The sequence below is a fragment of the Gasterosteus aculeatus genome, chromosome 3, assembly GCF_964276395.1.
Source record: "Gasterosteus aculeatus chromosome 3, fGasAcu3.hap1.1, whole genome shotgun sequence".
In the NCBI taxonomy this organism is placed as follows: Eukaryota; Metazoa; Chordata; class Actinopteri; order Perciformes; family Gasterosteidae; genus Gasterosteus; species Gasterosteus aculeatus.
In genome coordinates, this window is record NC_135690.1 from 15815408 (window position 1) to 15887496 (window position 72089).

Here is a 72089-nt window from a genome sequence, read left to right on the forward strand (position 1 = left end):
GACCCAGAACCCCCCCCAGGACGCCGCGAAAAGGTTCAACACCCTGAGAACACACAGCAGTCAAAATATTCATTTGATAGACGAGCTCAGTGCTGAATGCCACGACTCGCCTTTGGCTCGGCTGACCTGTTAATGCACCACTGAAACACCTGCGTGTGTGTGTGTGTGTGTGTGTGTGTGTGTGTGTGTGAGTGGATCAATCATTGTCACCTTGGCGGCGCCGCGGTCCGGATGCTAAATGAGGTCCTCGGCCGTAGATCTCTCTCAGCTTGGAGGGACCACACAAACTAAAGGTACGACAAGAAGAACTCCTACATCAACTGTGGTGTTAGAAGAACGGGGCAGAACCCTGAACTCTGAAATCAGTGTTCATATGTTATTCGACAGCCTGTTGGATAATCCAAGTCAAACTAAGAATGCACTTTTTTCACAAATGACAAAAATTCAGTTCGGAGAAATCCATTTTCCAACGTCTCACTTGTGTCTTTTTGTTATTTTTTAATGCCGAACCAGGAGAAATATTTATTCCTATTTGCTTTCTTGCCAAAAGTCAGATGAGAAAATCAAAACTGACTTTGTGCTTTTGTGTCGAATAAGTGCAACTTTAAGAAAATGTACATTTCAGTGGATCAACGCCATGTTATTGGTCGAAATTCCACATTTTGAAGGTGAATCCGTCTTTCCGTTCCATTTGGCTGCTTGAAATCCTCTGAAAGGCCACACAGGTTACAATGAAACATGGAGGTGATTATGACGTCTTTACACGGAATATCGCTTACGACCGATAGGGAGAGGCAGCAGGGGGAGATTTGCAGGCTGATCATCCTTTGCTATGTAACCATGATAAAGCGCTTCATGAGTCTCGACATAACCGGCTTTACTTGCTTGAATCGAACCGTTTTAATGACGTTAGAACTCTCTCTCTTCCTCACAGATGTTTCAGGGCTGCTGTTCACTCACACTGATTAGTCTTTCTGCTCAGAAACACATGGCTCCGCGTGCTTTTTTCTGCAGTTGCACAATTAGCTCAGAATTGCATTACAGCCTGTTGCTTGTGTTTGACATTACATCAACTCAGGGCGAGCCAAGACAGACACTGAACCCGAGAGAAAGAAAGCTCCGTCAGGCCCCAAAGTGGGTCAAGCGAAGCCTGCTGGGGAGTCCAGCAGGTCTCCAGATGCAAGGGAGATGGGGGGGGGGGGTTTGTTGCCGTGTTGTTGTTTTTTCAACCCCTGCAGCACGTAACGCCGATGAAAGCCATGTGTGGCCCAGGGAGAGGGTTCACTCCTAAAGCCAGATGTGCACCGGCTCAGCTGTCACTCACCCGATGATCTGTTTCCCCGTGCGAGCGACTCGCCCCGGCTGCGCGTCGCTGGCCGCCGGTCTGCCTCCGAGCAAACGCCACAGGACACTTCTGAGCTGACGGAAAGCAGCGATTAACCCGGGAAGCATCTATTTTTGAATATGCACAGCTTTCATTCCTGGGCTACATAATGCTTTTTGCATTTCTTTTTAAATATATATATATATGAACAGACAAAATGTGGGTAGAGCTGGTTATGAAGACAATGGCAAGGAGAAGAAGCTCTGACAGAAATGGGCCCACTCGACACCCAATTATGTTTTCATTGACAGGTGGTCTCTGGGAAGTAAATTAAAGTTTTACTTTTTTCTTGATGGATGACAGACAGGTGCCATCTTTCCCTGAAATAGTAGTACAATATGAAATGGAATGTTTCATTCCAAGCAGTGAGAAAAAAGAAAACTTTAAGGCTGCGCTTTCCTACAATTGATCCTATGGGCAATCTTTTGGAAAGCGTTCTATGATTTTATTTAAATGGTATTAAACGGTTTATTTTATTTTATATATGGTTTAGTGTAAAGTGGCTTACACCTTAACTCTGCAAATGAAAGGTGGCCGACGACTGTGATGCATCATGCAAACACTGATGCTCTACATTGTTTGATCTGACCAACAATCCCAAACCCAAAGTTACTGAGTTATCCACGATATAAACAGTGGGTTCAACCCCCGCCTACAGTTTGCATGTTCCTCAGGTGTCGTCGGGTCTCAGCTTCCTCCCACAGCCCACAAGTCCAAAGACATGCGGCACAGGTTAAATCCCCCGGGGTGTTAATGTGAGCGTGAATGTCTGTCGCTACGTGTCAGCCAGGGCGACAGTCTGACGACCTGTTGATGCTGACATCAGCTGTAGCCCCCTTCTCCACCTCGACTGGGTGGAGGGGAGGGGGGGGGGGGGGGGGGGGGGTCGGCAAATACCTTCATTTGCTTCATTTTCGGTTGTTAAATAAAAATTCAGTGCATCCAAATCAATTGAATCACTAATTGTGTGGGAGTTAATGACCTTAATGATGTGATGTCATGTGACCTGTGATGACCTCTAATGGGCAGGGCCATTTTGCAAGGCAGCCACAAAAAAAAAATGGAACATGAATCAAATGTGGCCGGCAGGCATTCAGGTAATGGAATGCATCTAAAAAGGATTGCACATAAAGAATAAGGGCACTGCAGTTTACAACTTTGAATTAGTTTCAGTCTCAGTTGCACAAAGCGGAGAGCGAAGGTCAAGAGCAGAGAATTGGACGGTGAACTTGAGGGGAGTGAGGTCAACTGGAGGTCACTTCCACTTCCAAATCAAAGACACAAGCGATAGTGAAGTGATCTTCAAAGGGAAGCAGCAAAGCATAAATGATTCTTGGACTGGCTCCTTAGTCCAGTCATCTGACTTTGTGATGGATACGCACCCCGGTTTATTACCTGGGAATGTTATGCAACTTTTGGTTCATTCAATAGTCTTTTGACAGTTATCAGTTAGTTAAGTCAGTACCTCTGAAGTTCCATAAACCCCAAAAATCACGCTCATAAAGCCGACAGTCATGAACTCTGGATGGTAGGAAGCTTTTTAGTTCTTGGACTGCTCCTTTGTTCTCTTCGCTAGCCAAGCAGTGATGTCCCAGCAGGTGTTTTCCATTAGCCCCCAAAGCGCAGTGACATCACTGTTTGGGGAGTTGATGGACTGAGAACACGATGGAAGGTTTAAATGAAGTCCGATTTGATACAATTTGTAATGTATTGTTGAATGAATGTTCATCATATCCTGTTTTTTAAGTGGTTGTAAAACGTGTGCATCAGTGAATTTACTGTCTGTCAATAAAGGTTCCAGAACGTCTCTGGTGTCCCACTGGGGGACATTTGCTTAGAATCCAGGGTTCAGATAGGAGCAGGACACAAACAAAACTCAATCTACGACACACCAACACAACACAATGCATCACCAAACTAGGGCAGAGGAGGAGAATTCCACAACAAAAAGCACATGTTCAGGGGAGGTGCAAGGCGTGCAGCCCGAGCGCTAAATGCTCGTCAGCAGATTGTCGGCACTCGCGAACGGAGCTGTTTATCTTTTCGTTGGCTGCAACTGTTCTGCTATTCAGAATACAAATGTTTTTGTGAAATTAATTTTCAGGTGTACAAACAAAATGGCAATACTATGCTGCTAAGAACAAGTTAGATTTTCTTTGATTTACTTTGCAGATGAAGCTCAATCACATTGTGCAGAACGGTTTAGCCGTGAGACTGAACCAAGAAGGCAAACTTCACGACTCCATTCAGACCTGACAAAGGCAGCACATACCGGAGCCGCTCTCTGCTTTTACCTTTCACAATAAAAGCCATAGAGATATTATACTCCTTGGCAAGTATTTTCTAATTCGATGCCATTCACTTGTCCTTCCCCCAGACTAATGTCTTCTTTCGGTAAATTTATTTAAGGTTGCTGGGGAAGGAATCCTAACAAAAGGCTTTATGATAAATTAATTTGTGAAATACATTTTTATTGTCATCCAAAACAAACGTTAAAGCCCATTTGTCATCGTCTGGTAACTGTCAGCACACCTCTCTGCATCGGTTGCTGTGGTAACGATGCATCTGTAACTACGTGGCAATGCAAAGAGAATGGATCATTTGCTCATTGATCATCTCCGTCAGTCGGGCTGAAGGAGTCCTGGCCGTGGAGGAGGCCGGGGTCCATGATGCCAGTTGTCCTCCATGTGGTCCCTGGATGTGGTCCTGGATTATGTTGGCTCATTTCAAAGGAATAGAGCGTCCGCACCGACACATGTCTGTAAGAAAAAGAAAAAAAATCCATTTCTGTTTCAAACCACAGTCTCATTTGCCAAAGTTGCATTTCAGATATTATTTTGTTGTTCAAAGTCTACAGAAAACAGACTTTAGATTTCAAGAGTCACCGGTTTGATTCCTCATTGCGTTGTTTACTCGACCGTTCAGCACAAAAACAGCTCCCATAATCAGATCTGCTGCTTCGAGGAGCCACAAGCCGGCAATTACAGAGTATTTCCCCTCCCATAGCGTTCTCCTTCTCTGTTTTACTTGTTTTACCCTCCACCCAGTGGAACAGGCAGATTGCCCCCCCCCCACAGACCCGAGGTGGAGTCAGTGGAAACTTCCATGTGTCTCTTTGTGTGAATGTCCTTTACATAATGTTCTTCCAGCAGGTAAGAACAGTGTGTAATGAGCTGCTCTTAAATATGACGGGTTTTTTGGATCAGCCTCGATCTCACGCGTGCTCACATGCACCAAACCTCTGCCCCCCCCCCCAATTTTGGCCCACAGCACCAAATACACGCCATCATGCCTGCGTTTTCGTTCGCCTGCAACAAGACACGAACACAAATCAAAACCCCAACAGTATTTCCATCTTGCATTTTCATTTTTGCAGAATCAGCGAGAAATTTGTTTAAACTTGTCGATGGGCGAACTTCTCAAGGCCGATACGACAAATAATTTTGCAATGAAGGATAAGGTCTAAACTTTTGATTCTTCAAACTCTTTTTGATCATCATTTATAAAACGCTTTAGTCGCTTTCATTAATCACTGGTATTTGCCCAATAAAAATAAAAATAGTGTTATGTTTGTGTGCTTTCCCTGAGGCTGATTTTCGGGATTTGGGCCCGGCCTCCTGTGTGAAGGAGTAATGAACAGAATACGCTCATATTTATACGTGAATGTGCCAACGATGTGGCAACAGTTCGGGAAAGTCCCTCCTCTATTTCTGCACCGCACGCCTCCACAGAAGAGTTCCGCACAAACAAAACCTTAAAACGTAACATTCCAAAAACGAAAGAATGACAGACTTCCCTCCACGACACCGTCCAAGTGCAAAACGTGCTGTAATATGTGTTTTGAAGAGTTGAGCTGAGGCGAAGGCTCGGTGACTGCTGCAGCGAGTCTGGATTCAATGTTAAGTGCTCTTGTGTGGAATGCCAACCATGCATAAGCCAGTTGTGATTTTTCTAACATGTGAGGGAGGGGCAGCATACTCTTCCAGCCCGGGCATGTGCCACTGTTGCATAACTTCTCAAACCACAGCACGTTGCCGTGCAGAGTGAGCGTGTAAAACATGTTTACATATGTCACACTCTCGTCCGTTGGGTCACGTCCTCGGCGAGGGACGCACAGACGGAACCCGTCGCTCATCGCGACCTGGCTCCTGCAGCTCCTCCTCTGGTACGTGGAGGTCTGCAGCCAGGAGAGCGAAAAGGAGAAAGGAGCGAATGAGCCCCGAAAGGGGGCGGAGCCGAGGAGCCGCCCCGGTCAAGCTGTTTGCCAACAAGACGCAGGGGTTTACGTTTAACCCTCCGTGTCTCCCCCGAAGACGTTCCACGGGGACGTCAGGGGAGGGATCGGTCTGAACCAGTGACCTCACACAAGCAAGGAAAGCAACCCATCACCGCTAAATGCCCCTTGAGTTTATCCCAGGACATCCACAGGCCAAGTTATGGAGGGTTTATGAGAAGATGTGAAGGATCTGTAGAACCTTCAGGGATGGGTACCCAGCTCTTTTATTTTTGGACTGAAATGTTTGAAAAGAAAGTTTTTTATCTCCCTGAGATAATCAAAACTGTTCAAACAGAACCCAATCTGTTGAGGATAAAAAAAGTTGTCTGCCCCCCCCTGCGAGGTCAGGACAAATTGAAGACAGGCTGTGGCCCCCAAAAGGTCGCTGACAGTCATTGAAGGGTCCCGTATACTTTTCCAAAAACCAGACATGCAAGTCTGACTTTGGGTACCTGCTGGTTATACGAGTGTGATATTCAAACGATTGGTGAGCGCCCCGCTGACCCTCGACACTCTCAAACTGCGCCGGCCTTTTTGAAACGACTCCTTCAAAGCCTGTCGAGGTGTGAATCATGTCGAACAGCACCACCCACCATCGTCCCTCCCGATCCTCCCTCCCTTCACCGCGCGACGGTGCCTCGGACCAGATGTTGGCCAGCCCTGGCTCCGGAGGTCAAAGGTCATGGGCTGATAGTGGGGGTCGAGGGGTGTTTTTGTTGGGGGAGTGACATGGCGGCCATTGAACCAGGCCATGTAGCACTTCATCAGCCGAAGATAAACACGCCGCGCCCTCCTCCGACCTTGTGGGGTTTGAATTAGGGCCGCCAGGATGGGAGGTCTGCTAATTGAATTCTGCCGCGACTAATAAATAACAGCTGATCTAAATTATAAGGAGATAATTTGTCCTGTGGCAGCATTCCATTGATTGTGTTTTCGTTATCTGCTTCTTTATTTTTGTGGCATTATCTCTAATATATTTTCCGAGATTTATCTCACAACATAGTTAAGATCATATTACATATGTATTATCACTAAAGAAATCCAGAGTCCACGAACTAACATAGTGGGTAACTTAAAATGACTTTGTGCGAGATGGTAAGTGCTGATGCTGTGCAGATTGGAGTTCACATTGGGGGCATGGATTAAACCAGAAAGGAATGTGCAGGGTGGAGGATCCAGAAAAAGTTCTCAAGTTGCGTCACAAGGCAGCAGACAAATTCTCACCAGACGTTCAACAAAACGTATCATCAGTCTCGGTCAAATTGTGTAGACAAAAAGCAGATCCTTGAAAACTTAACTTCATTTTTTGCATTATTTTTACTGTTTTTCATTTTTCATTTTTTTTTTTTTTACATGACTTTTTCCCATAATACTTTCTTAATATTATTCAACATATTCAAATATTTGGTCTTTTTTTTCTCTTCCAGTTTTTACACATGTTTACGTTTTTTCAAAAAGCAATTTGACTTCACATATTTTACTATACCATATTTATTTAGTATTTTTTCAAAACATTTTTCAACCTAGAATATTTTGACTTTTTTCTTATAACATTTTTTTCCACAACATATTTTGACTTTTTGAACTGTTTTAATTGACCAAACCACTCTTAGGGAATACCATCGACTTCTATATAGACTACATATTAGGGGCTTCCAGGTGGCGGAGGGATGCTGAAGGTTCACTCTTGGGGAAAGTTGTGAAACAATCACGGCCACATAAAAACACTTAGTCGGGGATGGAGAAAACAAGGACAATAATGCTCCGCAGCACGGAGGGAGAAGAGATCAGGGTTAGGATTCCTAAACAATAGCAGTGGAACTGTGAAGCTCAACAGAAGCCGAACCAATCTTGCAGTACGTTTATTGTACTTTTTGATGACAGGCAGCAGAGACAGAGGATGTGGAAAGGCACTGTCGGTGGTTTTTGATGTTGTGAGGAGGTGGGGGGGGGGGGGGGGGGGGCGGCTTTGTGCCAAATGAGAATTGAGATGGTTTTCATTCCCCAGGAAATCTTTTTGATCTATTTCTCTTCTTGTGAGACTCGGAGAGCTTTGCTGTGACTCTCTTGTTGCTTAGTAATGGCCTTGTGTATGTGTACAGTATCTACTACACATCAAACCACATGTGCAGGTGCCGCCTTTTATATTTCCATATTTATATGCATTCATGCCACCCCTGTGTTTGAGTGCACATGTCATCGGAATATGGAAGTGATGCATGTGAAATGCAGCAGATCCGAACCCCAAGACGCAGCATTTATTTCCCATCTATTTAGCCGTTTGGAGCCGATAACGCCCCACGCGGACTCTCACGGGGCCTTCGGCTCCCTCTGCGGCGTCCTGATCAGAAGGCGGCACTCGCTCCATTTAAACCGACGACATCGCTATTCATCATCGGTGTTAGCACCTGTCCAAACCCGTGACCTCATTGCACGGATCGGAGAGGGAGGAAGGGAAAGTGGTCTCAGCGAAGGGAAGAATCCAATTCCCCTCTCCCTGCGTTTCATATGCATTTGTCGTGCATCAAGCAGACAAGTCAACTCCCTCCTCTCCCCCTCCTCTCCCCCGCACGCAGCTCCTCTCTGACCCGGCCGGCTTCCTCCCGACTCGTAAAGAGAGATAAATGAAAACCGCCTCAACCCCCCCCCCCCCCCACCACCGTACCCCCCACCCCCCCTCTCTGTGTCGCTCTTGTCTCCCTGCAAACCAAACTCATTTCCTCCCCCCTGGTGTATCATTGGCGAAAGAATACACACAATATCCAAGTGGAGGTCTGGCGTCTCAGACAAATAGCCGACATTTTTAAAGAAATCCCCCGAATGTGGGAGTGGACCTGCAGATGTTAGAGAGCCATCAGTCCCACAACCGCCCCCCCCCCCCCCACACACAAAAAACACCCCCAAGTTCCCCCACAGCCCCTTGTGAATGCACAAAGGTGCTTGAGCCTCACAGATGTAGTGTGTGTGTGTGTGTGTGTGTGTGTGTGTGTGTGTGTGTGTGTGTGTGTGTGTGTGTGCGTGTGTCATGACGCACATGGAGTTAAACCTATTTCATTGTTACTGTGTAACTATCACATATACACAAGTGCTGTAGTGGTAAAATTAGAGGTGGGTAAACTCTGAATATTGTGATCATACAGACCTCGACAAAGCGTCGCGACTCTTGTAAGGCTGTCCTGGCTATATTGCAGAATTTTATCAGTAAAAGTCATATACAATCAATAAACGCCACTTATAGGAGCGTAAACGCTATTTCCAAAATTCTAGAGGTGCGTAAACGGCGTTTACGTGCGTTTACCCACCACTACAGCCCTGATATACACATAAAAACAGAGGCATGCGCACAACCCTCAAATTCTCTCAACATACACCAACCACCCCCATGCTGCACACACACACACACACACACACACACACACACACACACACACACACACAGTGTGTGTATATACACACTCCCTCATGCTGACAAATGTGCGCACAAAAATAAACTCCCTCCCTCCTTGTGCTTGCTGACACGTGCAGACACACACACACAGACACACACATGGAACTTGGACGTGTCGGGCCTGGCCCTCTGCTTTTCCATTACGGGGCCTGGCAGCCGAGCGGGAGGAGGAGGAGGAGGAGCCCCGATCCGCTAACTCACCGACACACGCCGAGAAATGGAGATTAGACGTTGCATAAGTTTAGGGAAAATTCTGCTGGGGATCAGCAAATCTATTCCAGAAGAGGAGTCCAGATGGCGTTCCTCAGGCTTCGAGGTTGCTTCTCCCGCCAGAGAGCGCTCCTCGGGTTCGTCTACTCGGAGTCGGTCGGGGGCCGCGAGCGGAGAGAATGGAGGCCGAGCTGCGTCCGATCGCCGCAGAAAGCAATTATATCAAATCAGCCTTTTTTTCATGAGCAAACAAACAACACTTCATCATCATCATCATCATAATCAACTCGCATGAAGCGGGAGGGTCAATTCGATGGCTGTTGATTGCGTGATGAGAGGACACGTGAACCAGGCGGGTCCTTATTACAACCCAGAACCCCCCTTTGTCTTTTAGTTTGGGGGCTTTCTAGGGGATTAGGAACAGTCCAAATCGCATCACACCAGGAATCTGTATCCGTCAGCATGTCTTGCATTTTTAGCCACAGCTGAATGCGGAGGAACGTGGACGGACGGACTCGTGCACCACTTCTGGATCCATGTGGGTTTCTCTGCTCCAAACGCTCTCCTCTCTTTGGGCCAGAAGGAGCACAACTAACGTGATGTGCGTCTGCATACTGAAGATACGTACCGCTCGATGATCTACAGACGACTTCTCAGTTGCTGTGTCAAATTATTCTTCCTGTTTAGGACTTTGGAGCATCCAGTTTAATATCATGAAAGCATTGGAGTCACAGATGTAAGATTAGGGTTGTTGAGCGGAGCCTCGATGTATCCGTGAGGTTTCCGCTGTCGCATCTGAAGATGTTCCATTATTTCATTCATTAGAAACTGAAATAGCACATGAGTTTGTTTGTTTGCATTCAAATCATTTCTAATGGTTTGATTTCCAAATGCGGATTCTTGGGTGTGAGCGGATCTAGATTAGATTCTGCATTCAAGAGTTTCAGCTGTTTACATATATCACGGGAGTTTCTCATGATGTTGAGCGTTGATTTAGCCAACGTGGCTTCAAACAGCTCCGTCTGTGACGTGATTTAAGTTTAATCACACAACCTTCATGTGCCGACTCTTTGTTATAACCCCCCCACCCAGTTTGCCGCTGGACGAGGCCCGACACACGAAGTCCGGACCGATTTCACACACGGCAGGCGACTGAAGTCAATAAGCACATTTCCACACACGTCGGAGAGACGCGTCGGACCGGAGACTCGATTAGTCGAATGTCTCTTGTCTTGTTGCAAAGGTAAAGACAGACAGAAAAAGATAAGACACAGTATATTTACACTACTTATCCTTCTGTGTGTATTATTATGCTGTATTTCAGTGGAGACATCCAGTGGTTTCAGAACTCCACCCAACAGGTTTCATTCCAAATACAATATCAGTTACTGCAGAATATTTTGTGGGTTCTTGGCGGGTTTTTAGAACATGAGCAGAATCGTCGTCGCCGGCCTCGCGTTCTTCTCGTCAGCGTGAATTTATGAAGAACACACATTCACTCCGCTGAATGTGTGAACGCTCCAAGCGCGACGACCACGGCGTCCACAGGCAGCGTCTCCATGGTGACCGCAGGTAATGAGTAAGCGTGCCGCAGCACAATCAGCTCACCGGCTCATTAGTGCGTGTTCGTGCAGCTCGACCAGGTGGCGGCGTTGAGCGGCCCGGGCACGCCGGGCGTATGAAAGAGTTACGGGACCGATTCAGACCGCCGACCAATAACGAACTGCAGATTGCTATGGGAACGACGGCGGCCCTGTTCTGTCTGAGCGGCGGGATTCAGAAGCGGGGCGGAACGTTTGTGTTTTTACGCCTCGGCCTTGTGGGCTGAATCGACACGTGGCCTTGGCCTAACTTTGGGTCACAGGGAGGAACATTTAGTCTTTGTCTTTGCTCCAGCCTCCTGTGTGGTAAAGTAACTTCCAGCATGTGTCCCGCCCCCCCCAAAAAGAGAGAGCAGCCTATCCCAGCAGGGCGCCGCGGCTCCCCGACCGGGTTTTTTTATCCGACACTCGTTATGTGCACGTGAGCTGGTGTCTATGACGTATCTCCAAATGAAGCGCGCCATGAGAATTAAATAACAGAGGGTGGGCGAGTAATGTTGAAATAACCCCCCCCCCCTGCGCCATAACTTTACGATAATGGAAATTGTCAGAGGTTTGTAAATGGGTATGGCGAAGCAATTTGGTGCCACGTGTCCCTCCATCCCAAACCCCCCCCCCCACCTCCAGACAATCAGCCGGGGTAATGAAAGTGATAATGGTAATCTTTACGGCCCACCATGCCAACCCCAGAGAAACCAGAGCCCCCCCCCCCCCCCCTCCGACACTGATTTAATTAGCTTTGGTCTCCTTCTCCTCCTGCCTGTCTTCCATCGGCCTCGCCTCTATAAACTATTAATGGCCTCTCAGGCAATTTAGCCTGATCACTCAAACCGCTCGCCATCCGGCTGGCCAGAAAATGTTTGAAGAGATTAGCAAGAGAGGAAAAAAATGCTAGCGCGCCAAAAAAGTGGAACAAACCACAAGTGGAGCAGGCGGGGGGTGTAAAGGGGGGGGGGGGTGGGGGCACGTGAGCTTTATCATAGTCCGGGCACCTTGCTGCCCGGACTATGATAAAGCTCAGTGCTCGTCAGGCTCTCGTTGCCACGCAAAACACACGGCGACATTTCAGAAGATGAACGACCCGCAATCTGGGTTCTTCTCAGGTTTTCTAAAAAGCTGAAACATATTGATGTTTGTCAGTACTGCTCATGGAATGTGTTTGATCAGGGATGCTCGTCAGTCTACATGAATGTTGACTATTTTAATTTAAATGAATATCCATAAAGTCACTTTTACCGGAGAACGTGGCATCGGCCGACTGATTAAGATATTGAAATATTCCTGTGTTTGCAGAACAGAAACTGTCTGTGGTGAAACCCAAGAAGAAATACTGTCTTACAGTTTCCCTCCCACACAAGAAATGAAACACACAATTTACATAAAATATAATTTTAGCTGTTGGGATTTTGGGAGGCAGCCAAAGACACTCAAATAGTTTCAAATAGAAATTAGGAATCAACCAGGACTGAAATCTTATGCATTAACAATTTAATATTCACCAAAGCCAGAATAATTAAATCAGTTAATATCGGAAACAAGTGTGATGATTTAAGTATGACTGACTGACTAACACTGTGTTTAAAGCCTTTACCCAAATTCTGACATATATATCATAAAAAGGAAAAGAGTGACCCTTTGTAAGTGTTACTGGGCGACTACGACAGGAAGTCTGTCCTGTGTGCATCTAATCATCACCGCTCTCGTACTCTTCATCACTGCTCTCGTACTCTTCATCACTGCTCTCGTACTCTTCATCGCATCATCACTTCATTTCCACACGTTCCTTTCTCTCGTATCTGGACAGACGTCATCGCTTAAAACCCTCAATGCTTCCTCTTTCTTACACAACAGCACAATGTAGCAAAAATACGGTTGGTTGAGAATCGTCATCAACCAGAAGTCACTCCCCCCCCCCCACACACACACACACACACAGACACACGCACACAGACACACATGCAACAAAGAGGCCGCCGGGGGCCTCTGCTTTTTATCTCATTGCCGGATCAATGTTACGACAAAAACATATTTTTTTCGCAATGGGCTGCTGAATTGTTCAATTGACAAAAAATATTTATTTTTCTCTGCCTTCTACCATTTCTGCCAAAGGGCATCGCCCCCCCCGCCCAAACCCCCCGTAATGGACGGCCGATGTTTGGGCTAATGGAGTGCGCTTGGCTGACTGTTGTAACAGAAAACATAACATATTAAATTCATGCACGGTGGAGATTGTTAGTCATCTGCAGGTCAATGGCGGCGACGGAAGGGAAAAATGCATTTCACGTCTATGAAGTTGTTTTTATAAAAGGTCCTGAAAGTGAATCCTCTCCCGTCCTCGTCCGTCTCGGCTTCAGCCTCCACAAAAAACTCATTCCGACCCTTTTTTCTTCTTTTTCTTCTTCACCCGAGGCCGGTTCGAGTAATTCAATCAATAGCATCAATTTCAACGTTTGCCCTTCTGGGTTCAGCTCTGGTTTCAGTCTCACGTGTCCAAAAACGAGGCCAACGTGTCCATTTGTCGGCGAGTTAACATTTAAGGATGCCGCGCTCAATTTCTCACCGCGTCTGGCTCTTTTCTGCTCTCCGGTCCAGAGGGACCTCGTGATGCACTGCCTCATGCGTCGATGGCCAAATGAACAAAGTTCCGGCTTTATATTGAACAATACTTTACTGAGCCCCGATGAGTGCTTCCCCGAGGGCATCGGTGCAGTGACGTGATCGCATTACGCCGCACGAGACGCTTAAAATACCGTTTAACGGACAGCTGTGCCCTTGTAGCAAACGGTAAGCATTTTCAGTTGAATTAAAATGAGTAATTTCTACAACTATTCACGATCAAACATAATATATGATAATGGCAATAAATCTCTGGCTCTCTTGTGTTTGAAAGCTCTTAGTGGCCCAGCGTGCGTGGAATTGATAATGGGCTAGTTTGGTATCTATTAACACGGTGACCTCCACGGAGCAGCGTGCCCGGGGACATTAACAGCAGGCCATTTGACAATAATGGGACCTTTAATCTGAGCCAGAGCCAAACACATGAATGACATTTCCCAGCCAGCGTTCCCATTCACAAACAGCAGGCGACCAATCGCAGCGAGGCAGAGTTCAATTAGACAGAAATGAAGCACATCTGTGTTCTCTTTTTTTTTTTTACATTAGCAGCATACAATGATAGATTGACCCCTCGTCTTGTGTTGAAGTGGTTACACTTTCCAAACGCTGTAGCTGTGCTGCGTTGGGATATTTCCACAGCTAGAGGACACACATCCCATCTTAAATGTGTGCTTAAATACTTTTACATACCGAGGAGGCCGATGTGGATGCAGCCTCCACTAACAGCAAACATATTGATTTTATTCATCACAAGTGTTATTCTGATTTAATTGATTTGACAAAATAACAGCATGTAATGACAAATATGAGGAAAATAATGCAGGAAGTGGATAAAATGTTGCAATGTCAGAAAATGTGCTGCAACTATCGTTTGATTTATTTACAATTTATCAATGTTGAACGGAATTGACCCCCACATTCGACGCGGCGTGAGGAAGAAGCAACTAAGAGACCTCGTGTGCCCACAATGAGCCCACGAACAGACAAAACATTATGTTGTTTTAACGTTCAATCCTGCGACGTCTTCCTTTGTGTTTTTCCTGAAATCACTTGTGACATCAAGCCGGAGCAAACGCACAGGAAGTCTGCGCCGGTCGCGAGGGATCCAACAAACAGCAGAGAGCTTCGGACCAAATAGATAAACAAGAAACAGAGCTTGCGTAATATAATTAGGCGATATGCAGCATCCCTGATCACATGACCCGGCTTGCTTGTGGGAAGCAGATGATTCAGTGTCGACCCGCCGTGCCGTTTGACAGACATTTATACGGAGGAGCTCTGCTCGGTGATTGACAGGTCTCCTCTCCTTAAAATGTCATTCTGAAACACATTATGCTTCCAAGAATCCTCCTTCCATTTTCCCTCCTTCAGCCAACGGTCGGCCAGAGAAACGTGAACGCCACGATGCGTTTGACTGTTTTCTGTGTGTGTGTGTGTGTGTGTTTGGAACCAGTCACTGGAACGGCTGTCATGAACTGTGTCAAACAACCGCTCTGCTATTTTTTTTGTTTCTAGCATATCTATATTTTCTTTTTTTCCCTGCCGGGTGTCGTATTCTGCTCCCGGGTGGCGTGACGGCAGAACAAAAGGACAAGTGCTTCTCTTGAGAGCTGCAATTTTGCGCCGCCGATGTTCAGGACTCAAACGCTGAACAATCCGCTGAAGTACAGACTCCAAAAAAACACTCAGGTCGAGAAAAGACCTAAATGCTGCTCAGGCACGAGTCATATTCCACTTCTAAACTGTGTGAGGTAAAAATGAAACGTTTAACTGTTTGAATGCTTCTGTCCGGAGGTTGGAAAAAAAAGACGAGTAAAGATGGCCTCTTAAATCACGAGAAATGTACCAATAACCCAAACAAATACAGAGGTTGCTTGTTTCGCATTGATGTAGTTAAATTTAAGTCGCACTGTATCATGAAACAACAAGCAGCTGTTTGGAACCCTGGTGGTTTATCGTTGAGGTTACCGAGTAATATTTCTCTCTGATGGCGGATCAGTAGAGGAACATACCGGATGTGCAAACAAACATCTCCACCATCAACAATCCTCTGCTGTGGCCTCGCGTCGCGTGTCAGATCGGACACCCGAGACCCTCCGGTGGGAAATCCCTTTCAGAAGGTTCCATTTCAAGGCTTTATTTGAAATGCCGGGATTTAGTCGCCCCCACCCATTCATTCATTTTCTGCTTTGTATGTTTCGATTCCTTGTAATTCCCTTTTCTCACTCCTCATTTCCTTCCCATTACTCACTTCCTCATGAAACTTAGGGACTTTGTCCGAGGCGTCTTCAAAGACGAGAGATTTAGATGTTTGAGGCCCTAGACATGAAAGTCAGAGAGTATCTGCTGCTCACAGCATGAAAGAAGCTAACGGCGCTAACGGCGCTAACAGCCATTACTCCACTATGTCTTTTCAGATGGCTCATTGCTGCTGTGGATAGAAGAAAACATCAGATAAAATATGTTTCTATTGATCTTCCTCACATAAGTAAGCGTTCTTTAGCGTGGGAGCGACATGTTCTGCATAATTATTAATTATGTCAACAAGCAGATTGTCTGGGGTCAATTTAACAAAACGTTGACTTCGCAAGACTCACCGACTTTGAGTCGGAAGGCGGCGTCCTACGACCTTTAGGACACAAATCGCCTGCCGACGAGCGTCCTCCCGTCCAAGCAGGTCGATTGGGTCTTTTTTTAAAAAAAACATTCAATACCGCAGCCGGTTTGCCACAGAACGCAAGTAGTCTTCACTCACTAACACACAGCAGCCGGCACCAGTGGCTGATTACAAAATCTATGGAGGAAAGCATTTCTTTTTCGCCCGCGTCTGAACCGGTATTGATCCAACCGGGGAGTATTTGTTTGAAATGATCCAGATGATTACGTGACCCCGATCACTGTGATTCACGGATAATCAATCAGCCTACATGTTTTTACAAGATAATATTGGATTTTGGAAAGCCCACTCGCATCGGCGTGGAGAAAAAGGAAAGGCGGGGCATAATGAGTTCACGGGGAAATTTATGTATTGAACACTGATTGCATTTTCCAAAACGCGGCCTCGTCCAGCCATCGACGACGGCGAAACGCGATCCCGCATCATTTCTCATAACCGCTGGACTCCCAAAAGCGTTGTTCTGACCATAAACACACAAATGGCCCCATAGTGTGCTCTGCTAAATGAGGTTTATTAACCATTAGGAAACAGCCTCCCAGCCAATATTGAGTGGTATTATAGAGTTAATGCAACGATAGATCACGCGGGCAGAAGAGTCCCCCTCCCTCCATGCGGTGTAAGCGTGTGTGCGTCTGGGGAAGAGCTTCATCTGCAAAGGATTTTCCCGCTCGCTGATTTACCGAATATCTAGACATTTGCGTCCGTATGCCGACGCTGCCTCCAAAAGAAGAGTTCTTTAAAACTCTCTAACGTTCCTCTGGCGAACTTGTGAGTTGGCGATGATGACGGACCGATTAGCCCGACTCGGTATCTTTCGGGGAGCATTAGAAAATCAAGCCGCGGCAGGATGGACGACGCGCTGAGTGTTTTTGCATTATTGATTGGGAATTAATGTGCGGAAGCAGCTGTCATTAAGAGGAGTAAGGAAAGGCCCCAGAAAACCTTAGTAATAGCAATCGGGGGCCATTTAAGAGTCAGCTAGATGGCTGTTAACCACTTAAGGGCCTGAGCAGAGCGCGAGGTGAAGAAACAGGAGGTTAGAAAGAGTTGCCAGATGGATTATCTGATAGTTTGGAGTATTTATTTCTCTCCTAGTTAGAGCCTTTGTTCTTTGCTATTGCAACTGACGATTGCGGTTGAGACATTAAATCAATGCATACTGCGATGGATTATGCCCCATGTGTTGAGTAAGCTTAAATAATATTTCATATAATTGATGGGAAAACGTGATTTTAAGCTGGAATCAAAATCAAAAAACGTATTTCCACAGAAAAAAAAAAATATATATATATATCTATATACAATATATATATACATATATGGAGCCATTCGACACAATGAAAGATTTTTCATAATATGTATTTCTTATATTCAAGAAGAACATTGTTGATCTAATACTCCTATAAATGGCACTTTTAGCACAGTTGTATTACTTCTATCGCTTCTACTCAAGTAATGATTTTAAGCTTCTTTTTTTTTTAAAGAACTGTGGCCCTGCAGCCTCTGATAAGAAATAATGAGAATCAATCATTTGTGTGTGCACAGAAGGCTGCTGAGTTAATCCCCGTCCCGCTGGATTCCTGTAACTCTGTATTGTTCACAGGCCGGGACGAGCCAGCCGAGGAGGCCAAGTTTACGCCCCAACACCTGCCGCCTCATACCTGCTCCTCGTACTGATGCTGCAGCCACTCCACAAGTAGAAGAAAGCCTCCTTCTTAATTTTCTCAGGTTCAACATGCGTGTAAATTCTTCAAACACATGACCACCAGGTGACACAGTAAGTAAGTAGGAGCCAAACGTTTATAGTTAATCATTTGAAAAACTCCACATCAGGTGGCCTCCATCTTTCCAAAGACATCAGTGGATGGAAGCGCAACAAACGGATGTCGAGTGTAACCAAATATCCAGCAACACACAAGCACATACTTTGATGGGGCTTAAAACCCAGACGTGTTTTTGTCTTTTCGAATATCTCCGCTCGCTGCTGCACCACCCACGCATTCCTGAAACATCCAACTGCTGAGACCAGTTCAAAGGCGCCTGTGGGCGGGGAGTTTGCGTAACAGGTGTGTGTGTGTGTGTGTGTGTTTTGTTTCAAACTGCACAGTGGCTGCATTGAGTCCGTGGCCGGCCCCCCATTGAGAAACTGGAAAAACAAAGACGGGCAGATACTTGCAGAGGAGGAGGACTCTGCAGGAGGAATGCACTGTAGTGAGCTGCAGACGTTCGCCTGTGAGGACATGCTCACACACACACACACACACACACACACACACACACACACACACCACTGTAATCCGTCAACACAGGCCTGCGAAACTCCCAAAACATGCGCAGGAGTGGTAAGTCTCACACACACGCATGCGTACGTGATAAACACGGGCTGCCTCTCGTGACATCTGCATTGCTGACATACCAGCAGCACGGCCGTCATTTACTCCTCTGTAATTACACAGCTGGCTGAAGATGCGAAGCTGTAATCTTTATTTCTTTCATTTTTTCGCAAGAGGATACCAGCAGTTACCTGAGCGAGACGAAAACAAAGCTGTGGAAAGAGGAGGATCCTCAGCGACGACCACAACGCGGCAGGTGACCATCATGCACTGGAACGCTCAGGCCTTTATCTTGACAATGTGCGACACATCAATGTTTACGCCGGCGTCCCGGGTCGGACTTTGTATTTATCCTCCTTCCTTGGCTTAATTCTTAACAGATAAATTCCAATTGGTTTCAAATCAAACGGTTCTTTCACTACTAAGCATTGCACCGCTATACAAAGCTACAACACTATATCATACAGCATTGCGTGTGTCTTTGCCCCCCATTAGTTCATTAATTCAATGAAGTCCTTGCGCTCCCCCATTGGCAGGCGATGAGCTACGACGGCGTGCATCGTTTTGCAAGGTTCATCCATCCTCAGCGTATGACCAGCCGGTTGCCCCCCCCCCCCCCCCCCCCCCCTCCAACGCCCCGTCCCATCACCAGGACTAATGCGGCAGCACTCGATGGCTCCGTGACTCGAGTGACGGGCGATGAGTGACGGCCTTTCTTCCCGCAACAGCCCCCCGCCCCGACACACATCATCCCTCTTACTACTTCACCTCCCTCATCCTCAAAATTACCTCCAAACGCTCCAAATCTCCGGATGGGATGGGCGGGGGGGCGGTGGGGGGGGGGGGGGGGGTAGTTGGACGCCTGCATATGTTCATCCGTCTCTGTGCTTTTATTTTCCTAGCATCTGGTCTGTGTCAGCACGAGCGCTCTGAGTGGAAGGAGCAGACGTGGAAGTTTACTTGGTAAAAGTTTGTGATTTTTGATCGAAAATCAAAGAGATCGCGTCGGTTCGACTCAACGAAAACCGAAACCATTTCTGCGCCGAGGTTCTTGCTTCATCCCATGAGAAGAGACCAACCCAAGAACACAAAGACGAGTCAACGTATTCATTCGCGTCGATGCCTGATGTCGGAGGAGACGATGAAGTCCCGTTATCGAAAGCGCCGCCTGGCTCACGTTGATCCTCGTTCCCTATTGGTCTCTTTAAATGAACTTGAATACGATTTGACCAAAAGGCCGACCGAGGACGGGCTGCTTTACCTTGTTGGAGGATATTTCTCCAGGACACATCAGCTCGGTAGATTACACTTGAGTTACTAGAAACAAGTCGTAGTGCAGACGAATCATAGGTAGGCTTGAGATAAGAGGTGAGAGTCTAGGAGAACATAACTCATAATCCTCAAACCTCTGGAGTTTGTCGTTTTCTTTCAGCTCCAGTGTTTCAGGAGCCAAATCACATCTGAACTCTGCTCACAGCACCAAAACATCTCTCCCACTCCGCCCGTCCCCGGCTGCTCTCCGTCATCCCGCCCGGTTGCAGATGGGTTGATCCATCATGTAGTATCACACACACACACACACACACACTCATCTATTTAACACATTCGCACATACGTCCAACACACACGGGCGGGCTCGCCCACAAGAACGTCATTCCAGGGATAGCTTGATCCATCACAGATGCGCCTACACGCCGCGTACACGCGGTGTGTTCGTGCGCCCATTCTTGTCATTCCAGGAGCTTCAACCATCACTCACACACACACACACACACACACACACACACTCACACACACACACTCACACACACACAGGTGATTGTCCGGTGCGTCAGCAGGCCGTTAGGAGCCCTGAACGATGAGCCGAGAGAGACAAGAACTATTAAATCACATTTCATCAAATGTTGAACAGCATTCAAGTGATTCAAGTGATAAGTGTGATTTCCTGTATTAACCCCTTTACAAGGCGTCCACCGGCCCTGCAGCGGTTCTGATAAGTGGACTCGTGTCTTTCTTTTCTCTCGCGCTCTCTACTTGGAACCGAGTCGACCCGTGAAACCCTCCAGCGTCGACGTGTTCCGGGTAACTAACGCGCCTCGTCTGCTGAATACTTGTGTTTCATACCGAGGAGACGTCCGGCTGCTTTTTCTCCACTTAGAGGCAGCGAAGCGTCCAGAAGGAGAATTCTGCTTCCAGAAGACTCAATCCGCCTCACCTACTGCGCTCCCATGAGGCCTCTCCTCTCCATCACCCTCACCCTCCCCCATCCCCTGTACCCCGTCCCCCTCCCACACACACACCAAAACCATCTATTTAATTTTTCAATTTTCATTCTCAGATATCGGTGGCTTTGAAACAGTATTGATGGACAGGGGCGGCGGGCTCGAGTGCTCGGGCCGGAGCGGAGGGCCGCCGAAAAAAGAAAACATCACAAGGTCCTTTCTGCAACGGCGACCCGGCGGCGAGGGGACACGGCGGCAGATGTGCTGTTTGCATGTCCGTCGAAGCGTCGCCACAGTGTTTGCGGGGGAATTCAGCCGGGCGGGTTGACTCGGAGTAGAGTTGTTTTGATTGGCTGTCTAAACGCCCCCGCCGTGGTCAATCACAATATGTTTACGTAATTTGCCGGTATATGGCGTTTTGATGGAGGGAACCCGCTGAGAATATTGATGTGGAGCCGATGGTTTATCCAGCGTGCAGGATGGAGCCTCATGTGGCACAGGAAATTAGTGTGAAGCAGGATGTGCTACACGACTGTGTGAGGGATTATGTTCCCTTATTTCTGCTCCATTATATAGTGAAGGGACAAATCAGTAAAGGACAACACGCAAAGATCTTTCTAGGATTGATCATTGTCATAGTTTTGTAAACACAAAAACATTTTTTTGAGGGGGGGATTTGCTGCGCTTTGTGAAATAGGTTCTACTCGAAGCTTGGTGTCATATGGTGACTTATTATTTTGGACATTAACTGTTGACATAGCAGTGTGTTTCGGGCTCAGATATAGAAAAGCTAACACGACACGATAGCTCGCCGATACTCTTGACCGACACTCGTGTTCGGAACTGTCTCTGTCCCAAGGCTGACCTGGGATTGGAGGATGGGCTGCTCTGTCTCCGCCCCCCGAGGCTGACCTCTGATTGGAGGATGAGCTGCTCTGACTCCGCCCCCCAAGGCTGACCTGGGATTGGAGGATGAGCTGCTCTGTCTTCGCCCCCAAAGGCTGACCTCTGATTGGAGGATGAGCTGCTCTGACTCCGCCCCCAAAGGCTGACCTGGGATTGGAGGATGAGCTGCTCTGTCTCCGCCCCCAAAGGCTGACCTCTGATTGGAGGGTGAGCTGATCTGTCTTCGCCCCCCAAGGCTGACCTCTGATTGGAGGATGAGCTGCTCTATCTCCGCCCCCCGAGGCTGACCTCTGATTGGAGGGTGAGCTGATCTGTCTTCGCCCCCCAAGGCTGACCTCTGATTGGAGGATGAGCTGCTCTATCTCCGCCCCCCGAGGCTGACCTCTGATTGGAGGGTGAGCTGATCTGTCTTCGCCCCCAAAGGCTGACCTCTGATTGGAGGGTGAGCTGATCTGTCTTCGCCCCCCAAGGCTGACCTCTGATTGGAGGATGAGCTGCTCTATCTCCGCCCCCCGAGGCTGACCTCTGATTGGAGGGTGAGCTGATCTGTCTTCGCCCCCCAAGGCTGACCTCTGATTGGAGGATGAGCTGCTCTATCTCCGCCCCCCGAGGCTGACCTCTGATTGGAGGGTGAGCTGATCTGTCTTCGCCCCCAAAGGCTGACCTCTGATTGGAGGGTGAGCTGATCTGTCTTCGCCCCCCAAGGCTGACCTCTGATTGGAGGATGAGCTGCTCTATCTCCGCCCCCCGAGGCTGACCTCTGATTGGAGGGTGAGCTGATCTGTCTTCGCCCCCCAAGGCTGACCTCTGATTGGAGGATGAGCTGCTCTATCTCCGCCCCCCGAGGCTGACCTCTGATTGGAGGGTGAGCTGATCTGTCTTCGCCCCCAAAGGCTGACCTCTGATTGGAGGGTGAGCTGATCTGTCTTCGCCCCCCAAGGCTGACCTCTGATTGGAGGATGAGCTGCTCTATCTCCGCCCCCCGAGGCTGACCTCTGATTGGAGGGTGAGCTGATCTGTCTTCGCCCCCAAAGGCTGACCTCTGATTGGAGGGTGAGCTGATCTGTCTTCGCCCCCCAAGGCTGACCTCTGATTGGAGGATGAGCTGCTCGTTCAGCGCAAGATACCGAGCAGTTGCACCCAACAGTAAGGTTAGGCAGCTTAAAAAATGTGGTATTTATTCATTTGATTGTGATTAAATTGGCAAAGAAATTAATCTTTTACATGATGCCTACACTCCAAATGTTTAAAGAAAAAAAAAGAGAATAGAAAAAAGAAATAACTAAAACCAGAGTGTATCAGAACCGAGACGAAACGGCGGCCGAGTAAAAGGTTAAAACGAGCAGTTAAAGGGTAAGAGGAATGTGAGACTGTACCTCAGACAGTTAAACACCTTGTTTGCAGGCTGTAAAATCTGATTCCAGGTCAGCAGCGTGCCAGGACTTCACACATGCGGTTTGCAGGCGGCTCAATACCAAATTCCCACAGTTGGAGTTTAGCAGTGCTTTGCATTAAAACAGATTCACCTTTTAATGCAGCAAAAATAAGAACACAATAAGTGCCACATGTCAGACATGTGATGGCGATGATGGTGATGATGATGATGATGATGATAATATATTTGTGGAAGTTCACATCACCAGGTTGCTAATCAGATGACATGGATGATTTTGGTTTAGCAGATTTTAGCAGCTGTACGACAAAGCAGCACGATTTCCCTCCGTGCCATTTGAGAATTAATACCCAATGATTTATCTTTTTGCCTTGAAGTCAATCTATCTGATTTTCATTATGCTCATGTTATGCTTTGTAGTCAGAATAACTTCATTACATCAAGCTGCTTTGCTGATAAGATAAAACAAACCAGATCTTTATTTTCAGTTGAGATATTGTGGGATAAAGCCACGCTCTTTGCTATGCAAAGGACCTAAATAATAGTACAGAGAGTGATGAAAATCATTTTCTGCAGATGTGAGCTGACTGATTAATGGGGATGTCAGTTAGAAGACCTGTAAAAAAGCCTCATTTAAGGCGATGAAAAGTTATTTCTGTGTTTCCATCTCCACAACTGCAACTTCGCCCAATCAAAGCCGTCGCTGCTCCTCTTGTTGTTTCTGAAAAATATTGTTCCATTTCCTCTTTGCAGCAGGGGGAATGTTCTATTTCCTGCCCGATGGAGCGCTGGGGATGTGCTTTTAGACAGGCAGAGGGGGGGGGCAATTTTTCTTCCCCTGTTGGTATCAAACGGGAAATCAACCCACTCGTTCAGGATGAGAGGAGTTGCAGCTTACTTTCACAGAGGCATACAGCTGTGTGCAAACCCTGCAAAATGACATGTTTAATAAATATATATATATATTACATTTCACACCTAAGTGCCGGACAACTGTGAGGACTGACGGAGGGTTTTTTCGTTTGCGTCGGGAATGAAGGGAATGAGCTGTGAGGGGGCGTGAGTGAAACCACGCACACATTCTGCGGCACCCGGGGGCCCCGGCTCGTCACAGCTGTTCCACGCCCACATTCAGACACGCAGCAAGGAACATAAAGAACTCAAGCTCAAGTCAAACTTTGGCAAACTTCGACGAGCATCTGCGTCTGTTTCATAGTTTCATGAGCTTCGAGGTTCGTGCAGCGTTCGTAGAAAGGATGGATGGTTTCACACAGAGAGCGAGATCTTCAAACCATCGCCGATGGGGAACGCGCTCTTCATGCTTCATATACACACTTGTGAAGCACCAATCTGTTTGCTTGTCCCTGTTGGTTCAATATTTAAAAAATAAACATCATAAAACATTTGAATGGAACAAATGCTACCAAATATTAAACATTCTCAATACCAGGACGGAGTTATCGAATGGAAACAAACAGATGACATATGTCCTGGTCCCCAGTTAAGATGTCCATCAGTACATCAGAATACAGTATTTTAAATTAAATTGTTCCATATCTGGATGGAGGATCTAAAGACAGACGTAAAGCCCCTTTAGTGGATTTGTGTTTGGTGATATTGGGCTTCCTTATGTGATTTCTAATGCTGTCCTATTCCAGGTAGAGTCGGAGCGGAACGGCCACAACCTGCTCTGAGAACAGCATGTCTGAATGAATGGTGAAAGTTTCGCTCCATCACGTCGACGGGTGAGAAGAACCGGGTTGGGAAGCCGGAGTCGGGGACCTGACAAGAACTGGCCGAAATCACAACACTTTCAATCACAACGCATTTGTGATTGAAGTGCTCAGCTGGATAAGTGGACGACAAATTTTAGTTTCATCCTCAGAATCGCTTTGCACAGGCTCTCTATATTCGGCCCAAATGACCGAGTCAGCAAGTACAACCAATCAGCTGCCATTCTGCTCCCAGCGCCCCCCCCCCCCCCCCCCCCCCCACACACACACACGCGCCTCCTCGTCCCATCTATCTGCCTCATTTGTGGGAGCAGCGGAGGTCTGTGGTTGCTTAAATGTGAGTCGTTGCACTTTACAGCCATTAGACTGTGCAAAGATAGCAGTCTGCCGCTTAATGCCGTTGTTGTGCAAAAATACATGGAGCTGCAGATTTGGTGGATTTTTTTTTCCTTTCCGTTCTAGAGATTGAGCCTGCAGTATACTTCATTTTTTTTACATCTAAAGTGGCTGGCAAGGATTAGCTGGAGGGCGTCGACCAGCAGAAGGAATAGAAGCCTGCAGGCATTTTGCACACAGCAGCCAGCGGACAGGAAGCAGCTAAATATATTATTATTATTATTCACAATAAAAGAAAGAAGCAGTGCGACCTTCTTAAAACAGCAGAGATACAAGTCAAGTATTTACCGCACAAAACCCAATTTTGACGGTGAGGGGGACGCACCCTGGAGTAAATTGGAGTTGGAGTAAGTTGGAGTTGGAGTAAGAAGCTTTCTCTAATCCATGGAGTCACCCAAAGGAGTCAAACTAGCTGGTAGGAGACGTCACCCCTCGGCAGAACGTCTGTAAACCTGCAATAATTTAGGGGGGAACGATGCTCAAAACTGCATCGTGCATCAGGGAAGTTACTGTGCATGGGATTATATCTCATGGTACCGAAATATGTTTGGGAAAACCACGACGTTCACCCAGGAGGGTGGTGTTAGGGTCACGTGAATTGTCACCTCAAAGGTCAAATTAGGAGCTGTTAATAACCAATAATGTCCATTAAAGCAATATGATTTCAAAATAAAGACCTTCAAGGGATACAATGTATTTGGATTATCAAAGGTTTTGTAGCTTGTCGTTTTGAGAAGAATGGCAAAAGAAATTAGTTTAGATTATCAGCATTTATAATGGATTACAACCCATTTATCACAAAACGGGGTCAAAACAATAACAGAAACTTCTCAGAGTTACAGGATTTCTACTCGTCTACTTCCATCTGCATGCTGCATCTCCTAGAACAATAGATAAAAGGTACATAGCAAAGGCCTCGCACATCTCAGTAGTACACACACACACACACACACACTCTCTCCCCGGTGAGACTCCCAGGCGTGCAGACCGTGGAGGTTAAGTGGAGCTCAGAGCGAGAGCCCAGCTGTGATGAGGAACCTCAAATCCCATAAGCCAGCGGGGCGCCGCGGGAAGCTTCCATCGGGCCGGCCGGCCAACGCGGCCCCGAGCGTCCGATAATGCAATGCGAGGGGAGGGGAGTGTCTCGGGCCCCCGCCGACGTGACCAGAGTGCCGCATGGTCTCGTTCGGGCGCGCGAGCTGGACGCTGTGCGCGAAAATCTGTGAACCATCGCAGTGCCGAGCGGATGCTGAGATGTGTCGCACCTCGCGCACGCAACAAAGTGGAGTTTTTTAGAGGCCTCCGCATGCTTGTTTGCTCTTTAGGGATCTAACCGAGAGAAATGCTGCATCAACAGAGTCATTATTGATTTCCATAACCTTTATTTCATCAGGTAACGTCTCTGAGATCGAGCTCTCCTTTGTGAGACGGATCGAAGAGGAGAAAGGAAAGAAAAAACACCTTGTGAGTAGTCTGAAAAAAAGGCTTTTTTCAACACCGCGTTCACAGCGTCAAAGGTTTCTTATCGTTTGCGGAGGACGCTGGAAGTCAGTCTCAGCAGCCCGAAAGCCCCGACGGGGATGTTAAGCAGTCGTTGTCCGCCGAATCGCGTTGGATGATTCTTCATCTTACCCTTTCTGTCCAAATGCCAACGTTCGGCGGCAAGGCGGGAGGCCGCGTGGCCTTTCTTAATCCAGACCAAATGTTATTGTGTGGAAATGCACGTGCGTCTGTGCTCTTTCCCAAATCTGACAGGGTTTTAGTTGCATTCATTTGCCGGCACGCCGATCTTTCCTCGACCTTCCTGCGTCGTAGACGCCGGGCCCAGAAACGACTTTCCTGCAAGTATTTTATCTGACAGTTAACGTCGCGAGCGAGGCCAGTGGTTTGCAGGAGGAGGTGGAGGCAGACGATGCAGAAGTCATAGCCAATTAACTGCAAACCAGACATGCAGATTCATTTCACTCAACTCAACGAGGATGTCTTGGAACATTTTGTTCATCCGGTTCATCTCGCGAAGAGAAGGTGCACGTGATCAGGGGGCAAGCGACACCATCAGAAGCTATACGCTGACGGGTGGAGCTTCACAGTTTGAAGCTGACCGAGCTGCCCTCTTCACGTCCTGACACACCCCCGGAGATCGTGTGATGTAAAGCAAATGGAACGTAAATGAAAGGCGTTGAAACGGCTCCAGCTTCCCCACCCGTTGAATCGGTCTCATCGTGTGGGCGTTCATGAGTTTAGACTTTAACAGCTTTGTTTTCCTGGCTGAGTCACCTCTCCACCACGTCCGCGTTCCAAACATCTACCCCGTCTGTTTCGGGTTTATTGGGACCTTCATGGTACGTTGGGGGAATCAGACCCGTGCTCGTACGTCACTTTGAGATGCTCGGTGGCCGACCGGACAGGAGGGGCTCACCTTCCCTTCATCACACGCCTGCGGCGCTGGATGGACGACCGTCTCCCTGCAGACGCATGAGTTCAGACCGAAGCCGCCTGCGCTTTGTGTTTGAACGGCGAACAGCGCAGCAGGGGAGACCAATTCCAGCCCGCAGGCGAGGAGGCAATTAGGCATCAAATATGCCCATTAAAAAAACGGCAGAAAGCAAACGCGCCGCAGTCGTATGCAAAAACAAAACACCAATGTCTTTCTCGTTACGCTCTTCAGGCGAACGGGCAGCGCTGCTTCGGCGTGTGCGGTCGGGCGCGCTCGGAGGCCGCTGTTTGCAGTCGGCATAAGCAAACCATTGTGGCGGCGTGCGGTTTACAGGCCCCGCTCGGCTCCCGCGGCGCCTGAAATACTCGAGTGGGCGGTTTGTTTGATTCTCCGAGTTGAGCTTAAAAGGCTCGTGCCCGACAGCGAAGCGCTCCGCTGTGGGAAAGCACCGCTGCGTCACGCCGAGGGTTTTGTCGAGTGTTTCGAATGGCGGTATTTATTTCTCTAATTGGCCGGTTTATTATTTCCACACTTAACACAGGAGAGGCTAATGAAGCTCTTGGTAATGCCCCTCGTTGTAGCCTGTGTGTCACTTGGAATCCATTTACGATCTGTTTTTATGCTCAGTTAATGTAGGCAGCTGGGAACTGGTCCCATTTTACATCCATTTTCACACATTTTATTTAAAACGCTTCATCCAACAGAAGCATGAAGAAGCAAAGACGTTAAAGGAACTATTCAGATGTTCCTCTGTTTTGTTTTATTAGTATTTTTATATTCTGTACATTTTCCATATATATATATGATTAAGAATGTCTCTCCAGTTACTTTTTTGATTGTTTTTTTTAAAAAGTGTTGTGTAAAGACTGGAAAAACCTTATTGGAGAATTGGGGATTATGGGTTATTTGAGGAGACAAAAAACAAGAATTACTACTACAGTGTTGAAAAGTAGCCTTGATTTAGACCAAATCAAAACCAAGGCACAAAATGAAATAATCAAAATAAAAAACTATTTATTTAACAAATAGAAGCCAAAATGACGTCCCTGAAAATGCTACATGATTACATTACAGGTCATTTAGCAGACGCTTTTATCCAAAGCGACTTACATTACACTTTAAACCCATGGCTTTTTCACATTTTTGCCTGGGAAGCAATTAGGGGTTAGGTGTCTTGCTCAGGGACACTTCAACATGGAACATGGGGCAGTCTGGAATCGAACCAACAAACTTGTGCTTCCCAGCACACCTTCTCTAACCCCTGCGCCACGACGACCATCTAGCATCTAGATGATGCTAGATGATGCTAGACAATGCTAGACGATGCTAGACGTGCTAGATGTGCTAGATTATGCTAGACAATGCTAGACGTGCTAGACGTGCTAGATGATGCTAGATGATGCTAGACGATGCTAGATGTGCTAGATGATGCTAGACAATGCTAGACGATGCTAGACGATGCTAGATGTGCTAGATGATGGTAGACGATGCTAGATGTGCTAGATGATGCTAGACAATGCTAGACAATGCTAGACGTGCTAGATGATGCAGATGGGGCAGTCTGGAATCGAACCAACAAACTTGTGCTTCCCAGCACACCTTCTCTAACCCCTGCGCCACGACGACCATCTAGCATCTAGATGATGCTAGATGATGCTAGACAATGCTAGACGATGCTAGACGTGCTAGATGTGCTAGATTATGCTAGACAATGCTAGACGTGCTAGATGTGCTAGATGATGCTAGACAATGCTAGACGTGCTAGATGTGCTAGATGATGCTAGATGATGCTAGACGATGCTAGATGTGCTAGATGATGCTAGACAATGCTAGATGTGCTAGATGATGCTAGACGTGCTAGATGTGCTAGATGATGCTAGACGATGCTAGACGATGCTAGATGTGCTAGATGATGCTAGACAATGCTAGATGTGCTAGATGATGCTAGACGTGCTAGATGTGCTAGATGATGCTAGACGATGCTAGACGATGCTAGATGTGCTAGATGATGCTAGACAATGCTAGATGTGCTAGATGATGCTAGACGATGCTAGACGATGCTAGATGTGCTAGATGATGGTAGACGATGCTAGATGTGCTAGATGATGCTAGACAATGCTAGACAATGCTAGACGTGCTAGATGATGCTAGACGATGCTAGATGTGCTAGATGATGCTAGACGATGCTAGACTATGCTAGATGATGCTAGATGTGCTAGATGATGCTAGATGATGCTAGATGTGCTAGATAATGCTAGATGTGTACTTGTGGCATAGTTTGAAGCTCAGGGTCACTCATCAAATTACGGTATTTGACCTTTATCATTTCATTTGGCTGCTTTAAAGAAATCTGTGTAAGAATGTGTATTTGTCATGGAGCATAAGAAAGATATTTCATCCCTTATCTCAGGTTTAATCTCTATGCTACTTTGTGTAAATAACAATAAAAAACAGACAATTTTCCTCCTTATGTTGGCATTTTAACTAAAAGTCAAGTGCATTTGTGAGGAAGGTTTTAAGCATCGCGTTCATCACAGGGCAGCTGAGGACATAAATAGCAATAAAACCAGGAGGAAACAAACATCCAGATTCGAGGACATTAAGGGGATGCACATAAATAATGGACCAGATTTGATTACCAATGTAGGAAAGGAACAAATGGCAGAATTGCATTTGTTCCTTTCCTTCGTTAGTAATCAAATCTGGTCCATATCTCCTTCTTTTTGGTCGCTTTGAATACCGTTTGTTCCTGTCGCTTCCAATCATGACACAGCCAGAAATAATTTGCTTATAAATGGAGGAAAACCCGACGTTGTGATTTGAGAATACAGGATTTATCACAATTCACTTTTGAGGCCCATGAGCCAAATAATAACAATATCACGACCCTCCATGTGGGTGAAGAAGAAAAGTAGTTCTTCTTTTAACTGTTCAGTTACACAGAGAACCAGAAAGAGTCCCTTTGTCGTTCACTGTGATGTAATTCAACTGTTCTTTATTTAGGAATTTATTTAGGAGTCAGTTTGGCTGAAACAGCGGCAGCACATCGAGTTTACGATCTGTAAACGTGTGATGCCATATTTACACAGGACCGACGGCTCCTCTGCTAATTACCCTCCAGCTGTTGAGTCTCGCTAAACACATTTCTGGTTTCCAGGCCTCGGCTCGCTGCTTCTTTCATGGGAGGCGACGCCTCCCCTCCCGACTTTAAACCGCTCGCTGCAGCACAGAAACAAACACCTCATCTCAGGTACGTCTCTTTGAATCATACAACCCCCCAAAAAATGGACAATATATATATACACACATACAAAAGATCCATATTTTAACCTCCGCAGGGTTCTTTCATAAAGCAGGAGGATGAAGAGCTTGAAACAACAAACAAATCACAAGTTATATCTTTTCATCAACACAGATGATTGTTGCTGTCAGCATCATCAGCTGCAGTCTGTCTTTATCTTGGTGCACGAAGCAACCTGAGCTGGAGAATCTCGTCCGAATCAAACTGCGGGTTTTATTAAAAATAAATCCTCCTCCTCAGATAATATCAGTTATTTCTTCGAATGTCACTTAAAATGTTAATTTAAATTGCTGTTTGTTCGTACCAGGCTGGGACAAGACAGTGGAAATAATGTGAAAAAGCCAGGGGAGGGGTGTGGGGGGGAGGGTAGAGGGAAAGAAAAATTGAAAAAAGAAATAATCCTGACTATTTAATTTAAGGGCGTTCTCTGTCACGACCCCGCCTCGGGCAGCTCGGGGTCAACCTGCAGTCAGGGTCGTAAAAGGCAGAGGTTGTCACAGCCCCCCCACGTCCCCCCAGGCCTCTGGGTGAGGTCGACCTGCAGGCCTGGGCTAACCAGGTGAGCGAGGAAAGAGATCCGCAACAGAAACGACGAGTTGACTCAGTCTCTTCCTTTGTTGCAGCTTTCAAAGCCGGATTGACAGCGGTTTACCTTCCTGCCCCTGACCTGTCAATCATCCTCCTGCAAATTCCAACCCGGATTTCGCAAAACACCGAGCCCCCCCCCCCCCCCCTCCCTCCTCCTTCCCGCGGTATCAGTGATCGAGTCCCAGCGCCCGCCCTGTGCTGGGCGCCTGTGGCAGGTACTTTGTGCTGCTGAATGGCCCCGTTTGTTTGACTAATTCCGCAGCGAGCGGCACGTGACAGCAGCTGTCAGCAGCGACCGTCTCCGGTAACAGATGCGTCGAGTCATTGATAAGAGCAGCGAGGTGGCGCTTTGTGTGCTCTCAGGTGCCTGTGAGGAGGGTCATGCGTTTGTGGCAGTGTGAAACTGATTGAGTGGGTGTTCCTGGTCCTCGGTGGGAGGAATAAATGAGCTTTGCTTGTACATTTTTCAGTGATGGAGGAGAACGAATGTTAGTATATGCACGCATCGATCGGCCAATATGTTAATCCAGCTGTGCATACTTATCGTGTGTCAATATTCTTTTAGTCGACAAGAGAATCTCAACTCCTAACACAACGCAGACACACATCCAGGAAGAACTGGAAGGAACATTAAACCGACCCTCTTTCTTAAATTTGCCTGTTGTCATCGTTCTGACACCCAACATTTGTCACTATTTTGAGGTGGTTTTGAAGAGATTGATATTTTCTGAACACATGAGTCAAGTCCCCCAAATTATAAATCACCTCTTGGTTCGTTTTTCTTGTGCACTTGTGTCAGTTTATTTGTTTTCATCCGACACATAGAACATACAACCGCGGCTGATCTGGAGTCAGATGGAGAAGAACTCGGCTGCTACCGCCGGCCGTGTTGACGTTTTACTGAAATCAGCGCTAACCTCCGTCCTGGTTCACATTATCATGTAAATAAATATCTGCCACTTGTCCAAACACGTATGAAAGCAGAAACACACAAAGTAACCACAACCTCTCAGAGGAATGATGGGGAGGGGGAGAGGATACTTTTTCATTTTCAGTAAATTACCTGCAGGAGACCGCAGGGTCCAACAGCACAACGCTGACACGTTCCCCTGTGGACACATGAAGTAAAAGGTGGAAATATTCCAAATAACGTGAGCTCTTGAACTGGAACGGCCTTTTTCTTACGTGGACTTTTCGTACAGGGATAAAATACTGATGTCCAGATGTCCACAGCTGTATATTGCATCAACGTTTTAAGGTTGTTGCCTCAACTTGACCTTGAATAGTTACAACACGTAATGTTGTATTTGCTTTGCATTCAATGACATCCAACATTTGAACCCAACTTGGAATTGTTTCATCTAAGGACACATTATATTATATTATATTATAAAATAAAATAGTTCAACCTAATAGTGTAAATGTGTTGCCTGAGCACTATCATTGTTTGGTTGAGCATAATTACACAGTATACACATATATTTATATATATATATTTTTTTTTTATTAAACCCTAATATAAATATATATGTCTCCAGACGTGTTTATTATCAGAAGTAAAACCCTTCTGAACGTTAATTAGAAACAAGGGACCGTTTTTTAATCTAATTTGCACAAACTGTAAATATTTTATGGACATTTCATCATTTTATCCAATGCAAATGCAAAGAGAGTTTATCGTTGTGACGGTTGTGCGGCTGCATGTGTGTGCATACGGTACGTACACTGTACAATATGCACACATTTAGGCATCTTCTTGCTTGTGCGTTTGTGTTTTTGCGGACGCACACACGCGCCTGCGTCATCAGTCTAAACTGTTGAGGTGTCGGGCGTGACCTCTGACCCCTCCCCCTGGCAGCTGGCTGCGATTTGTTGACGCCATCAGGTGAAAACAGCTGTGATCCAAAAAACACACATGAAGCCACAAATAAAGCACACAACTTCTTTAAAGCTTTATAGAAATTCACAAAAAATATCATTGTTGGGCAACTTTAACAAATAATGAAAAGAAAATGAAGGCATCATTTGGTTTTGATGACAGAAATTACATCGTCGGGACTTTGTATAGTGGTTTGATGCTGCCTTTTATTCTTCACTCCACTCAGTATTAAACTACTGTGATTGAGAAAAGTGAGCACTTTCTGCTGCTGCAATGTCTGTTTGACAATATATATATATATACATTACATTTTTACATTACATTACATGTCATTTAGCGGACGCTTTTATCCAAAGCGACGTACAATAAGTGCATTCAACCATAGGGTACAAACTCAGGAGAACAAGAAACAAGAAAGTGCAATTTCCTCAAATAAGCCAATTTACAATTTGCTATAGATGAGTGACGTTACAAGTACAATTTAAGTGCTACAATTTGTTAGTCTTTAGTCGAGGTAGAGTCTGAAGAGGTGTGTCTTTAGTTTGCGGCGGAAGATGTGAAGGCTCTCTGCGGTCCTGGTGTCTTCAGAGAGCTCGTTCCACCATTTCGGCGCAAGGACAGCGAAGAGTCGAGACCTAGTCGAGTGTTTTGCTCTCAGTGAGGGAGGGACGAGCAGTTTTGCAGATGCAGAGCGGAGAGTGCGGGTTGGGATGTCGGGTTTGACCATGTCCTGGATGTAAGCTGGACCCGATCCATTCACAACATGTTTTGAACTGGATGCGGGCGGCCACCGGTAGCCAGTGAAGAGAGCGGAGGAGTGGAGTAGTGTGGGAGAATTTCGGAAGGTTGAAGACCAGTCGAGCTGCTGCATTCTGAATGAGCTGCAGAGGTGGAATGGCGGTGGCAGGGAGACCAGCCAGGAGGGAGTTGCAGTAGTCCAGGCGGGAGATGACAAGAGCCTGAATCAGTACCTGCGCTGCCTTCTGAGTGAGAAGGGGACGTGTTCTCCTGATGTTGTAGAGCGTGTATCTACAGGATCGCGTTGTCGCGGTGATGTTGGGAGTCAGGGAGAGTTGGCTGTCGAGTGTGACGCCGAGGTTCTTAGCGGTCAAAGTGGTCGTTAGTACGGAGTTCCCAAAGTTGACTGTCAGGTCCTGGGTAAGCGAATCTTTTCCGGGAAAGAGAAGTAGTTCAGTCTTGTCGGGGTTGATTTTCATATATATATATATATATATATATATATATATATATATACATTGCTATTGATTGATATGAGTATGTGAGAATAGGATGACAGCTGTATATATGTAAATATATGTAAAATGAACACCACAGTGGTTGTACAGCTGCGACTGTGAAGTTGCAGCTGTACAAATAATTAACACCATATCAAAGACATATAAATTCTGTATGAAGCAAATGTCATGAGCTTTGTTAGCGTGTGTTTCTTGAAGATGCTCTTTCATTTGACAAAACCAAGACAAGGCAGCTGCTCCATGAGTTTATATTTAAAGAAGCTAAATATGCAATTTCAAAATGAAGATATAATTATTGTATCTATTTTCTCCATTCGATTGATGGGCATAATTACCAACAACAAATGGTTCATGCCAACTACACCCAACTCCTTAAAGGGACAGTTCACCCAAAATCTAAAAGAGACATTGTCCATCTTACCTGTAGAAGCTGTTTGTCATTGCAGATGGTTATGGTGGGAGGGGCCTAGTTAAGGAGGTATTGGCCATAAAGACGTCTGACTTTTCTCTTCAATAAAATGGGACTAGACGGCCTAGTTATGACATTGTGGTCCTACTACTTTATTTAAGCACCGAGCCAAAGGAGGTTCCTAGAATTAAAAACATGTTTTTATATAATCCTGCCTCTTTCTGCCTGCCACCTGCCCCCAAAAACCCGCTGCTTGTCCCTCATCTTGTTCCCAGGCCTTTATTTTGACGTGGCTGAGAGCATCAACATCCTGTTCTGTCACAGCAATAAACGCAGTTTAAACTCTAGAAGAGAAGGTCGGAAGGTCACACGAGAAACAGCTGGGCCGCTGGGTCAACTTACGCCAATCGGTCACGCGAGGAAAGCGGTGACCTCATCTTCTGGATCGGCTGTTACGCAACATCAGGAATACGGTTACACCGCTGGAGGAGACCCCCCCCCCCCCACCCCGTCTCTCACGGTTGCTGCTGTTGATTGAGTATGTGAGAACAGGAGGACAGCTGGTCCATGTTGGGATCTGGCACCGGGCCCCCGGGCCCCCGCCCCCCCCCCCCCCCCCCCCCCTCCCCCACATCTCCCTCTAGGATTGCGTATGTGGGCGTAAGCGGTGGGCCGGGCCCGGAGACGTGGAAACAGATGTGCGGAGAGCCGGGATTCGGTCTGCAGGGAACGACTTCATTTTCTTCTCCTCACGGCGAACGGGCCGAGCTCTGAGGCTCTGGCTGCTTTCCTCGCTGAGCCTTGATTTCACGGGACTCCCGACTTCTCCTTCTTCCACTCAACAACTCCTCTTCCCTTCCTCTTGTCCCATTGCACCTTCTCACCTCACCTTTCAAGCCCCCTTAATTCTTCTGTCCCCTCTCGCCTCGCTCCTCATTTCATCCCCCCCCCCCCTATTATTGTTACTCCTCTCCTCCTCTCCTCTCTCCTCCTCACCCTCCTCCTCTCTCCTCCCGACCTAACGCGCTCCATCCTCTCATAACAGCGCGTGACACATGAAGCCGACCCTCCCTGGGAGCGGCTCGGAACTATTTTCTGTTTTTTTGGGGATTTTCTTGCAGTGTTTTTCTGAAAAGATTGTTTGTCATTTTTTTCCGCTCGTGATCTTTTGATGCGTTTGTATTTCATTTATTGAGAAAACGGTACAAAGATCTACGTCGGGAAGAAAGGCGATAAAGATTTCCACAAATTGAACTGAAAAAAGCATCTAATTTAAAAACAATTCCAATTAGTTCATTTCTAAAGTGTGTCATGCTTAACAATGCGCTCAATCTCCTGCGTGAATTAATATGCATCAGTCACATTAATTGCTACATAAATAGTCAAGCAGTTAATTTTACTCTCTTGTAGCGTAAAGTCTGGAACAAACTAGGAATATAAATTTCCTGTTACATGCACACAGATTGTACGCTTTGGGCAACTGTTTTCATAGAATATATAAAGAGCACAACCCAAAATCCCAAAGGGCACTTTTGTTTTCAAAACAGCCAGAAGCACTATCATTGTTTTCATCTTTTCATCCATATTCACCAGCATCCAAACAAACTTTCTGAGCTCTCACACTGGTAAAAGTCATAAATTACGTGTTAAAACAGAGAACATAGTTTGGCGTGTGATGTCGAGTGTCGACCTTTCTGGATGGAAAATATATTGAATTAATTTGTTTCATAAGAGCTTGGTAGGAACATTGATACGCCTGCTTGTGTTTGCTAACAAAAATCTTGGTCTGCATTAAAATATTAACAGTAGCAAATCAGCAGCCGTATAAAAGTGCTTTTTAGCCGACTCTGCTCAGAAACATCACGTAACAAGATTAACAGCGCTGGAGTCAACGTGCACCGCGTTGTGCGCTGGGACGTTTCTCACGATGCTTATCATCCAAACAAAAGTAGCCCTTCAGATGCGATCTGAGCGCTAATTCACAATGGGAGAGAATTGGAAGGCCTCACGCAGACTAAACATGCTCAGAGCTGCTGCTTTTCTGACTAAGACCAAAATGTATTAGTAGATAAAGGTGAATCTCTGCCCTGCTACTGCGTGTGAGTATTTTCTAGGCCAGGCGTGTGTGTGTGTGTGTGTGTGTGTGTGCAAGCTGCCTCTTTAATGAGACCCCCCCCCCCCACCGGCAGGACTCGGGTAGCCGGTCTTAACGGGGTCCCAGTTGCCCGGCGATGCAGGCGCTTCATATCGGCACTATACTGTCTTTTCAAATTCATATCTCCCCCCCGGGTCCCGTGGGTGGCAGCTTTGGATGCAGCCTAATCAGAATTCTCCTCCGTGTGAGTCCACGGTGTGTAAAGGTGTGTGTGTGTGTGTGTGTGTGTGTGTGAAGGATAAGTACTAGAGGATAAAGCTATCTCAAAGGTCTCCCGCGTGAGATAATTCTTGCTGTGTCGTGCGGGATTTCGCAGAAAAGGTTGGGATGGCGTGTTTCGGGAGGTGTGATAAGAAGGGGCGGGGCTTAGCGGCGGCGGCTCGTAGGTGGGAACAGCAGAGCTCGGGCCTTGCAGTCGCTTGTTAGCGCCTCAAGTGTTCCCCCCCCCTCCTGATGTGTGAGTGTCAGTCGCTGTGAGAGGAAACCGGGGTGAACCGAGACGTTCCGCACTGAGAGTCGGCGTGTAATCCGATCCAGCTGCAGCAGATGACCCTACGTTGAAATATCTGCGTATGACAGATGCTGACGTCTGTTAGCCTGCGGTCCCAAAACGAAGAGCGAGCAAGCTGAAGGTGCTTCCTCGCCCGAGGAGATAACTGGTTTCACAGTGCAGTCGATCCTTGCCTGGTCCAGCGTGGACTAGACGAGCTCACATGGAAGTCAACAACCAGCTCTTCATCTGAATCCCAGAACCACGAAAGCACGTTTTCACTCTTCTGTCAGATAAAATGGACCTCAAGTCAGCAGCCTGTGAATTATGCCGCTCTCAAAGCAGCCACAGGGCCTCGGTTTACCTTCTGAGACCTTTGACTGAACTGCAGGCGGTTGATCAAACGTGGAAACAGTTCAACGAACAAAGCGTTGAGTCTTTTTGATGTTGCTTGATGGTAGACGTGTTACACTGCAGCAGCAACGTGCTCGACTTCTCTCTGCTTCCATTTCCACGTTTCTCTGACTGGTAACCGATGACTGTGAGGCCAGATGTTTGGGTTATGAGCCCTGGTTGGGTAATACGAGAAGAACTGATATGCAGCACAGGAAAACGGCCATAGGTTGGATCGCATGAACCCTGGAGTTGTTGAAGGCACCTTAGCGCGCCGTAAACTTAACGGCGGAATATTAACGAGAATGTTCTAACAGGGTTGTGTTCCCTCTTTCTGCAGAGGTGCTCCGGAGAATCAACATATCAATTTATTTAAAGCAGATGCTGTGGAAGGTAATTGCTCCCCATATTTTAATCACAGACGAGAGGTCTGAATGTATTTCCTCCAAAATGAGATATTTCCCATTTTGCATGAAGGAAAACTTCTTCAAACTGAGTAAATGCTTCCTCTAAAGACAAGCCTTTACTTTACAAACTGCAGTATCAAATGTGGTTAGTAAAATGTTCCTGTACTCCATCATGACTCTTTTTTTAAAGTTTAAGTAGGAATGTGTCCCTGTATGCGTTCCCCTGAGGGGTCAGAGGTCGACGGGCAGCCAGTGAAGCTTCCCCAGAGGGTTCACAGTTATTTGACAGCATGTCAAACGGAAGGAAACATCCGCTCCTCGACAGACCCGTTTTTTGAAGAACTCAAGATGATTGACGTCTACGTTTCCTTGCCTGTCCCTTTCCTGCGCCGCGTGGTAATTAAAGGGACATCGAACACGCCACCAACACCAAAGGCACACGCTAAACACAAGCATGGTGACCTCATGACAACGTTCTGAGGTGGGCGGGAACGACCAGTCACCCAACGGCGGGTTGGTAGCGCTACGTCGGCTCAGGACATTTCTGATTGCTGCCATGAAATCACAAACACACGTGGCGCTTAGGCGGCCTGCGAGGCCTTTGGAGCCGCTCTTCTCCTCCCGAGCTCCTCGGCCCGCTAATCGATGGGCGAGCAGCGTTAATGGAGATGTGTAAATGAGTCCCAACGACTGGGCATTCACAGGCCTCATTTTCTCCATGATTAGATTACGATCCCCTCCCCATACAATGATGTTTTCATTATCCTCCTTTTTCCTCTCTTTTCTCCCGTCCTTTTGTCCAGCAGGCGAGTCCGCTCGGGCCGGGCCGCGCTGTCAAACAATGAGGCCGCGAGGCGTGATCATGTGACCACCCGGCTGTAGAGAAAAGGTCAGAGGCGGTCAATGAGTCCGTACTTATAACTGATGTTACTACACAATTACATTACTGGTTCTTCTTCAGAAATATGTACTTTTGTTCTATTCCACAACCATGTAATAGGTAACTAACCATCCATCTATCTACCTACCTACCTACCTACCTACCTACCTACCTATATATCTATCTATCTATCTACCTACCTACCTACCTACCTATATATCTATCTACCTACCTACCTACCTACCTACCTACCTACCTATATATCTATCTATCTATCTACCTACCTACCTACCTACCTACCTACCTATATATCTATCTACCTACCTACCTAACTAACTATATATCTATCTACCTACCTACCTACCTACCTCTATCTATCTACCTACCTATATATCCATCTACCTACCTACCTAACTATATATCTATCTACCTACCTACCTATCTATCTATCTATCTATCTACCTACCTATATATCCATCTACCTACCTACCTACCTCTATCTATCTATCTATCTATCTATCTATCTATCTATCTACCTACCTATATATCATCTACCTACCTATCTACCTACCTATATATCCATCTACCTACCTATCTACCTACCTATATATCCATCTACCTACCTACCTACCTACCTACCTAACTATATATCTATCTACCTACCTACCTACGTACCTATATATCTATCTACCTACCTACCTACCTACCTATATATCCACCTACCTACCTACCTCCTACCTCTATCTATCTATCTATCTATCTATCTATCTATCTATCTATCTACCTATATATCCATCTACCTACCTACCTACCTAACTATATATCTATCTACCTACCTACCTACCTACCTAACTATATATCTATCTACCTACCTACCTACCTACCTACCTATATATCTATCTACCTACCTACCTATATATCCACCTACCTACCTACCTACCTCTATCTATCTATCTATCTATCTATCTATCTATCTATCTATCTATCTATCTATCTATCTATCTATCTATCTATCTATCTATCTATCTATCTATCTATCCATCTATCATACACAGTCCACACTGTGTAAGTCTGCACATGTTTGCATACATGATATCCTGTGGTCTGTTGTAAAAGCTGCGTTGCTTCCTGTTACAGAGTATATTCACCTGACTGCACCACAGAAGCATCTGACAGTCTGCTCGCTGTAACCTGAGGATTGTTCCCGATTGCATTGATCTGACACTAAATTTAGAAGCCAAGAATGTACAAAACATTTATCAGTCTGTGAGCTGCTTCTTCTCTGGAGGATACTCACATTTCTTTCTTATTTATTCCTGCTTCTGGCTTTTTTGTATTCATTTTTTTTATCTGTCTCCAAGGAGCAGCAGCATTTCTTATTTTCTGCGTGCAGGTGGGCTCCTGTATTCTGTTTCATCACATTTCAAGTGTCAGCGCAGTATCATGGAGGCAAAGAGTCTTTGAATGTACACGTATTATTTATCTTATTTTTAAATGATTTTATTCATCAGCGTATTCATGTTGTGTGACACGTGTGGTTCCGTTGATGTTGTAGAGAGAGTGTTGTTTTCCCTTGTTCGTATTGTCAAAAGAGCCTGTTTTGATACACGCAAAATACACACAAACCACAACAGACAGCTGGTCCGATACCGATACGTACAGACACACACACACACACACACACACACACTCATAGATGTTTTTATCTCACACAGAGGATTAAGATGCCAGATCTCGTCTATGGTTGTAAAAAAAAAGGCTAATCTCATTCTAACAACAAGGGACTGGTTTGAAAAGACGTCTTTGGAGCCGCCTGGACTTGTGTCACGGCTGACTTACTTTAATTACTGATTTCATCCACGACGGGTCTCAAAGTCTGATCTCCGGGAAGACAAAACAAAGACAAAACCCGCCAGTCGTCTCTTTCCGATGTAAATCACCAACGCAAATCGGAGTGACATCATCGCGACCCAGCTGGAATCTGCCCGGCCGCTCTCCGCCTTCTCGTGAGGAAGAACCTGCTGTTGCTGCATGAAGTCAGGAATGTGTCGGACGTGAAAAAAAGAGGGGAACAACTGCACCTACTCAAGAGCTGGCACGCAGACCGAGGACAGGTGACAAGTGGCTTCTCTTTTTTTTCCGCCGTACGAGACGCTTTGTGCGGGCGAGGCCAGTCACATCTTTCAACCTGAGCTCAAACGAAGCAGAGTTGAGTTCCACGCAGTGCGAGCGTCTCCCCGCCGCGCGGCGGCTTGCGTAATGTTACTCCTGCCGACAATAAAGAGCACAGAGGCCTGTTGTGCTGAGCTCGCAAAACCCAGAGATGCCAAACTCAAACAGCATGCAGCGCGCTTCAGATGCAGAGGAGGCGTCGGTAGAGTTCATCTCGTGTGCATCTCTTCGGCCTGTGCAGAATGGAAACCCACCTAAATCACAACTTTTGCTTCAGTTTTTCAGTTCAATTTAAAGCGCCTGCACACCCGGAGGCGTCAAACTAAATACACAAGCAGCTCCTGAGCAAGCGGCGTCACCTCCAGGCAACCGAAGCGCCGGCAGCAGCGTCTTGGACCCGCAGATTAGTGATGCAGACTTTGTTATCTGCAGCCAAAGGCAGAAACAGCGTCGTCAACTACTTCAGGCTGCTGGGGGTTTTTTTTTTGGCGTGGATCTGCAGGTGGTTGCGTGATGTCTGTGGGATTTTCCTCTCAGTCATCCCTGCTCCACGTCGGTGGTGTTTGTGAGTGGTGGGAATGGAGGTTCCTCGGTGTCGAGTCACTCTGGCGGTCTTAAATGTAAAACATCTGTCAGCGAGTGACGAAATCAGCGCGTTAACGGAACGATTTACAACCTGTCCGCCAACGAGTCGGCCAAACGGCAGGTCACCGGTCCACAAGTCAACCCATCAATCTGCACCGTTGTATAAAGGCCCATAGGGGAAAAAGTCTGACTTTAAAATGTTGGTTGAAAACTGAACTCAGAAAGAGCCGAGTGGCTCCCGTGTGTTTCACAGCGAGGCGACATCGACTCTCAGTCCTTGAGCGAGACGAATGGAGTTGAATGGAGACGAATGGACATGAATGGAGATGCCCTGCGGAGTAACGCAGAAGTGAGTCAACGTCGCCACAGAAACCAATAAATGCTTCCGCTTAATGAAACCCGAGGTGGGAGCCACTTTCAAAGAGGCCACGTGCTTCTGGTGGGAAATATCGGGATGCGTCATCCTCAGCCATCACCGTGGGAACCGTTTGCATCACAAAAAGGCAACAGCTGATCAACAGAAACTCGTGACATGTCGTCACGTGATCACATTGTTGATCACCTGTTGGTTCGGGTTTCATGTACAACTATATAAGTTCTTTCAGTTGGCGTCAAAGTGCAACCCCCCCAGTCGAAGGGGGCTATTTTTGTTGTCTTCTTTGAGACAGAGAACGTTTACTTTGCTATGTGCATGATTTGATTATTTTTTTAAGTGGTGGAACAAAAAAATATTTAAAATTCCCTCTTTTTGACTTTCAACTTTGAAACTAAAAGTTTGGATTTCTGTTGCTAAAAAGAATGTAAATGTTTATGTATTTGATAAGATAATGCCAATAATTTGCATCGCCCCCCCCCCCCCCCCCCCCCTCTGTCAGCAGCGCCTGCGTGCATTCCTGTGGCAGCGTCCAGAGGAACATCTCAGTCAAAAATAAATAAAGAAATCAGCCGTGCCGCCCTAATGAGATCAAGATGGATTATGAGCTGCACTCTGCAGCGAGCTGCCAGCGGCCCGGCGTGCGCCGAGCCGCTGTTCCCTGAGATGTGAAAGGGCAACTTTTAATCTCGTTTCCCCCCTCGTGGAAAGGCATAATAAGTAATTGTGTTACCCATCAGCCCCGACTATGTGGCCGGGTTATGTGCATTACCGACAGTGAGAAATGATCCGTCTGAAATTGAACCCGCCACTTACTCCAAAGAGATATGTGGGAGTTTGTGCGTGAGGCGGAAAGGGAGGGGAAAAGGGGGGAGGAGGGGACTCCAGTGAGAAAGCGAGAGGGAGGTCAAAGGGCGCCCGTCTGCAATTTCAAGACAAATCTCCTAAAGTCCTGCTATTCCAGTTCGTCTTCACAGAGTGAGTCCACAGAGAATATTAGAACCTCCACACGGGGAAACCGTTCACATCCGATCTGCAAGCGGCGGGATGAGACACACGCGACAGCTTCAGATCAGAGGGTTCACTTCCAGCCGAGCTTTAGAAAATGAAAAGAGCTGGACGGTTTCTGGAGATCCCGGGGGTTAAAATAAGACGGCTCGGCGCTATCGCTTGCTACTAAGAGAACTCACTGCTTTTGGAAATGTTGCCGTTGACTCTCTGTTTGCATTCACCTCCGTTGAAACGGGAGGGGGGAATCTCAGTGACATTCGTATGTGATTTGGGTGAACTGACCCTTCCGTTTACTGCTTCTTTTACTGGCCAACTTTTAACCAGGCAATGACCACGATGATGAACACATTCAGGGAACGGTGGCGGAACCCTAACCCTACTGCTGGACCTGCTCTCCATGGTGCCCCGTCTTGCCAAAATGTCGGTTCTCATGTGATGTGATGCTGAGTGACGGAAATGATGAAAAGTCTGCACGCTGCTGGGGTTAAAATCAAGCGCACCTCCAGTGGGTGGACGCCATCAGACGAGTCAGCTCCCTTCTCCCCCCCCCCCCCCACACCACAGTCCAGTCGATCCTTCCCCTTCAAGGCCGCGAACACAACTCCCGATGACGCACAATTAACCTCTTTAGCTGCGTCTCATGAATATTCATGAGCTCAGGCAACGTCGTCATTTGGTTTTCGAAATGATTGCGATTGAATTAGCATAATTAAACATTATCTATGGTAATGCCGGAGGACGAGCGGCACCGGCAAGACTCCCCAGCCGTGTTTCCACGCGTGTCAGAGAAGCGTGATGGATAAATACGATCATGTCGGTATTGTTGTTAATGTGCGACGAGGGTTTCTCTAGATTTTGTGTATTTCTGTTTTTGTTTTCCAATCGTACCTGCGTGTGTGTGGGTGCGTGTGTGTTGGCCTTTTGTTAAATATTGGATCAATAACAAACACTGATGAAATCGTAGAATAACAATCCAGCTGTGTCTTTTTATGGGGAACTGGAGGAAGAAAATCTAGATCTAAAAAACACATTAAAAACAAAGATTCTTCTACTCTCAGGTCGTTCCATCATGCGTTCTGTGAGATGAAATGAAATAAGTTCTTCTCATCTTTAGTCTTGGTTTCATTCACGCTCTCAACGGCCACATGAGACGAATACTTACAAGTGTGTGATCACGTTCGGAAAAGAACCTTTTTGCACAAATCTTTGATTTCACCTGCAGTTGCGAGGCGGCTGAACCCCGGAGAACCCGACCGGTGCCAGCCCACCTGCTCCCGGGCCCGTCTGTCTGACGGACCCCCCCCCCCCCGCGTGAGACTAGCCAATAGACAGGCGGCGTTTACACAGTGACGGCAGCTTACAGACGGAGCGGCTCGCAGGTTTCATCTGTGTTTCATACTCGCCGCCCACGGAGGAGGTTTCATCCTCTGATCCACCGTTGACTCGGATTTCTCTCTTCACTCCGACAGCAAGTACAAACACACTGACGTTCAACATGGGAGCAGAAAATGTCCAAGATGAAATTGCTGAGTGCTTTGCTTTTCAGCCATTGGAGAAATATTCCAGATGTAACTTTTAAGTTCACTTCTTATACTTCAATTTATTTATCAATTAAGGCTATAAGTCAATAAAATGTCATAAAAGAAAGAGGCCCGAGGTGCCGAGCAGGACAGGAAGCTCCTCTCTTCGTCTCGGACCGACTGGGGAGCAGGATTCAAGCTGTGGGGGGAGATTTTTCCTCTAACCTCCGATGTAGTTTAGTTTTGATCCAAACGAAAGAACCTTTTCAAAATAAATCAAAATGAAAAAAACTCAATCAATGATCTCAGTCTGCCGGCAGATATTTTCATTTGTTTGACGCTCGGATTTCTTTTTTTTTCCCGTTAGAACATGACGTACAGAACATATCGATCTGGTGTTATTGCTTCTCATTACGGGCCTCGTTTTACCCCGAGACACGAGAAATAGAAAAGACAGAATCCCGCTGTCATTCCGAGCCGTGTAACCGTCACAGTAAAGCGACTCTGGCAGCGGAGACACGTTGAAAACGGCAGGTCGGGTCTTTAATGGCCGGCAGTGCAACGAGGGAGCCGGTCCCAGGAGTTCACGCAGGGCCCAATAAAGGAAATCATACTAATAATTGCCGGGAAGGGGGGTGGGGGGTTATGCATTGCAGGTTATGTAATTGTACTCTGTATCAATCAATGAAAACCTGACCTGGGAAATGAGCCCAGCATTAATCCTGGGAGTTTCTTTCTTGGCACCTACTGCGAGCGCTAAAATGAAACCCAGCATGCAGAGACGGGGGGGGGGGGGGGGGAATGCAGAGTGTGTCAGTACGCTGACTGACAGGACTGCAGTGCGTTGCAATGCATGTTGGGGAACGGGGGGGGGGGGGGGGTGGGATGGTCATATGTCTCCAAAATGTGCCGCTCGCCACAGGGTATCAAAATAAAAGCACAAGCGAGCTGCAGACTTGGCAGCTCGCGTCTGCACTAATTTCATTACACCAATTGCACTGCCCCCCCCTCCCCCTCCACCCCCCTCCACCCCCAACCCCCCAGGGACAATAAGGGTTATTATACTACACATTAGCAGCTGGATACACGTAACACACAGCCGAGGACTTGTGAGCTGCTGAGTGGAAAAACAGCACATCAGTGCTGCTCCAGAGAGGAAAATAACCTGGTCAAGTGTTCAGCAACTAAAATACGTACAATATCATATAATATTATATATACTGTTATACTATTATTATAGCATGTAAAAAACACAGTTGAAATAAAAATGAACCCACAGCAGTCAGTTACTCACTCCAATTAATAACATCTGCTCAGCAGTTCATCAAAGTTTATATTCATTTATTGTGTTTCTTTGAAAATGTTGTTTTTTAATATTTTTATTGTCCTGTATCCATTTTATTGTCTTTGTTTTATTATCTACCCTTCGTGTTCATTAGTCTCCCACAGTTTCACTGCTCATATTTCCACCTTGCTTTTATTACTCACTCAACTATAAAGCACTTAGTGCAGAACTTTTCTTTTGCCCCACAGAAAGTGATGCTTTCATGCTTGGGGCTTGTTTTATGACGTTGTTAGCACTATAATGCTATTAATGCTGCTACCATGCAGCTATTCCGCTTCCAACATTTTGTTTCCTTTTGACAGAAAGCCGTTGGAGTTTAACTTTCCTCGTTGTGGCTTTTGTATTCGTAATATTGATCATCAAGTATCTGATCTTTGTCTCATTAGGAACGACTGCTTTGCTTGTATGTCTTCCTCGCAGCATCGCTTCTGCGCCCAGTAAAATAGGTCAAAGGTCAGCTGCTCGACTGCTGAGACAGAACGTCTGAATTTAAGAACAGAAAAGGATGAAGAGAAATTCAAATGACTTCCCTCCAAAGAGACAGTCACATTTCCAGAGAATATTTCCAGCTAATTTCACTGTTCTCAGTCACACCTTCACTGAAATGACCGCAGCGTGAGCGACGTCTCAAACAGTCACAGCGCTGAGCAAAGTCAGACAAAGGCCCACGCGGACGGACAGGTGGGGGGGACGGGGGGCCTCGAGGCCTTAAATTCAGTCCAAACTTCAAAACATCCTGTCGAAGGAACCGGGCCGCGACGTCGAGCGCTCGCCCCCGCGTGTTTTCCTAAATATCCCCGAGCTTCAGTTGGACCTGCGACCTTTGGGTCACTGCGTACTCGCCAGGCCGACTGGTGTCCAACTGTCACTCAGGAGAGCGGCGGAGAAAAGGTCAAGAGCGGAGCGGCCCGCTCACGATGGTTGTCACGGGTTTGCGGGGAGAAAACGTTCGCTTTCTTTTAAAGGTCAGATATGTACGTCTCCCCTCTCGCCCCCCCCCTTCCTGCTGATCTCTGTGACACGAGACGCGGAGATGAAAGTTTCGGCGTCCCGGAGCGAGTTTGACCCCGGGGGCCGGGCCGATGGCCGATATGAGCCGCGCCGCCGCCATTAAGCAAACGATAATCTCTCCATCAGATGAAGTAGGGAAAAAAGAAAATCTAATAAGCATATTAATGATGTGAGAAGAGTGATTTTTAATCACAGATAAGCATTTTATCAGCCTTCAGCGGCGTGAATCTTCAGCCCGTTATTACAAGTTATTACAAACCGGATTGAGCTCGTGTGAGACGGAGCGCGGAGTCCGTTTATTCCGACAACAATTAACTCAGAACCCATTTGTTTCCCGCGCTAAAAAGGGGGACCGGAGCGGAATACAAATCCAATCTGCTCTGAGTTACGGAACCATTAGTATAATTTTAATAAAATCCCCCCTCCATACAAAGAAGGCCCTGAGAGTCAGCTCTGTAATTAAGACACATTAACATGTAACGCCGACACAGCGGCTCTTAAACTGTTCTTGGTGTTCGTTATGGAAGCGGCCATCTTTCACATTTCACATCGCCCCCATGAACCAATAAAAAAAGGACTCGTATCTCTCGTACTCGAAGGGGTTCAAAATCGCTGCGTTGAACGCAGCGTGGCGCTTGCGTGGCCTGGCAGGGGGGACACGAGCCTCTTCCTCGCTCTAAGGGGCCTTCAGACCCGACGGAGGGGGTCCGGAGCAGTGAGAATATGGTCAAATAAAATGCCTGTGACAGACACTTTCCCTGGAAGAGTCAGATTCAGACTCAGGATTTAAAGCCTGTCTGAGAAACCTGAGACGTGGTGTCCACACTGTGAGGACAGTGGACATTCCGTCGCTTTAGCTTCAGGGGATTCTTTCTCTGTGCTGTGGCGCCTCCTGCTGGCTGCTTTCAATTCTGCGGCGTAAGTTATTATTATTATTGCGATCCCTGGAATATAACAGCATCAAAATCTGCTCCTACAAATAGACTTATTTGAATCATTTCCAAGGTTATTGTCACTTGTCACTCGAGATGTTCTTGCTAATTTGCTCCGTCAGACTATTTTAAAGGAAGTGTGTATTTTACTCCGTTGTCTACTTGGTTCCAATGTGTTTATGGTTCATGGTTGAAATTATCTGGTCAATAGAAGGAGGCTCCGTCAGTTTCTATAACTTTGACACCAGTTTGTGGGTCTAAACAATGTTAACGGGTAATATTATTGTCAATGTGCACCCGCTGGCCTCTAGAGGGCACCACTAAACCATCATATAACAATGCTTTGAGCATAACTCAATCAAACCCTTTGTCCACATGCTGCAGGCTAATATGTCAGATATGTCCATCAGTGGAATGCATAGTTAATTATAAATTAATCACTTTAAGTAGGTGAAGAATAAATCAGTCTTTTTTTTCATGTGTCAGGTCAGACTGTTAAATCTCTCAAAGACGGATGAACCGTACGAATAATTGACTCTAAGCGGACTAAACAATGTCAAAGCAAATAAATTAGACTCAAGAGTTTACAATATTTATGGATAATTAGACTTTTTCTTCAACAACCTTTTTCTCGTACAATGCAAATAGTACTTTGCTACAAAACCACCTGACACTAAAAAGTGTCTTTTCTGTGAAGGATGAGTATTTTTCCACACAACACAAAGCCGTTGAACTGTATGTTTTTGTTTCTAAAGCAGGTGATCGGATCATGAAGTCCTCCTGGGAGATTCAGTTCCCTTCACACGGCAACTGAAGGAACAACTTTTCCCACCAGTTAGCGCAGATTGAACCGTCGAAGCTAAAACAAAGAGCAGGGGAAGCCTGGAGGCCTCGTGCTCTGTCTCTCAGCTCGGCTCAATGCTGGGGGAGCGGGGGCGGGTCTCGGGGGGGGGGGTTGTTTGTTAACAGTTGTCTGGCTGACCGGTTAGGACACACTGGCTGTCGGGCCAAGCGCCGTCCATCACACGGCCCCACGGAACACACACATCCTCTTCGGGCCGAGCGTCTCGCCGTAAATCTCACACGCTAAAGACATCCAGAGGTGTGTGTCTGTGTGTGTGTTTGCGTGTGCGCGTGCCGAAGGGCAGCCGGCGAGATGCTTTGGAGGAAGAAGAGCCGCGTCAGCGTTTTCCATCGACCCGTTTGGGGCCAATAAGCTGAGAAGCCTGAAGTCGTGTGACAGGAAAATAACACATTTAACAAAGCTGCAAGAGACAGATGGAGAGGGTTCTTCAGGTGTTTGTGCCAATAAAGCCAAGTCGTGATGGTTCTTTCACGTCAGCCATTGTATTGATCATGCTGCATGTGTCATGTGGGTTTTAAGTACAGGCAACGCTCAGACCAGCTACTGTATATGGTTCTGTTCTCCACATAGTTTCCATTGAAGGAGAATCTTGGCCACATGCAGACTGGGCCTGTATGTAATATAAAACAATCAGTGGAGAAAAGAAACACGCATGGTCCAAGTGTTTTTTGCTTTGGAACATGAGGATTTCTTTGCCAGTTTTTTGGAATGACGTAACACTCACCAACTCGATTGCCGCGGCTGCGGGATGCAGGCTGCATGGGTCCGCTTTAAAGTCCAGACAGATCAAGAAGTGTACGCCTTAAATGAAGCCGCACTCATCTTCATTAGCAGCCATCAAAGTTTTGAAGCCCTGAAAACACAAGCAGACAAAGAAATGGGCTTTTCCTCTCAGTAACCTCGGGAGACCTTTTCCATGACCCTGGTCTTGTGTTCCTTCAGGAACCTCTGTCCACTGAGTACTGATAGAGCACCAAGAATCCGTCTTTAAATGAAAAAGGAAGCACTGGAGGTCGTCCGAAACGGAGGCAAGTGGAAAGAAGCCCCGAGGAGTTGTTGTTGAACTGGTGACTCCCTCCGGGATGCTCAGCGATTTGACCTATCCATTTACTCCTCAGCACTGGTTGTTAATTACAGCATTACTGCGACGGCTAAAGGTCACAGCGGAACAGCCACAGCAGCTCCGGTCGGGACGAGCAGACTGCTTCTCTCAGTCGGCAGGTCAATGGAGCTGTCAGGGACCAAATACCAGCTGATGGATGGGTTCAAGGTGACTGGACGTGCTCGGGAGTTCACGGAGACGGGTTACAGCTGGCGGATGAAACCGGGTGGGAGCTCAAGGGGTAAAATGTTCCTCTGTGGCCACGAAGGGACCTTCTGAAGCCACACTTTGTAAATGTTGGAGATGGGTAGAATGGTCAGTGACGCCTGGTGACCTGCCAAAGGTCTGGGACCATTCCAAAGCTTTATTAGGAACAACAAGGAAAAGTAATAATGGTTTTAACTATAATTTTGAACTTTTGTTGTCCCGTGAATGCCGTCAAGGCACTGGACCAGGATGCAAAGTAAACTGAAATAGACCAAACTGAAACTGAAGTGTGGGGAAACACCAAAAGAAAAGACACTCACTTTGTTAACCCGTCGGTTAAAAAATGGTTGATGTGTCTAAAAAGAATTGAAAAGCAATATCATTGTGCCTTTGATTTTTCAAAGGTCTCCGCCGGCTCTGCTTTGTTTTTGCCGAACCATCGCGCTAAAAACAAACCTATTCCTGGAGTTTCTAAAAGGACCGGCAAAGAAGAAAGATTTTTTTTTTTTCCCGAACTGGAATCCAACCTGGAGGGGAACTGCCTCAATTAGGAAGTTAAGTTGACAGTCACATCCTCTAATTGCTAACCATAAACACAGATTGAAACTGGTGCCAGACACGAGGGAAATTTGTCCTTTCCTTGATTTTTGTTTAGAATCTCACTGCAGACATGCGCCGTGCCCACTTCATATAGTGTTTACTCAGCCAACCAACCCTGACGGAAAAACCCAACCCGCCAAAAAAACCTTCTGCCAGCCTGCAATCCTCAGCATCTCATGTGGCTTTTGGCCGCGCGGCTAGCTCAAGGGCTAGCGGGGCACGCTAGGCTGCAGAAGGCGCAAGAGGGGAGTGCGTTCCCGCGAGCGCTTATAATTATAAAACGCTCCTCTGCAGAGTGTTATTAAAGACTCATTTGGCCCGGCTGGGCCCCTGAAATTGCTCCCATGTGGTGTTTGTTTGCTTTTTGCTACATGGCTACTGCCGGTAGCACGAGGCGCTAAATCGAAATGTTAGCTTGAGGATTAGCGTTCTTTAGCACGGAGGGGAAAAACGGTGGTCGACAGGAGTAGGGAGGCTATGGAAGAAAAGAAAACATTTGTATCCACTCAGTGTGGAAGGTGTAAAATATTCATTACTTTTGGTTTTGAGACCCTTCTTGTTCTCAAACGAATCCCGTCGTGTTTTGTTTGGTTCCAGACTTTTCCCCGTGGCCGCGTAAAAATAATCTCGGTTCAGTAATTGTGCTCAGAGGGCTGCTGAGGTTAGGACGGACCTTGTCCTTGTCCTGAGGAGGAACGCCCGCCCAGTCGTAGGACGTCCAGGGAAAGTTAGTATGTCGTCCCTCTGTCTGTGCCACGCGGCCAAGAGTTCACGTAAAAAATTATGGTGAGGCTTTTCGTTTTGATTTACTGCGCCTTTCCCCAGGGAGCAGTAATTTACTTATGTAAGAGCTATTATAATCTGTCCAACCTTGCAAATGAAAAAAATAACAAAATTGTGTTTGAAATACATTGCGAGCTTAAATGAAGCTGGATAACAAGTTGTATTCTCTCCTTAAAAATAAGGTATTTTCACGGAAACAGAGGGAATATTCAACAAAATATTCTTGACAAATGTGAAATGTTATAAGGAAAGGCAGAAAAGTGTGTTTGCCACGCATCTTTTTTTTGTCAAAATCCCCAAGAAAAATGAACAGTTATCTTTTCAAACTATGAGGATAAAAATAGATTTGTAAAAAGATTTTTTAAAAATATATTAAAAAAATTAAAAATTGTTTGTAGAAAAGAATAATTATAATTTAGAAAGCTAATAAAGATAATGAAATGAGGGAAGGCCGAAGCTTGTGTTTGCCACATATCGTGTTTTCTGCCAAATCCCCAGAAACAAGAAGTAGTGGGGTAACAGATTTAACAAAAAACAATTAAAACATTTTTTCATTAAATTCTAGAAGAAAATAAAAAATAAATGAAGAGAAATGAAAACATGATGCAGGAATGTGTGTTTGAAACTAGTCTTGTTTCTTGCTAAATTATTTTGAGTTTAATAGATAAAACTAAAACCTGTTCAGTCATTGTTATTTCTAAATCTGTCTCGGGTTTAAAGAAACAATCCCACACTCATCCCAGAAGAAACACAGTGTCACTTAAGCACAAACGAAGAGGAGAAAAACAAACAAAACATTTTGAAAATTCCACATGACGAGGCTGACGTGTTAAGCACCCATGTGTGTTTCACTTCACAGGGGTTACTGGGGGTTAAGATCCGGAGCCCTGGATTAAACATTGTTGTCTCACATACTCTCGGCCCACCGCACAGCCACTAGTTACTAATTAAAGGCGCTCCGTGTTGTTGTTGCCCAAACCGTGACCTGTCCAGTCAGCCGTATTGATCCAGATCGAGGCGATTCGACCTGTTAAAACACGCCTGAAAACGCCAAAGAATAGAAAGTCAATCATCCCCTGCTCCACTTTGCAGCGAGGCCACTCGGTAACCGAATCCATGCTCTGCTTTGGGGCCGTCAACAGAATGAATCTGTCCCTTTCCTGTCAGCCTCCGAACCCGCGGCGCTGTGGCGTTTACACACCCTGGGAGCCTGTCAGCAGTCATGGCTTAATCCAGGGAGGTGATAATGGAGCCTCCAGCTCTCGGCCTGTGGAAGGAATCACCACAAAGTGCTCCCCCCCCCCCCCGGGGGCCCCGAGGAAATTCATGGGTACGGATCCTATCATTTCCTCTCCCGTGTAATGTCTTCAGCAGAGCAGTCTGCCGTTCATTGGCTCATGCACACTTGTTTATTATGGAACACATCTGTAGTTTAGACATCAGACTGGGAATAAGGTTTCCTTTAAATGATGCTGCCTTGTGAGGACAGAATTACTGTCAATGGGCCATAGACCCTCACCGTGTGACACTCATGGTGATCGTTTTCACATTTAAATGGTAACAACCTCTGTGCAAATTGAGCGAGAACTTGTTCCTGGATGTTGGAATCCACCCACTAGAGGATGCTGTGTGTCAATGTAACACGAGTCCTCAGAACACGCTGTCTTTCCCCGAATCCCATCGTGGTTTTAGCCGGGGAAGTTACCCCCAACATGACACCGATCTGCAGTCATCCTTCTCCATAGAAGAATACTCTATATACACTAAGTATTACAAGTGTAAAGTTATTAGTTGAGAGTACAAGCAGTTATTGAAATAAGCATATCAATTAAGTAAAGCTTGAAAAGTACATAAAACACATCACAAATATTACTGATGTAACTTCAAACACTTTGACACATGAACAGGTCTCCTGGTGTAAAGTTCTGTGTTGTGAGTTTCTTCTGGTCAAAGCATTGACGAGCTGGTGGAACAGAAAGAGGACTGAAGGCCACATCACACTCCTCTTTTAACGCAGAACCAAGTCCCTTTTTCAACCCACTTCTAATTTAAAAAGCACCCCAATCTGCAGAGCAGGATTATAGAAATGTTGTTGTACGACCAACGTGATTGCATCCTTGATTTTATTCCTTCCGGTTGACTTTGAAGCAGGAACTTTGAGGAACCAGAGGGACACAAAGTGGAACTTGATGCTAAAGCTCTGCAGATGAATAATGCAGTGACCTCTTTGCTCTCTGGCACTGCGATGAGCTGAGGAAGTCACACTGCATTGATCCTGGGATGGGAATTAGCATAGACACATAGACGGACGCACACAACACCACGACATCACGTACCTCCTCCGTCCTCCTCCTCTAGTTCTCCCCGGCAGTCGGGCTCCCTGCTTCCTCTACAGCTCTCTGCAGTGAAAACATGCAGCGAGGTGGGACGGGCGATGTAGGCAGAAGGGGAGCAAATTAAAGATTTGAATGTTTATTTTAATCTATTACGTGTATTTCTTTATTATCATAACATTGATCATAAATGAAAACCCTTAAAAAGGAGAAATCAGTGGTAAATGGGGGTCATTGCTGAGTGAGCGTTTCAACAATTCGTATGTTATCATACAAAGTCGTTATCACTTTCTGTGCATTTTACCGCGGAGGTTGAGTGATATGTTTCCGTCACATGCATACAGCCCTTTTCAAAATAAACGTCGGTTCTCAGAGAAATAAGTACTATTGGCTCAAGAAAAGATTATCAAATATTAAGTTAGGTCCAGGAGGAGGATTTGGGTTCAAATAAATCGGTGAAATAAAGTTGGCAAATTAAGGGACAAAAAAATCAGGATCCTTTTTTAACACGAACAACAGTCTGCCGGGTGAAAGACAGTGAAACGTTTTTGGTTCAACCTGCACCCTCACACTTACCGGCCGTTAAAATTAGAAGAAAGGTGATGATTGAAGCACACGGCAGGATTTGCCAAATCTGTCTCAGCACCCGACAACCCCCCCCCCCCCTCCCCCGGCCCCCCAAGAGGGACCAACTGATCAGCCCGGGGCTGCAGGACCTGGAATGAAACGCACCTGATGAGCAGGGACCTCCGGGAGGAAGGAGAGAGGACAAATTGAAATGTGAGCACACATGCTGAGGATCAGTGGGGAACTCGGGAGCATGACAGAAATCAGCTGCTCGGATCCTTAAGCCTTCTGAAGGGTTTGGGTTAATTACATGCAATCAAATAGACACTTAAAATTGGCATCATAAAGTGCAGCAGAGGAGATTTTAAAGTAGAGAGTGAAGCTTTACGTCCGAGGCTCGGAAAAAGGGATCATCCGGAGCGACCCGAAGCGATGTTCTCGTTATTGACGCCATTTGGCGCATAATACGGCACATTGAGGAAAGCGAGTGGCGCAGAGGAACAAACGCCCCGTCTGTTGCAAGTGGCCTCCGTCATGGCAGGTGCTCCTCCGGTGACAGCTGGAGACCAGGTGGACCGTGAAACACCCGATTGTTCATTAAACACCTTGTTCCACAGCGATCAATTGTCCCCTCAGCCCCCGAGGCCACATTGCCGCCTTCGGTGCCGCTAACACCTGCAATCACGGTCGACTGCCTCGTCCTGCATGAAACCGGTTTCAAAGGGGCCGAGGGGATGAAAACACATGTAAAAGAACACCGTGTGTTCAAGAACCATTATTCGCAGTTATGAATTATTGCTTTATTTAGAGCTTTCGTATATCGCCGCTTAAAAGTGGACAAATGAATCCGCTCTCGTATTCATCCGGGGGCCCCGTGGGACCCTTTTCGCAGTGTTACAGTTAGCTGAACATCCAGCAGGGTTAATGTTCACTTACTGGTACCTTATTAGAATCGGGATCCTTGCTGTGCTTCTCTCACTTATTAACACACCTTTTATTCTAATGTTGTTTTTTCATTTAAAAAATGTTTTCATTGACAGGAAGTCGAAGTCACCAAGGGTTCTAATTAAGTGCGCGTGAGCATGAATCCACACACACACACACACACACACACACACACACACACACACACACACACACACACAGAAGGTATTTTAAAGTGTCTGCACAGTAGAATCCACTTTTCAGCTTTTAGTGAGGATCAAACTTTCAGGTGAATATTTATGTTCCCACTGCCCCCCCCCCGCTGACCTGATTGGACCACATGGGAGCATTATACTGTCTCCTGTCAGACAAATTTAAGTATGAGTTTCAAAGTGACCTATTGACCATTGAAAGTTCTGCTTTTAAAGCTTTTTGTGTGTTCATGTGGGAACTTTTTTCTACCTAACTACACCTGCCAATCGCCTCTACTTGCTCCCTATGCACCGCCACCTTTTGTCCACAGGGGCCGCCAAAATCAACACGAGTGTTCCTCGTATACGAGTAGCTTTAACTTGTGAAAACCATGTTTATGTTCGTCCTCCAAAATGTTCAGCTGACTTCTGGTTTGCTTTGCTTTCCGACGGGCCTCCTCAGTAGGAAGTTACTGTACAATGATTGCGTCCCTGTATTATCACAGCTTGTAGATTCCTACTACTTTAGTGGTTGTTAATCAAGAATAAGCAGAAAAAGTCAGCTTTAAGCAATCACGGGTTCAATCCAAACAAACGAAGTCGCCGCCACCGGGGGGGGGGGGTGGGGGGTGAGGGGGAGAAAAAAAACTCCTATCAAACAGCGCCGTCCATCGGCGGCCTGTTCCCGCCGAGCGAGTGCAGCTCTGAGGCGAGCGGCACTCTTGATGGTTGGCTGAGTTAACAAATGCGTCTGCGGATGGCGGGAGACACATGAGATAAACACAGACTCCCCCTTGCCATCCCGACCCGCCGGAGGTACACAGGAAGCTGCCTGGTTTGTGTCGTCCGTACGCGGAGGAAGCGCTCGGTTGCGTTTACATACCCGGGTGACGAATGGGCGAGAGGCGGTTGGCAGGAGCGGCGGGCGCGGGGGGGGGGGTAATAAGTCACGCCGTGCCAGGGACCGTGTGCCAGGTCAAGCTGCAGGAAGCCGAGGGGGACGGATGAGGTTTAGGGGTAATTTCAGTAATGGACTCGGGCAATTGGTGTCTTATCAAACTCTCTACAGTGAAAATGAGGCTTTCGAAGCTTTCTTGACTTTCTTCAAGAGTCCATCAGATGTTGCTGCTTTTAACCTTCGGGGACTAAACTGATTATGATAATCATGTTTGTGGTTCATAGCTTTGTCTGTGGCTCGGGGCGGACGGAGAGACAGAAAGCAGTCTACGCCGCCGGCTCCGGGCGATGTGAAGTTATTCCTCCCACTGGCAGAAATGGGGAATCCCCAATCTCTTAAGAATGTGGTCTCCAATGGGTGTGAGAACCCGCTGTGAGGTGATCACAGATCTTCTCTCAATGAGTCTGCTTGGTCCTGTTATGTGAAGGATCCCTCGGTGTTTATGTTGCTTTTACAAGTTTACATCTCTTCTTCCCAGCCAGTGAATGAATGAAAAACAGTCGGAACAACAGTGTGAAGGAGACACAAGTAAACCGCAAAGGTTTGGAGAGGTGTGGGAAATAAAGAGTAGGTGTTATTAAAAAAAAAGGAAAAGCCAAAGTGAAACGAACAATCGCATCCACGTTGAAGTCCATGGACTCCTGAAGGAGTTGGAGAAACGCCGTCATCCGGCCATTGGGTGCCTTCACCGCGCTGCTCGCTCTGACGGACCGCCGCTAGAAGGTCGCATTAGGTCGCTCGCCTTCGAACAGGTGAAACGGGCCGTTTAGCTGGGCGGGGTCCAACGTGGCGGCGCGCGCGGTGCTGACAGCCGTCAGCGTTTTCCTGCTAATCGAATCACTCCATGTGAATCAATGGTGGCGGGATGAGGTCAAAGGGGAATTCCTCCGCCACATAGCTGTCCCACACGAGCTGCTCACACGCGCGCACACACACACACACACACACACACACACGGAAGACTCAAGTACAGTCTTGAGAGGATCATGCGCACAGAAAAACACACACACACACACACACACACAGCTGAAACATGCAAACAGAGGGAACACTGCAATGAATATCTACACACACACACACTTCCTGAGCAACAGCAGCAGCTGTGTGTGTGTGTGTGTGTGTGTGTGTGTGTGTGTGTGTGTGTGTGTGTGTGTGTGTGTGTGTGTGTGTGTCCACACAGCTCTCCACATTTCTCCCATTTCTCAATATTAGCGCAGCGCGGGAAGTCCATCTGTTAATAAAGCACTCAGCGAGCGAGAGAGAGCCACCGCTCGGACATCCAATACGCAGGAAATGTGAACAGCTGCCGTGTGCTGAAGAGGTGCTTTCACCGCCGACGTGTGTGTGTGTGTGTGTGTGTGTGTGTGTGCGTGTGTGTGTGTGTGTGTGGGGGGTTAACTCCTTCCTCTCGCCCCGTCCTCGTATTATTAGGCCTTCTGTTGCTATCACACGACACACACACACACACACACACTGAGGAACACATGCAGGAATCTGGGCGCATGCTGACATGTGGAAATGCACAAAAAAAGAGCATGTGTAGATAAATAGATCAAGCTCTCCCCGTATCTTCACCATCAGGGGCTCATCGAAGCTGCGTTGCTATGGCTACCGTGGACCTTTGGTCGGTGACATTGATCTCAACCTGATTCCATCGGATTGTAACGTGAACACAAACTTTCCTAAACAGCAACAAGTGCTGGAAACAGACTTTTTCTCTTTGTTATTTGAGCATCGCAGGTAAACGCTGATGAAACGCCCCCTTAAACTGTTCATATAATCTCATCAGGTGGACGGAAACTCACCGACTCCTCACAGACTCCTCACAGCCTCCTCACAGACTCCTCACTGACTCCTCACAGACTCCTCACAGCCTCCTCACAGACTCCTCACTGACTCCTCACAGCCTCCTCACAGCCTCCTCACCGACTCCTCACAGACTCCTCACAGCCTCCTCACAGACTCCTCACTGACTCCTCACAGCCTCCTCACAGCCTCCTCACCGACTCCTCACAGCCTCCTCACTGACTCCTCACCGACTCCTCACAGACTCCTCACAGACTCCTCACTGACTCCTCACAGACTCCTCACTGACTCCTCACAGCCTCCTCACAGACTCCTCACTGACTCCTCACTGACTCCTCACAGACTCCTCACCGACTCCTCACTGACTCCTCACAGCCTCCTCACAGACTCCTCACTGACTCCTCACTGACTCCTCACAGACTCCTCACAGACTCCTCACTGACTCCTCACAGCCTCCTCACAGACTCCTCACTGACTCCTCACTGACTCCTCACAGACTCCTCACCGACTCCTCACTGACTCCTCACAGCCTCCTCACAGACTCCTCACTGACTCCTCACTGACTCCTCACAGACTCCTCACAGACTCCTCACTGACTCCTCACTGACTCCTCACAGACTCCTCACCGACTCCTCACCGACCCCTCACAGCCTCCTCACAGACTCCTCACTGACTCCTCACTGACTCCTCACAGACTCCTCACCGACTCCTCACCGACCCCTCACAGCCTCCTCACAGACTCCTCACTGACTCCTCACTGACTCCTCACAGACTCCTCACTGACTCCTGACTGACTCCTCACAGACTCCTCACAGCCTCCTCACAGACTCCTCACAGACTCCTCACAGACTCCTCACAGACTCCTCACAGACTCCTCACCGACCCCTCACAGCCTCCTCACAGACTCCTCACAGACTCCTCACAGACTCCTCACCGACTCCTCACCGACTCCTCACAGACTCCTCACCGACCCCTCACAGCCTCCTCACTGACTCCTCACAGACTCCTCACAGCCTCCTCAACGACTCCTCATAGACTCCTCACAGCCTCCTCACAGACTCCTCACTGACTCCTCACCGACTCCTCACAGACTCCTCACTGACTCCTCACCGACCCCTCACAGCCTCCTCACAGACTCCTCACCGACCCCTCACAGCCTCCTCACTGACTCCTCACAGCCTCCTCACAGACTCCTCACTGACTCCTCACAGCCTCCTCACAGACTCCTCACAGACTCCTCACAGCCTCCTCACCGACTCCTCACAGACTCCTCACAGCCTCCTCACAGACTCCTCACAGCCTCCTCACAGACTCCTCACAGCCTCCTCACAGACTCCTCACTGACTCCTCACAGCCTCCTCACAGCCTCCTCACAGACTCCTCACAGCCTCCTCACAGACTCCTCACTGACTCCTCACAGCCTCCTCACAGACTCCTCACTGACTCCTCACTGACTCCTCACAGACTCCTCACCGACTCCTAACCGACCCCTCACAGCCTCCTCACAGACTCCTCACTGACTGCTCACAGACTCCTCACCGACTCCTCACAGACTCCTCACTGACTCCTCACAGACTCCTCACTGACTCCTCACTGACTCCTCACAGACTCCTCACAGCCTCCTCACAGACTCCTCACAGACTCCTCACTGACTCCTCACAGACTCCTCACAGACTCCTCACAGACTCCTCACAGACTCCTCACCGACCCCTCACAGCCTCCTCACAGACTCCTCACCGACCCCTCACAGCCTCCTCACAGACTCCTCACAGACTCCTCACCGACTCCTCACAGACTCCTCACAGACTCCTCACAGACTCCTCACAGCCTCCTCACAGACTCCTCACCGACCCCTCACAGCCTCCTCACAGACTCCTCACAGACTCCTCACCGACTCCTCACAGACTCCTCACCGACTCCTCACCGACTCCTCACAGACTCCTCACCGACCCCTCACAGCCTCCTCACTGACTCCTCACAGACTCCTCACAGCCTCCTCACCGACTCCTCACAGACTCCTCACAGCCTCCTCACAGACTCCTCACTGACTCCTCACCGACTCCTCACAGACTCCTCACTGACTCCTCACCGACCCCTCACAGCCTCCTCACAGACTCCTCACCGACCCCTCACAGCCTCCTCACTGACTCCTCACAGCCTCCTCACAGACTCCTCACTGACTCCTCACAGCCTCCTCACAGACTCCTCACAGACTCCTCACAGCCTCCTCACCGACTCCTCACAGACTCCTCACAGCCTCCTCACAGACTCCTCATTGACTCCTCACAGACTCCTCACCGACCCCTCACAGCCTCCTCACTGACTCCTCACTGACTCCTCACTGACTCCTCACTGACTCCTCACAGACTCCTCACTGCTGCTCCTGCAGCCCGGAGATTGATGCTTGTTTGGTTTGCGGTCACACATCGCCGGGATCTGTCAGCACTGCGGATGATAAACGAATCGCTTCGGCGTCCTCTCTGGGCTTTCCCTCTACGGGGGCGTGTGTGTGTCTGTGTGTGTGTGTGTGTGTGTGTGTGTGTGTGTGTGTGTGTGTGTGTGGCGGGGATGAGCCTACATTTACATGGGTGGTATCTTTGCATTTTTTTAGGGTCCTGTGGCGGCATGTTATGTCTTTGTATGTGTCTACCAGCATGTCCTGTCTCTCTGCACGAGTCGGAGGTACCTTAATCTTTACGTGCGTGTGTGTGTGTGTGTGTGTGCACGTGTGTGCACGTGTGGTGACCCATATAGCCGCCCTGCTAAGCTGCGAATGAGCCAGCAGGCCTGTAACGTTTGCGGGGAACCTCAGGAAGGAAATGATACTGGAGTTGGACCTGTTGATAGAACACTCATTCGTCCCGTAGCTGTGCGTGTGTGCGTGTGTGTGTGCGTGTGTGTGTGCGTGTGTGCGCGTGTGTGTGTGTGTGCGTGTGTGCGCGTGTGTGTGTGTGTGCGTGTGTGTGTGCGTGTGTGCGCGTGTGTGTGTGTGTGTGTGTACAGTCACTTGGGGTCGAGTGCTTCCTGTATGTGTGAATGCTCGTCCTGTGGACATGGCTTTCCTCCACATGTTTGCGCGTGCGTGTGTGTAAATATATATCCGTGGTTGTGTAGGTATTTGCGGTTTAGTGTTTCCTGTACGTGTGACTATGTGTGTTGAGTGTTTCCTCCATGTGTACACACAACTTTCTGTGTGTGTGTGTGTGTGTGTGTGTGTGTGTGTGTGATAGCCTCTAGTTCCCCTGCTGATCCCCTTTTGCTTCCTGAACCAAACAGCCCACTGGATTCCTCACATAAATCTGCCGGGCGCGTAAAAGTGAACCTAAATAGGACGCTGCCTCCTCGGGTGGCGTTTTGGGATCCAGGAGTCGCACACGGGAAGAGGAACACAGACAGGAAAGAGAGGGGGGGGCATATAAGGATGCATTCATTCACTCCCTGACTTGTGGAATTTTCGACGCTGGGGAATTTAGCAGATTGCGGGAGTGTGCGTCTCCTGTGTGCGCGCGCGTGTGTGTGTGTGTGTGAGTCAATCTCTTTAGTTCTACATCAAATACACGAGTGTTTCATTCTGCTGTGGATTCAGATGGACGGATTTGGACGAGGACGTAACAGTGGATCAAATACTACTACTACTGTAATAGTAAAAAGCATTTTACAGAGTAGCGCTCGTGTAAATCCTTCCTCAAAGCCCCCATCTGATATTCAGGCCCAGCAGCAGCTCACAACACTCATGAGAAGCGGCGCGGCCGGCGGCGGCCTCCTCGTCCTCCTCCGTGTTTACACGCGGGCTCCCTGCGCCCCGGTTAATCAGCGGCATCTGGGCGTCCTTCCGGCTCCTCCGCGTCGGCGAGACGCATCAGACTAAACCCCCGGAGCGGAGAGCCTGAGCGTGTTATTCACAATCGCAGTCGTGCAATAACAAACTACCGGAGGCCCGAGCGGCTGCTCGTTATCTGGCGTGAGGGGGGAGGGAAGGGTGGGAGGGTTCGGGAGACGACATCGCCGCACGCAGAGGAGACATTCCTCCGTCCCCTCGTCCTGGTGGAAGCACAGCTTGTCATTCATTTGAACTTTTAAAACAACTCCTGACAATCTCCTGCCTCTCTCCTCACAGCCGCACCTCCGAATGTCAAATACTTCCAGATAATCTCCCCCCCCTGGATCTCCCCCACTATCTTAATTTGGTTTTCGTCAGTGTCCACTGCTTTCCTCTCCCCCCCCCCCCCCCCCGGTGATTCCTCGAGCAGATTGAGGGAATAGTGTCTCCCGCTGATCGGGGCCCTGTGCAGAGATTTGTCTTGCAGATCCCACTTAGCGAGGAGGAGGTCAGGGCGAGCGCCTGCTTGTCGGCCTTCGCTAAACTGTGTGGCATTTTTCCCCTTTGCTTATTGTCTCTTGCTGGTGTGCGTCTGTGTGCGCCTCGATAGGGATCTCCCATCGTTCCACACTGTTTATGTGAAGGTTTCCTGTGCACGTGTAGAGATGCGGTACCTTCCAGATCTGCAGAAGCGTTATTTTAATTAGAAGTAATGACGCATCCGAGTTCGCGGGTTGGTTATTGCTGGGTCGTGTTTTCATGCCTGTGAGCAATAACAGAAAACTGCAAAAATAATGTGCGACAAACGCCTTTTTGAAACCTACGAGTTGTTTATGTTAAAAGAAATTTGTGAAAAAAATCGTACTGTATTGTCAGGCACCATGTCAATATTTATTTGTATCAAGACAAGATTTATTTAACAATGTTTCATGAAGCTAAACTGATTCATATCCAATGTTTTATTAAGGAAATACGATAAAGTGTTTGTTTAAAAAGTCAGGACTAGATGCTCCAGATTCTTCTGGCTGATTAGACCTCTCCTCAGGTTCGAGGTGAGCACACAAATGTTCAGCTACCAGTGAGACGGACAACCCTAAAATGAGCAGCACAAGCGGAGACTCAAGGTGTCACTCACCTGTGTGAACCCGCCCCCTCAGCCAGTTGAAACAACTTGAAATATTTTAATAATTGCACATAAACTCAATGATGGTTCCCTCCAGAGACACTGTTCTGTTTGAATAGTTTCTTTACCTTTGTATAATATGCTGCAATGTGTATTTAATGTTCCAAACCGTTAATCATCTAAAAAAGTAAAAGTTAATGTTAACTTTTCTGTTATTCTGTAATAATTTAGTGTTAACAGATTGTTGGCCTTTACAATAACATGTAGTGACACTGTGTGTCTGGAACTTATAAATATATGAAGGGATTTTTGGACTAAATTATAACCTCTTTTGTCTAAAAGAACAAACTGAAGCATCAAACGATTTTTGATTGTTCAGATGTCTTTTGGATTAAATCAAACATGTCGTCTTTAAATGTAAGGATCTCGTGGGTGAACCTTTATAAAATAAAAAAAGAAAGAGGTAGTATGGCACAATTATAATAATGTAGATGAGTCCATTTTCCAGTCACTCACCAACACACACACACACACACACCTAAACACTCCCCCACATTGTCTGAATCAACATTTCTTTTTGACCTGCTGATGACATCCATTAGAGGAGCTCTCAGAGCTGAAGCCTCCCCTGGTTGATCCCGACATCCATTTTACTTTCAGCTCAGGTATGTGGCCCTCGTCACCGGGCTGGTAAAGAGGTTTCCTGAGTGTGGAGGTCCTCAGACCCCCCCCCCCCCCCGACCCCCCCGTCGCGCTCCGCTGCTTCTTTGTGTGCAGCTGCCTGAGAGGGGAAGCTGCGATGGAGGGAAAAACTGAGCGGGGGGGGGGGGGGGGGGGGGGGGGCAGCTCTCAACCACTTCAACACAATCAACAGAAAGCTCTCACTCCTGCTGCTCTCAGACAAGAACCCCCCCCCCCCCCCCATCTCTCCCCCCACGCTGAAAAAAGAGGAATGAATTTGTTGCTGGAGTTGATTCCTGTTCTCAAGCCTCTCAAAGTGGGATGTTTAGCCTTTTTCTGAATGAGTTTTTAACCTTATAAATAAATTCCCCATGTGAGTGAGTGACCTGTTGGACGCGTTATTGTGTACCTGCGCTCGCTCGATCAGCTGTGTGACTCCGGCGTCTCCCGCATCCTTCTCACCGTAGCCTGGAATGTTTCCACCAGAACCTCTGCTTTCATTCTCACTCGTTGCATCTCATCTTCTTCCTCACAACTGCAGGATTGCGTTGCGTACAAAGTGTGTTTGGCTGCATTCAGTAGTTGTGCAGCTAAACACATACAGATTGTATGCAGCGTGTAATCCTCGTGCAAAGGTACTATTTTGTTTCTCTGAATCCTACAGATGGAGGCTAAATGATGCGACATCTACAACCGGGGTTTAGTGATGAAAGTGATGCTTAAAACCGGCGGTGTGCACAGCGCGTGGCTGTGTACTCACAGTAAGACGCTGTGCAAATTGAAAGGGAAGTCCTGTCTGCAGCTCACCTCTCCGTGCATGCTTGGACAGCTGCACCGTGCCAGCCCGCTCAGCGCAGAGTGGTTCACCGGCGCCGAGCCGGGGCTTCGCCGTGCCTCTCGGTTCCGCTCGCATCCTGTTTATCCTGCAGCAGAACCTGTTGCGAGCAGCCCACTAATTGCCATGGGACGGTGCCAGGCACTCGGGTGACAGATGTTTCAGCTGGATGGTGGCTAATGAAGATCAGCTGGAAAACATCCATCGGACATATCCTCTGGAGGGCTTCCCATGATTCATTATGCCTGCTTTCATGCCAGAGGCCACTGGATCCACATTATCAGGCAGCACAGATCCCTGTAAATGTGCAGGCTCGGCCGTGCAACGAGCCCAAGGCTCCTTATTCAGATGATTGCAGCGTTATTGACACATTTTCTACTCAGTGGAGGCAAGATTGTCTTTTAATTAGCCGGTTATTGTTGTTATTGGTTTTCCAGTAAATGCCCTTTGGCAGTTTAGCATTTAATGACATCCACCCACTGCTGGAGGAGATAAGAGAGGTTTCATTTCGTAACTGGACTAGAAAACAATGGCCAGCAGGAGAGTATCACTGAAAGTCGTGATCCGTTTTATTAATGAAATATGATTATGTCCATCTGCAGTGTGTATATTGTATATGTGTACTGTGACTGCTGTTGTTGTTGTTTGCCTCACATTTAAATGCAGCAAACTGAGTTTGTCAGTACAAACCGGATTGAGGAGAAACACTTCGAAAATGTTCGTTATATGAGATGCATCATGCAGACATTGTGGTTTTGTCTTGAATGTAATTTTCAATTTTAATGCTTTAGGAATACAATTTGTATCTACCACGAAAGGGAAATGCTGAATGTGTTATTTCTCTACCGATACTTTGATGATTTGTACAATCTGAAAAGTGATAAACACTTAATGGAACAAATCAGTTTGAAGTAGTGAAGTATCTTTCTGGTATTATATAGTGAAGTATATACATATATGTATATTGTTCTATTTTATTTCATAAGTGTCCTGGCTTTTACAAATGAAACTAAGCCTTCTGACGCACCCTCCATGTCAGGCATCCACAGGCCCTTTGCCAAGAGGAACTCTTACTAAAACACACATTTATAGATTCCCCCCCCCTCCCACTCCCCCTCACCCTGTTCAGACCAGCTCATTAGTCCTCATTATGATCACCCCGTGGTTAGCGAGGTGACGAAGCAGCCATACAGACGGCACTCCAACCGGACAGCTTCAATAACTGTCACAGCTCCGCGTATGCTAATCACCCCAGAGAATACTGCCAATTGATTCTAATTGGTTTGCTTCCAATGGCAGAGAGGCGGCCGAGGGGGCTCAAGGTTCGGCTGAATGGAGGCAGGTCTAATCCAGCACACAATGAGGCATATGGGACTGTGTCTTTTGCAAATGTGTGAACAGAACGAACACTAAAGCCCGAGGTTGTCTTCTCCAAAGGGACTTTGGCTGAATGGCCGCGAGTGGCCCAGGAGCCGGGACGCATAATCGGCGCGCTGCCTTCCTGCCGGTTTGTGAAAGGATAATGAAGGGGAAGAAAAGCAAACAGATGTGGATAGACGGAGTGGATGCATTGAAAGCAAGAAGGACACACTTTGAGGTTATGAAAAAGGTTCAGGTTTTGATGTAATCTCCTAAAACTGTTGACCACGTCGCAGTCGTGGAATGGGATTTCAAAATAATCTTTCCATTCAGTAGTTGTGTATGTTGAAATATACATAAGCTTTGTTCAAGTTCATGCATCTTGGCTTCTTCTGTACTTTCCTTTCTATAGTTGGTTTACAATTGAAAAAAGCCCAATGCAGAGCTCGAAAATGTTAGAAATGTCTTTCACAAATCTACTGGAGTAATGTGTGAAAAAGAAAATGCATGACATAGAACCGTTAAATATTCACACATCTCCTCCGGTCCGTGTCCATACAGATGTTATCCTACCACCTATACACCAAAATCCATAATGACCTCATTCATGCCGAAATCCAAAAGGGAGCGAAGCCAGGCCGATCCTTCCCAGTTAGCCCATTGTGAGGGAGCTATTAGTGCTCTGGTTTCCCGGTCACATTTGAAGAGCCGGTATTGGTTTTCACTGGAAGCCTGGCCTCTATGGTGCAGGTGCCCCACAGATTTAGCTTCATGCCCTTTATGCGAAGCACTTGCCATCTGCTTGATCTGACTTTGTAGGCAGGTTTTGATGCCTGTGAGAGAAATCTTCTGCTCAACTTCCAGATTTGTGTGTGCGTGTGTGTGTGTGTGTGTTATTGTAACAGAGAGAGAGAGATATACAGTAGGGAAACATCAGGATATTGTATTGTGTAAAAAAATAAAACTGATGGTCGCATCCTTTTGCTCAACTGCTTTGACCCAGAAAAATGGTCGGCGGAAACAAAGTCACAAACAAACTTTTTCAGAAGCACATTTCTCTGAGCGCCATCCTCGCACCCCCCCCCCCCCCCTCCCATCAGCAACTTGAAAATACCTTCCAGATGACAGGAAAAAAAACCAACAACGAGGCGCCGCGACATTCGGAAGACAGAAGAAGCTTTGGAGGGAGATCACGCAAGACAGTTCTTCTAGGGCGGAGAATTTAAATCATCCAGCGATGTGTACAGCGTCAAGCGGAGCGCCTGGGGGGGGCGAGATGGATGCCAATCTCCCTGCTGTTTTGTCACTCTGTTCCTCCTGTCAGCAGACAAAGCCGCCATAGATCCGGCTGGCGTATGGAGACTGACATCGCTCGCTGTGGGACTCGGGTAAACACACCACGCACCTGCGTGATTGACGCCGAGGCGCTTGTGCCTCGTGTGGCAGAAGTGTGCGTCGCGCGCCGACGCCGTCTCGGGGAGAAGTCTAACTCAAAGGGTGTTTCACAGGGGATCGGCAAAGTCTTCATGTGCCGGGGAGACAACGACAATGGTGATGATCGGCTCCTGATGCACCCCCCTTTGAGAGGAGCTGATCAACGCATCTCAGCCAATGGTTGTTGGTGTCCCACGTGGGCGTCAGTGAGCTTGGAGCTACCCTCGTTACCAACACGGCCTGAATTGCTTCTGCTGAATATATCTAGCAGATTTCTACCAATTTCTACTAATTGTCACATCACCGGTTTGAATTGGGCGGGGGGGGGCTTATGGAAGATTGTCATTGATACACAGACCGAGTGCAAGTCAACACCGGACAAGGTGGTCACACCCATCAGAGTCACATCATTGGTTCAATCCCAAAGTGACAGAAATCTGTCTAGAAACCCAGCTGAGTCGTTGTACCACAGTGGTGATAAAAGTATTTGCTTGGTATGCATTTTGTCCCTGCTGCTAGCACCACTGTCGTTTTAGCATTGTCAGGTCCTTTCGGTAATCCTGAAACTGTAGGTTTAGCTTTCACGTGACTTTCTAGTGTGACAAGGTAAGCGGGGTCAACGACTTTTAACGTCATCAACGGGTTTGTTTTTGGTGTCAGCTTGTGCGCAGAAAGCTAATGTTGGACTCTTAACAGCTGCTGCACGAGGACGGGTCGGGTGCAGACAGTTTGCAGTTGTGTGGCACATTTCAGTGCATGTTGCAGAGTCTGAAGGTGGAGCTGCTGCTTCACCGCGTCACGCCCCGGCGCATAGCAACCCTGTGTTTGTCAGCGACAGAAACTGTGGAACATACGTGCGAAAGGTGCCCACGACGATAGCCTTTAAACGTCGCATGCGACCGCGAAAGGCAAAAGCGGCGTGGGAAACGGCAGCGCGAGCACACACATGGCCATCGCATTTTCAGTCCGAAGGGAAGCAACTCGTCAGCTTTGGAATGTTGATGCAAAAACAAATGTCAGCACTAATTGCTTCTGCTGTTGGACGAAAACACGGAGATTATGGCCAGAGTGAGAGACGTAAATCAAGACATGTTTGGCTTGTCAGTGTGACTTTGTGCGTAGGTGCATAGCGCTCAGTTTGTGCGTGCCTGTACTACACAGGTACACTTGTGTATGGGTGTGTGTGTGTGTTTCACAAATGTCTGTTCATCTCTGGCTGTGTTTTGCGTATCCTGCGATCCACAGAGCCTCAGAGTAAACACGGGTTCAGGTTGGGTTCCAATGTGGCGTCCAACAAAAACAGAGACAGACTTTAGCTACACAGCTACACCTGGGAACACTTCGCTGTGAACCACATGGCTACTCGGAAGGACTCAGTCTCAACAGCTCAGTGTGAGCCAAACGCTCGCCTGGCACACAAACCCCATAACCTCACAACGCACACACAGGGATGTACAGTACCAGTCAAAAGGCTGGACGCACTTTCTCGTTCAATTGAATGAGACCTTTGACTGGTACAGAGAGTCCTAACGGTGCTGCAACAGAATGACAGTTTGTGTTTTGTCTGCAGGTTCTGGGTGTCAGCCAATCAGAGATGCAGTAAAGGTCACCGTCACCTTTTACCAATGCCAGTTGATCCTTGGTTGGTCCTTCAGTCGAGGTGGACATTTGTGTCCCCCTTTCAGGTATTCCAGGAAAGCTCCTCACAAACAAGCTGCCGGTGTCCGGGAGATGGACTGGTTTAACATGAACACGAACCATCCCCGGAGTACAGCCGAGTACAAGTATTCAAACTGTGTTCCCAAGGTTCCAAAACTGCTGATCCATCACCTGATAGTAGCAAAAGCAGCATGATGCTGTCATAGACGCGTCACAAAAACCCTTCCATGGGGAAAAAAGGGAAGAAACCTTAGGGAGAACGTCAGAGGACGGATCCCACTCACTTACCAAGGGTAATGTTGGTTTATGATGACAGTAATAGTAATATGATTAATATTTGAAAATAATAATGATGATGATGGCAGCAGCAGGTGTCAGCAGGGCCACGGTAGGAAGCAGGAACAGGGTCCAGAAAGAACAACGATCGATGGAAACCTGTGTGGCGAGAAAGCACAAATACTGTGTGAAAGAAACAAAGTTAGTGATGCGCATTACTGTTTACAGCAATAGAAATGGAAATATCAATGGCGTTGGAAGCGGTGGATATCCGCGGGGCCAGGGCAGGAGTCAGGACCAGGGTCCAGACAGAACTTCGATCTACGGAGACCTGCGAGGCGAGAAAGCACAGAAAACTCAGGGGGAAGAAGCTGAATTAGTGATGTGCATTAATAAAACCTGGATTATTGTAGAAAGAGAGAATGAGAGTGAGAGAGGAGCTTGATGTGTCCTCAGTCCCCCGACAGGCTAAGCCTACAGCAGCTTAACTAAGGGCTGGTCCGGTCTAACCTGAGCCAGCCCTAACTATAAGCAATATCAAAGAGAAAGCTCCTTAAAAATGAGCTGACCGAATCTTCACCCCGGACTGAAATTGGAAGCTGGTTCCACAAAAGAGGAGCTTGATAACTGAAGGCTCTGGCTCCCATCCTACTTTTTAAAACTCCAGGAACAACAAGTAACCCAGCATCTATGGAGCGCAGCTGCCTTGTAGGGCAATACGGTGTTACAAGCTTGTGTGTTCTTTATGGATTCTCAAACCTAAACAACCTCATTTCATTACAATAGCGCCTCCCTGTCACTTTTCTAATTGACGGTGAAAACATTTAAATAAAAAATCCAACCGCTGGCAGGACAACAGATGCAGTCCACTATTCCCCTTTCACAGACGCTGGTGACCACCTACCATTGGCCCCCTAGACACCGTCCACTCATCCATACATCCAATTGGAACTCGACCACGTGCTGACCTCATAAGGCGCCCTGAGTTTACACCAGCAGTCCAAAGGCGTTCACAAGTTAATCCAACCTCAACAAATGACCAACGAGTACCTCCGTCCGGTCCTCACAGCTGTTTTACTGCTGACAAAGAGAATACTGTTAATTGTTCCTCGTTAGTTGTGCGGCAATGGAAAAAAAAAAACGAGATAAAGTCAAAACAGCTGTGAAAACCTTCCACCCACAGTGGTGTTGGCTATCAGGGTTTGTTTTAACAAACCATTTCATCAAGATAGATGGAGCTGAATGCAGATTTCAGTTCAGAGATCTAGAATCCGTCAGATTAAACCCGGCCATGTGGGCATGTGATAGGACTGCGTTTATCTGGAACTGCTGCGGTAGCTACAAAGAATAACAACGTTAGCAGGAAACCAAAGCTTTACTTCACTATGCTCAGACTCTAAAAACACTAACAAATTCTAGCACTTAAATTGTACTTGTAGTTGTACTTAATGACTCTTATCTATAGCAAGTTGTAATTTGGCTTATTTAATAAAATTGCTCTTTCTTGCTTCTTTTGAGTTTGTTTCCTTATGGTTGAAATGCACTTATTGTAAGTCGCTTTGGATAAAAGCGTCAACTAAATGACATGTAATGTAATAATGTCATTTTTTTTTAAAATTTAGACAGGGATCCTTTTTAATGAGCATTTGTGAAAATAAAACTACCCAACTGAGTTCTAAAACCCTTCCAAATTGGCTCGACCAATTGAGATAAAACGGCAAAGAAAAACCAGAGGGAAGTGAAAGTCTGTATTTACAAAAGAAGAAGTTGTGCGACAGTGAACCGTGTCCCGCTCTGGCTCTCTGACTGTTAGCACGGCGCTAACGGCCCTGAAACAGCTGCAGCTCATCGTGATGAAACGTACTCTCCAGTCTGCGGCTCAGGATCAAGGCGGCCATAAGTGGCGTTACCTGCATGCTTGTTGAGAACGTGTCGGTTGGGTAAACCACTCCTGCAGCCTCCGCCGAGACTCAACGGACACGACTTCAGTCTCCACTTATCGTTTTGGCTGATCCAAACCGCCGCGGCTACGAGTGCACTCCTTCGGCGCCTTTTTCAGCATGAGAACGCGTTGCATCTCGGGGGCGGCCGCGTGCGGCAGCTAATGGAACCAAGACAAAACATTTGGTACGCCCGATAGCGTCTGTTTGCACAACTCGACCTAAATGGGCGCCGAGAGGCCGGCGGGGGACAGGACGTGCTTGAGACACGGAGTGTAAATGGAAAA

At 47.2% G+C, this 72089-nt stretch overlaps 1 long non-coding RNA gene across 1 annotated transcript; it reads right to left on the minus strand.

The window, feature by feature from the left end:
- Positions 1–2774: 2774 nt before the first annotated feature.
- Positions 2775–51881, minus strand: LOC144405545 (uncharacterized). The gene is made up of 3 exons (XR_013467196.1): positions 51650–51881; positions 49929–50057; positions 2775–4143 (listed from the first exon to the last, which is right to left on the minus strand). It is a non-coding gene; the product is annotated as an uncharacterized LOC144405545 (long non-coding RNA).
- Between the last annotated feature and the right edge of the window lie 20208 nt (positions 51882–72089).